Here is a 69,035-nt window from a genome sequence, read left to right as displayed (position 1 = left end):
CAGGTGCCAAGGTCAGTGTAGAAGGAGGGGGAGAGGTGCTCCAGGCACCGGAGCAGAAGTCCCCTGTGGCCTGTGGTGAGGACCATGGTGAAGCAGGATGTCCCCCTGCAGCCCATGGAGTACCACGGTGGAGCAGGGCTTCATGCTGCAGCCCGTGGAGGAGACCACGGTGGAGCAGGTGGCCCTGCACCGACGGAGGTTGCCGCCTGTGGAAGACCCCTGCCGGAGCAGATTCCGGGCCGGACCTGTAGCCCGTGGAGAGGAGACCACGCAGGAGCAGGTGATCTGGCAGGAGCTGCTGCCCGTAGGGGAGCCAGGTTGGAGCAGTTTTCTCCTGAGGGATGGACCCCGTGGTACGGACCCATATCTGGAGCAGTTCTGGAAGAGCTGCTGTCTGTGGGAAGCCCACGCCGGATCAGTTCGTCAAGGACTGCATCCCGTGGGTGGGACCCCACAGCACAGGGGATGAGAGTGACCGAGAAGGAGCGGCAGAGAAGAAGTGCTGTAGACTGACCATAACCCCCATTCCCCTGTTCCCCTGCGCCGCTCGGGGGGAGGAGGTGGAAGAGGGTGGATGGGGGGGGGGGGGGTGCTTTTGGTTTCTTTCCTTTGTTTCTCACTTCTCTAGCTTGTTAGTAATGAGTAATAAATCTTACTATCTGTCTTCTTATGCTGAGTCTGGTTTGCCCGTTACACTAATTATTGCGTGATTTTCTCGTCCTTATCTCAATCCTTGAGCCCCTTTCACATATTTTCTCCCCATTCCTCTTTAAGGAGGGGAGTGAGAGAGCGGCTGTGGTGGAGCTCGGCTGCCCACTCGAGCAGAACCACGACATGGGGGAACTTCTGGATGGGCGAAAGGGGCTTGAAACGCTTTTTCTGTGGCCCGAGTTTTCAGTCTTATGCCATGCTGGCTAGGTTTATATTTAGGGTTGCTGTAAAGAGCGAACACGGAGGGTCCAGTTGCATGTAAGGCTGCGTAAAGGCTCCCCTGGGGAGTTCACTTGTACCCAAAGCCTTCCTCTGGGGGCACTTTTGGATGGGCGAATTAGGCTTTTAACGCATTTTCTGGAGCCCGAGTTTTCAGTCGACTGCCAGGCGGGCCAGGGCTATATTTAGGGTTGCTGTGAAAGAGTGAACCCGGAGGGTCCAGTTGCATGTGGGGCTGCATAAAGGCTCCCCTGGGGAGTTCACTTGTACCCAAAGCCTTCCTTTGGGGGCACTTCTGGATGGGTGAATGGGGCTTGAAACGCTTTTTCTGTGGCCCTAGTTTTCAGTCTTCTGCCATGGTGGCTAGGGGTATATTTAGGGTTGCTGTAAAGAGCGAACACAGAGGGTCCAGTTGCATGTGGGGCTGCGTAAAGGCTCCCCTGGGGAGTTCAGATGTACCCAAAGCCTTCCTTTGGGGGCACTTTTGGATGGGCGAATGGGGCTCGTAACACTTTTTCTCTGGCCCGAGCTTTCAGTCAACTGGCAGGCGTGCTAGGGCTATATTTAGGCTTGCGGTGAAAGAGTGAACCCGGAGGGTCCAGTTGCATGTGGGGCTGCATAAAGGCTCCCCTGGGGAGTTCACTTGTACCCAAAGCCTTCCTCTGGGGGCACTTTTGGATGGGCGAATTAGGCTTTTAACAGTTTTTCTGGGGCCCGAGTTTTCAGTCGACTGCCAGGCGGGCCAGGGTTATATTTAGGGTTGCTGTGAAAGAGCGAATACGGAGGGTCCAGTTGCATGTGGGGCTGCGTTAAGGCTCCCCTGGGGAGTCCAGTTGTACCCAAAGCCTTCCTTTGGGGGCACTTTGGGATGGTCCAAGGGGAATCGCAATGCGTTTTCTTAGGCCCGATTTTTCAGTCTTCTCCCATTGCGCCGAGGGCTATATTTAGGGTTGCTGTGAAAGAGCGAATACGGAGGGTCCAGTTGCATGTGGGGCTGCATAAAGGCTCCCCTGGGGAGTTCTGTTGTACCCAAAGCCTTCCATTGGGGGCACTTCTGGATGGGTGAATGGGGCATGAAACGCATTTTCTGGAGCCCGAGTTTTCAGTCTTCTGCCATGGTGGCTAGGGGTATATTTAGGGTTGCTCGTAAACAGTGAACAAGGAGGGTCCAGTTGCATGTGGGGCTGCGTAAAGGCTCCCCTGGGGAGTTCACTTGTACCCAAAGCCTTCCTTTGGGGGCACTTCTGGATGGGCGAAAGCAGCTTGAAACGCATTTTCTGTGGCCCGAGTTTTCAGTCTTCTGCCCTGCTGGCTAGGGTTATATTTAGGGTTGCTGTAAAGAGCGAACACGGAGGGTCCAGTTGCATGTGGGGCTGCGTAAAGGCTCCCCTGGGGAGTTCACTTGTACCCAAAGCCTTCCTTTGGGGGCACTTTTAGATGGGCGAATGGGGCTCATAACACATTTTCTGTGGCCCGAGCTTTCAGTCGACTGCCAGGCGTGCTAGGGCTATATTTAGGCTTGCGGTGAAAGAGTGAACCCGGAGGGTCCAGTTGCATGTGGGGCTGCATAAAGGCTCCCCTGGGGAGTTCAGTTGTACCCTAAGCCTTCCTTTGGAGGCACTTCTGGATGGGTGAATGGGGCTTGAAACGCATTTTCTGGAGCCCGAGTTTTCAGTCTTCTGCCATGGTGGCTAGGGGTATATTTAGGTTTGCTCGTAAACAGTGAACAAGGAGGGTCCAGTTGCATGTGGGGCTGCGTAAAGGCTCCCCTGGGGAGTTCAGTTGTAACCAAAGCCTTCCTCTGGGGGCACTTTTGGATGGGCGAATTAGGCTTTTAATGCATTTTCTGGGGCCCGAGTTTTCAGTCGAATGCCAGGCGGGCCAGGGCTATATTTAGGGTTGCTGTGAAAGAGCAAATACGGAGGGTCCAGTTGCATGTGGGGCTGCGTTAAGGCTCCCCTGGGGAGTTCACTTGTACCCAAAGCCTTCCTCTGGAGGCACTTTTGGATGGGCGAATTAGGCTTTTAACGCATTTTCTGGGGCCCGAGTTTTCAGTCGACTGCCAGGCGGGCCAGGGCTATATTTAGGCTTGGGGTGAATGAGTGAACCCGGAGGGTCCAGTTGCATGTGGGACTGCATAAAGGCTCCCCTGGGGAGTTCACTTGTACCCAAAGCCTTCCTTTGGGGGCACTTCTGGATGGGTGAATGGGGCTTGTAACGTTTTTTCTGTGGCCCGAGTTTTCAGTCTTCTGCCATGGTGGCTAGGGGTATATTTAGGGTTGCTGTAAAGAGCGAACACGGAGGGTCCAGTTGCATGTGGGGCTGCGTAAAGGCTCCCCTGGGGAGTTCAGATGTACCCAAAGCCTTCCTTTGGGGGCACTTTTGGATGGGCGAATGGGGCTCGTAACACATTTTCTGTGGCCCGAGCTTTCAGTCGACTGCCATGCGTGATAGGGTTATATTTAGGCTTGCGGTGAAAGAGTGAACCCGGAGGGTCCAGTTGCATGTGGGGCTGCGTAAAGGCTCCCCTGGGGAGTTCACTTGTACCCAAAGCCTTCCTCTGGGGGCACTTTTGGATGAGCGAATGGGGCTTTTAACAGTTTTTCTGGGACCCGAGTTTTCAGTCGACTGCCAGGCGGGCCAGGGTTATATTTAGGGTTGCTGTGAAAGAGCGAATACGGAGGGTCCAGTTGCATGTGGGGCTGCGTTAAGGCTCCCCTGGGGAGTCCACTTGTACCCAAAGAGTTCCTTTGGGGGCACTGTTGGATGGTCCAAGGGGAATCGCAATGCGTTTTCTTAGGCCCGCTTTTTCAGTCTTCTCCCATTGCGCCGAGGGCTATATTTAGGCTTGCGGTGAAAGAGTGACCCCGGAGGGTCCAGTTGCATGTGGGGCTGCATAAAGGCTCCCCTGGGGAGTTCACTTGTACCCAAAGCCTTCCTTTGGGGGCACTTCTGGATGGGTGAATGGGGCTTGAAACGCATTTTCTGGAGCCCGAGTTTTCAGTCTTCTGCCATGGTTGCTAGGGGTATATTTAGGGTTGCTCGTAAACAGTGAACAAGGAGGGTCCAGTTGCATGTGGGGCTGCATAAAGGCTCCCCTGGGGAGTTCACTTGTACCCAAAGCCTTCCTTTGGGGGCACTTCAGGATGGGCGAAAGGGGCTTGAAACGCTTTTTCTGTGGCCCGAGTTTTCAGTCGACTGCCAGGCGGGCCAGGGCTATATTTAGGGTTGCTGTGAAAGAGCGAATACGGAGGGTCCAGTTGCATGTGGGGCTGCGTTAAGGCTCCCCTGGGGAGTCCAGGTGTACCCAAAGCCTTCCTTTGGGGGCACTTTTGGATGGTCCAAGGGGAATCGCAATGCGTTTTCTTAGGCCCGTTTTTCAGTCTTCTCCCATTGCGCCGAGGGCTATATTTAGGCTTGCGGTGAAAGAGTGAACGCGGAGGGTCCAGTTGCATGTGGGGCTGCATAAAGGCTCCCCTGGGGAGTTCACTTGTACCCAAAGCCTTCCTTTGGGGGCAATTCTGGATGGGTGAATGGGGCTTGAAACGCATTTTCTGGAGCCCGAATTTTCAGTCGACTTCCAGGCGGGCCAGGGCTATATTTAGGGTTGCTCGTAAACAGTGAACAAGGAGGGTCCAGTTGCATGTGGGGCTGCATAAAGGCTCCCCTGGGGAGTTCACTTGTACCCAAAGCCTTCCTTTGGGGGCACTTCTGGATGGGCGAAAGGGGCTTGAAACGCTTTTTCTGTGGCCCGAGTTTTCAGTCTTCTGCCATGCTGGCTAGGGTTATATTTAGGGTTGCTGTAAAGAGCGAACACGGAGGGTCCAGTTGCATGTGGGGCTGCATAAAGTCTCCCCTGGGGAGTTCACTTGTACCCAAAGCCTTCCTTTGGGGGCACTTTTGGATGGGCGAATGGGGCTCATACCACATTTTCTGTGGCCCGAGTATTCAGTCGACTGCCAGGCGTGCTAGGGCTATATTTAGGCTTGCGGTGAAAGAGTGAACCCGGAGGGTCCAGTTGCATGTGGGGCTGCATAAAGGCTCTCCTGGGGAGTTCAGTTGTACCCAAAGCCTTCCTTTGGGGGCACTTCTGGATGGGTGAATGGGGCTTGAAACGCTTTTTCTGTGGCCCGAGTTTTCAGTCTTCTGCCATGGTGGCTAGGGGTATATTTAGGGTTGCTCGTAAACAGTGAACAAGGAGGGTCCGGTTGCATGTGGGGCTGCGTAAAGGCTCCCCTGGGGAGTTCACTTGTACCCAAAGCCTTCCTCTGGGGGCACTTTTGGATGGGCGAATTAGGCTTTTAACGCATTTTCTGGGCCCGAGTTTTCAGTCTTCTGCCATGCGGGCCAGGGTTATATTTAGGGTTGCTGTGAAAGAGCGAATACGGAGGGTCCAGTTGCATGTGGGGCTGCATAAAGTCTCCCCTGGGGAGTTCACTTGTACCCAAAGCCTTCCTTTAGGGGCACTTCTGGATGGGCGAAAGGGGCTTGAAACAATTTTTCTGTGGACCGAGTTTTCAGTCTTCTGCCATGCTGGCTAGGGTTATATTTAGGGTTGCTGTAAAGAGCGAACACGGAGGGTCCAGTTGCATGTGGGGCTGCGTAAAGGCTCCCCTGGGGAGTTCACTTGTACCCAAAGCCTTCCTTTGGGGGCACTTCTGGATGGGTAAATGGGGCTTGAAACGCTTTTTCTGTGGCCCGAGTTTTCAGTCTTCTGCCATGGTGGCTAGGGGTATATTTAGGGTGTCTCGTAAACAGTGAACAAGGAGGTTCCAGTTGCATGTGGGGCTGCGTAAAGGCTCCCCTGGGGAGTTCACTTGTACCCAAAGCCTTCCTTTGGGGACACTTCTGGATGGGTAAATGGGGCTTGAAACGCATTTTCTGTGGCCCGAGTTTTCAGTCTTCTGCCATGGTGGCTAGGGGTATATTTAGGGTTGCTCGTAAACAGTGAACAAGGAGGGTCCAGTTGCATGTGGGGCTGCGTAAAGGCTCCCCTGGGGAGTTCACTTGTACCCAAAGCCTTCCGTTGGGGGCACTTTTGGATGGGCGAATGGGGCTCGTAACACATTTTCTGTGGCCCGAGTTTTCAGTCGACTGCCAGGCGGGCCAGGGTTATATTTAGGATTGCTGTGAAAGAGCGAATACGGAGGGTCCAGTTGCATGTGGGGCTGCATAAAGTCTCCCCTGGGGAGTTCACTTGTACCCAAAGCCTTCCTTTGGGGGCACTTCTGGATGGGCGAATGGGGCTCGTAACACATTTTCTGTGGCCCGAGCTTTCAGTCGACTGCCAGGCTTGCTAGGGCTATATTTAGGCTTGCGGTGAAAGAGTGAACCCGGAGGGTCCAGTTGCATGTGGGGCTGCATAAAGGCTCCCCTGGGGAGTTCAGTTGTACCCTAAGCCTTCCTTTGGGGGCACTTCTGGATGGGTGAATGTGGCTTGAAACGCATTTTCTGGAGCCCGAGTTTTCAGTCTTCTGCCATGGTGGCTAGGGGTATATTTAGGGTTGCTCGTAAACAGTGAACATGGAGGGTCCAGTTGCATGTGGGGCTGCGTAAAGGCTCCCCTGGGGAGTTCAGTTGTACCCAAAGCCTTCCTCTGGGGGCACTTTTGGATGGGCGAATTAGGCTTTTAATGCATTTTCTGGGGCCCGAGTTTTCAGTCGAATGCCAGGCGGGCCAGGGCTATATTTAGGGTTGCTGTGAAAGAGCAAATACGGAGGGTCCAGTTGCATGTGGGGCTGCGTTAAGGCTCCCCTGGGGAGTTCAGTTGTACCCAAAGCCTTCCTCTGGAGGCACTTTTGGATGGGCGAATTAGGCTTTTAACGCATTTTCTGGGGCCCGAGTTTTCAGTCGACTGCCCGGCCGGCCCGGGATATATTTAGGCTTGCGGTGAAAGAGTGAACCTGGAGGGTCCAGTTGCATGTGGGGCTGCATAAAGGCTCCCCTGGGGAGTTCACTTGTACCCAAAGCCTTCCTTTGGGGGCACTTCTGGATGGGTGAATGGGGCTTGTAACGTTTTTTCTGTGGCCCGAGTTTTCAGTCTTCTGCCATGGTGGCTAGGGGTATATTTAGGGTTGCTGTAAAGAGCGAACACGGAGGGTCCAGTTGCATGTGGGGCTGCGTAAAGGCTCCCCTGGGGAGTTCAGATGTTCCCAAAGCCTTCCTTTGGGGGCACTTTTGGATGGGCGAATGGGGCTCGTAACACATTTTCTGTGGCCCGAGCTTTCAGTCGACTGGCAGGCGTGCTATGGCTATATTTCGGCTTGCGGTGAAAGAGTGAACCCGGAGGGTCCAGTTGCATGTGGGGCTGCATAAAGGCTCCCCTGGGGAGTTCACTTGTACCCAAAGCCTTCCTCTGGGGGCACTTTTGGATGGGCGAATGGGGCTTTTAACAGTTTTTCTGGGGCCTGAGTTTTCAGTCGACTGCCAGGCGGGCCAGGGTTATATTTAGGGTTGCTGTGAAAGAGCGAATACGGAGGGTCCAGTTGCATGTGGGGCTGCGTTAAGGCTCCCCTGGGGAGTCCAGTTGTACCCAAAGCCTTCCTTTGGGGGCACTGTTGGATGGTCCAAGGGGAATCGCAATGCGTTTTCTTAGGCTCGCTTTTTCAGTCTTCTCCCATTGCGCCGAGGGCTATATTTAGGGTTGCTGTGAAAGAGTGAACCCGGAGGGTCCAGTTGCATGTGGGGCTGCATAAAGGCTCCCCTGGGGAGTTCAGCTGTACCCAAAGCCTTCCTTTGGGGGCACTTCTGGATGGGTAAATGGGGCTTGAAACGCATTTTCTAGAGCCCGAGTTTTCAGTTTTCTGCCATGGTGGCTAGGGGTATATTTAGGGTTGCTCGTAAACAGTGAACAAGGAGGGTCCAGTTGCATGTGGGGCTGCATAAAGGCTCCCCTGGGGAGTACAGATGTACCCAAAGCCTTCCTTTGGGGGCACTTTTGGATGGGCGAATGGGGCTTGTACCACGTTTTCTGGGGCCCGATTTTTCAGTCTTCTACCATGCGGGCCAGGGTTATATTTAGGGTTGCTGTGAAAGAGCGAATACGGAGGGTCCAGTTGCATGTGGGGCTGCATAAAGTCTCCCCTGGGGAGTTCACTTGTACCCAAAGCCTTCCTTTAGGGGCACTTCTGGATGGGCGAAAGGGGCTTGAAACAATTTTTCTGTGGACCGAGTTTTCAGTCTTCTGCCATGCTGGCTAGGGTTATATTTAGGGTTGCTGTAAAGAGCGAACACGGAGGGTCCAGTTGCATGTGGGGCTGCGTAAAGGCTCCCCTGGGGAGTTCACTTGTACCCAAAGCATTCCTTTGGGGGCACTTCTGGATGGGTAAATGGGGCTTGAAACGCTTTTTCTGTGGCCCGAGTTTTCAGTCTTCTGCCATGGTGGCTAGGGGTATATTTAGGGTTGCTCGTAAACAGTGAACAAGGAGGGTCCGGTTGCATGTGGGGCTGCGTAAAGGCTCCCCTGGGGAGTTCACTTGTACCCAAAGCCTTCCTCTGGGGGCACTTTTGGATGGGCGAATTAGGCTTTTAACGCATTTTCTGGGCCCGAGTTTTCAGTCTTCTACCATGCGGGCCAGGGTTATATTTAGGCTTGCGGTGAAAGAGTGAACGCGGAGTGTCCAGTTGCATGTGGGGCTGCATAAAGGCTCCCCTGGGGAGTTCACTTGTACCCAAAGCCTTCCTTTGGGGGCAATTCTGGATGGGTGAATGGGGCTTGAAACGCATTTTCTGGAGCCCGAATTTTCAGTCGACTTCCAGGCGGGCCAGGGCTATATTTAGGGTTGCTCGTAAACAGTGAACAAGGAGGGTCCAGTTGCATGTGGGGCTGCATAAAGTCTCCCCTGGGGAGTTCACTTGTACCCAAAGCCTTCCTTTGGGGGCACTTTTGGATGGGCGAATGGGGCTCATACCACATTTTCTGTGGCCCGAGTATTCAGTCGACTGCCAGGCGTGCTAGGGCTATATTTAGGCTTGCGGTGAAAGAGTGAACCCGGAGGGTCCAGTTGCATGTGGGGCTGCATAAAGGCTCTCCTGGGGAGTTCAGTTGTACCCAAAGCCTTCCTTTGGGGGCACTTCTGGATGGGTGAATGGGGCTTGAAACGCTTTTTCTGTGGCCCGAGTTTTCAGTCTTCTGCCATGGTGGCTAGGGGTATATTTAGGGTTGCTCGTAAACAGTGAACAAGGAGGGTCCGGTTGCATGTGGGGCTGCGTAAAGGCTCCCCTGGGGAGTTCACTTGTACCCAAAGCCTTCCTCTGGGGGCACTTTTGGATGGGCGAATTAGGCTTTTAACGCATTTTCTGGGCCCGAGTTTTCAGTCTTCTGCCATGCGGGCCAGGGTTATATTTAGGGTTGCTGTGAAAGAGCGAATACGGAGGGTCCAGTTGCATGTGGGGCTGCATAAAGTCTCCCCTGGGGAGTTCACTTGTACCCAAAGCCTTCCTTTAGGGGCACTTCTGGATGGGCGAAAGGGGCTTGAAACAATTTTTCTGTGGACCGAGTTTTCAGTCTTCTGCCATGCTGGCTAGGGTTATATTTAGGGTTGCTGTAAAGAGCGAACACGGAGGGTCCAGTTGCATGTGGGGCTGCGTAAAGGCTCCCCTGGGGAGTTCACTTGTACCCAAAGCCTTCCTTTGGGGGCACTTCTGGATGGGTAAATGGGGCTTGAAACGCTTTTTCTGTGGCCCGAGTTTTCAGTCTTCTGCCATGGTGGCTAGGGGTATATTTAGGGTGTCTCGTAAACAGTGAACAAGGAGGTTCCAGTTGCATGTGGGGCTGCGTAAAGGCTCCCCTGGGGAGTTCACTTGTACCCAAAGCCTTCCTTTGGGGACACTTCTGGATGGGTAAATGGGGCTTGAAACGCATTTTCTGTGGCCCGAGTTTTCAGTCTTCTGCCATGGTGGCTAGGGGTATATTTAGGGTTGCTCGTAAACAGTGAACAAGGAGGGTCCAGTTGCATGTGGGGCTGCGTAAAGGCTCCCCTGGGGAGTTCACTTGTACCCAAAGCCTTCCGTTGGGGGCACTTTTGGATGGGCGAATGGGGCTCGTAACACATTTTCTGTGGCCCGAGTTTTCAGTCGACTGCCAGGCGGGCCAGGGTTATATTTAGGATTGCTGTGAAAGAGCGAATACGGAGGGTCCAGTTGCATGTGGGGCTGCATAAAGTCTCCCCTGGGGAGTTCACTTGTACCCAAAGCCTTCCTTTGGGGGCACTTCTGGATGGGCGAATGGGGCTCGTAACACATTTTCTGTGGCCCGAGCTTTCAGTCGACTGCCAGGCTTGCTAGGGCTATATTTAGGCTTGCGGTGAAAGAGTGAACCCGGAGGGTCCAGTTGCATGTGGGGCTGCATAAAGGCTCCCCTGGGGAGTTCAGTTGTACCCTAAGCCTTCCTTTGGGGGCACTTCTGGATGGGTGAATGTGGCTTGAAACGCATTTTCTGGAGCCCGAGTTTTCAGTCTTCTGCCATGGTGGCTAGGGGTATATTTAGGGTTGCTCGTAAACAGTGAACATGGAGGGTCCAGTTGCATGTGGGGCTGCGTAAAGGCTCCCCTGGGGAGTTCAGTTGTACCCAAAGCCTTCCTCTGGGGGCACTTTTGGATGGGCGAATTAGGCTTTTAATGCATTTTCTGGGGCCCGAGTTTTCAGTCGAATGCCAGGCGGGCCAGGGCTATATTTAGGGTTGCTGTGAAAGAGCAAATACGGAGGGTCCAGTTGCATGTGGGGCTGCGTTAAGGCTCCCCTGGGGAGTTCAGTTGTACCCAAAGCCTTCCTCTGGAGGCACTTTTGGATGGGCGAATTAGGCTTTTAACGCATTTTCTGGGGCCCGAGTTTTCAGTCGACTGCCCGGCCGGCCCGGGATATATTTAGGCTTGCGGTGAAAGAGTGAACCCGGAGGGTCCAGTTGCATGTGGGGCTGCATAAAGGCTCCCCTGGGGAGTTCACTTGTACCCAAAGCCTTCCTTTGGGGGCACTTCTGGATGGGTGAATGGGGCTTGTAACGTTTTTTCTGTGGCCCGAGTTTTCAGTCTTCTGCCATGGTGGCTAGGGGTATATTTAGGGTTGCTGTAAAGAGCGAACACGGAGGGTCCAGTTGCATGTGGGGCTGCGTAAAGGCTCCCCTGGGGAGTTCAGATGTTCCCAAAGCCTTCCTTTGGGGGCACTTTTGGATGGGCGAATGGGGCTCGTAACACATTTTCTGTGGCCCGAGCTTTCAGTCGACTGGCAGGCGTGCTATGGCTATATTTCGGCTTGCGGTGAAAGAGTGAACCCGGAGGGTCCAGTTGCATGTGGGGCTGCATAAAGGCTCCCCTGGGGAGTTCACTTGTACCCAAAGCCTTCCTCTGGGGGCACTTTTGGATGGGCGAATGGGGCTTTTAACAGTTTTTCTGGGGCCTGAGTTTTCAGTCGACTGCCAGGCGGGCCAGGGTTATATTTAGGGTTGCTGTGAAAGAGCGAATACGGAGGGTCCAGTTGCATGTGGGGCTGCGTTAAGGCTCCCCTGGGGAGTCCAGTTGTACCCAAAGCCTTCCTTTGGGGGCACTGTTGGATGGTCCAAGGGGAATCGCAATGCGTTTTCTTAGGCTCGCTTTTTCAGTCTTCTCCCATTGCGCCGAGGGCTATATTTAGGGTTGCTGTGAAAGAGTGAACCCGGAGGGTCCAGTTGCATGTGGGGCTGCATAAAGGCTCCCCTGGGGAGTTCAGCTGTACCCAAAGCCTTCCTTTGGGGGCACTTCTGGATGGGTAAATGGGGCTTGAAACGCATTTTCTAGAGCCCGAGTTTTCAGTTTTCTGCCATGGTGGCTAGGGGTATATTTAGGGTTGCTCGTAAACAGTGAACAAGGAGGGTCCAGTTGCATGTGGGGCTGCATAAAGGCTCCCCTGGGGAGTACAGATGTACCCAAAGCCTTCCTTTGGGGGCACTTTTGGATGGGCGAATGGGGCTTGTACCACGTTTTCTGGGGCCCGATTTTTCAGTCTTCTACCATGCGGGCCAGGGTTATATTTAGGGTTGCTGTGAAAGAGCGAATACGGAGGGTCCAGTTGCATGTGGGGCTGCATAAAGTCTCCCCTGGGGAGTTCACTTGTACCCAAAGCCTTCCTTTAGGGGCACTTCTGGATGGGCGAAAGGGGCTTGAAACAATTTTTCTGTGGACCGAGTTTTCAGTCTTCTGCCATGCTGGCTAGGGTTATATTTAGGGTTGCTGTAAAGAGCGAACACGGAGGGTCCAGTTGCATGTGGGGCTGCGTAAAGGCTCCCCTGGGGAGTTCACTTGTACCCAAAGCATTCCTTTGGGGGCACTTCTGGATGGGTAAATGGGGCTTGAAACGCTTTTTCTGTGGCCCGAGTTTTCAGTCTTCTGCCATGGTGGCTAGGGGTATATTTAGGGTTGCTCGTAAACAGTGAACAAGGAGGGTCCGGTTGCATGTGGGGCTGCGTAAAGGCTCCCCTGGGGAGTTCACTTGTACCCAAAGCCTTCCTCTGGGGGCACTTTTGGATGGGCGAATTAGGCTTTTAACGCATTTTCTGGGCCCGAGTTTTCAGTCTTCTGCCATGCGGGCCAGGGTTATATTTAGGGTTGCTGTGAAAGAGCGAATACGGAGGGTCCAGTTGCATGTGGGGCTGCATAAAGTCTCCCCTGGGGAGTTCACTTGTACCCAAAGCCTTCCTTTAGGGGCACTTCTGGATGGGCGAAAGGGGCTTGAAACAATTTTTCTGTGGACCGAGTTTTCAGTCTTCTGCCATGCTGGCTAGGGTTATATTTAGGGTTGCTGTAAAGAGCGAACACGGAGGGTCCAGTTGCATGTGGGGCTGCGTAAAGGCTCCCCTGGGGAGTTCACTTGTACCCAAAGCATTCCTTTGGGGGCACTTCTGGATGGGTAAATGGGGCTTGAAACGCTTTTTCTGTGGCCCGAGTTTTCAGTCTTCTGCCATGGTGGCTAGGGGTATATTTAGGGTTGCTCGTAAACAGTGAACAAGGAGGGTCCGGTTGCATGTGGGGCTGCGTAAAGGCTCCCCTGGGGAGTTCACTTGTACCCAAAGCCTTCCTCTGGGGGCACTTTTGGATGGGCGAATTAGGCTTTTAACGCATTTTCTGGGCCCGAGTTTTCAGTCTTCTGCCATGCGGGCCAGGGTTATATTTAGGGTTGCTGTGAAAGAGCGAATACGGAGGGTCCAGTTGCATGTGGGGCTGCATAAAGTCTCCCCTGGGGAGTTCACTTGTACCCAAAGCCTTCCTTTAGGGGCACTTCTGGATGGGCGAAAGGGGCTTGAAACAATATTTCTGTGGACCGAGTTTTCAGTCTTCTGCCATGCTGGCTAGGGTTATATTTAGGGTTGCTGTAAAGAGCGAACACGGAGGGTCCAGTTGCATGTGGGGCTGCGTAAAGGCTCCCCTGGGGAGTTCACTTGTACCCAAAGCCTTCCTTTGGGGGCACTTCTGGATGGGTAAATGGGGCTTGAAACGCTTTTTCTGTGGCCCGAGTTTTCAGTCTTCTGCCATGGTGGCTAGGGGTATATTTAGGGTGTCTCGTAAACAGTGAACAAGGAGGTTCCAGTTGCATGTGGGGCTGCGTAAAGGCTCCCCTGGGGAGTTCACTTGTACCCAAAGCCTTCCTTTGGGGACACTTCTGGATGGGTAAATGGGGCTTGAAACGCATTTTCTGTGGCCCGAGTTTTCAGTCTTCTGCCATGGTGGCTAGGGGTATATTTAGGGTTGCTCGTAAACAGTGAACAAGGAGGGTCCAGTTGCATGTGGGGCTGCGTAAAGGCTCCCCTGGGGAGTTCACTTGTACCCAAAGCCTTCCTCTGGGGGCACTTTTGGATGGGCGAATGGGGCTCGTAACACATTTTCTGTGGCCCGAGTTTTCAGTCGACTGCCAGGCGGGCCAGGGTTATATTTAGGATTGCTGTGAAAGAGCGAATACGGAGGGTCCAGTTGCATGTGGGGCTGCATAAAGTCTCCCCTGGGGAGTTCACTTGTACCCAAAGCCTTCCTTTGGGGGCACTTCTGGATGGGCGAATGGGGCTCGTAACACATTTTCTGTGGCCCGAGCTTTCAGTCGACTGCCAGGCTTGCTAGGGCTATATTTAGGCTTGCGGTGAAAGAGTGAACCCGGAGGGTCCAGTTGCATGTGGGGCTGCATAAAGGCTCCCCTGGGGAGTTCAGTTGTACCCTAAGCCTTCCTTTGGGGGCACTTCTGGATGGGTGAATGTGGCTTGAAACGCATTTTCTGGAGCCCGAGTTTTCAGTCTTCTGCCATGGTGGCTAGGGGTATATTTAGGGTTGCTCGTAAACAGTGAACATGGAGGGTCCAGTTGCATGTGGGGCTGCGTAAAGGCTCCCCTGGGGAGTTCAGTTGTACCCAAAGCCTTCCTCTGGGGGCACTTTTGGATGGGCGAATTAGGCTTTTAATGCATTTTCTGGGGCCCGAGTTTTCAGTCGACTGCCAGGCGGGCCAGGGCTATATTTAGGCTTGCGGTGAAAGAGTGAACCCGGAGGGTCCAGTTGCATGTGGGGCTGCATAAAGGCTCCCCTGGGGAGTTCACTTGTACCCAAAGCCTTCCTTTGGGGGCACTTCTGGATGGGTGAATGGGGCTTGTAACGTTTTTTCTGTGGCCCGAGTTTTCAGTCTTCTGCCATGGTGGCTAGGGGTATATTTAGGGTTGCTGTAAAGAGCGAACACGGAGGGTCCAGTTGCATGTGGGGCTGCGTAAAGGCTCCCCTGGGGAGTTCAGATGTTCCCAAAGCCTTCCTTTGGGGGCACTTTTGGATGGGCGAATGGGGCTCGTAACACATTTTCTGTGGCCCGAGCTTTCAGTCGACTGGCAGGCGTGCTATGGCTATATTTCGGCTTGCGGTGAAAGAGTGAACCCGGAGGGTCCAGTTGCATGTGGGGCTGCATAAAGGCTCCCCTGGGGAGTTCACTTGTACCCAAAGCCTTCCTCTGGGGGCACTTTTGGATGGGCGAATGGGGCTTTTAACAGTTTTTCTGGGGCCTGAGTTTTCAGTCGACTGCCAGGCGGGCCAGGGTTATATTTAGGGTTGCTGTGAAAGAGCGAATACGGAGGGTCCAGTTGCATGTGGGGCTGCGTTAAGGCTCCCCTGGGGAGTCCAGTTGTACCCAAAGCCTTCCTTTGGGGGCACTGTTGGATGGTCCAAGGGGAATCGCAATGCGTTTTCTTAGGCTCGTTTTTCAGTCTTCTCCCATTGCGCCGAGGGCTATATTTAGGGTTGCTGTGAAAGAGTGAACCCGGAGGGTCCAGTTGCATGTGGGGCTGCATAAAGGCTCCCCTGGGGAGTTCAGCTGTACCCAAAGCCTTCCTTTGGGGGCACTTCTGGATGGGTAAATGGGGCTTGAAACGCATTTTCTAGAGCCCGAGTTTTCAGTTTTCTGCCATGGTGGCTAGGGGTATATTTAGGGTTGCTCGTAAACAGTGAACAAGGAGGGTCCAGTTGCATGTGGGGCTGCATAAAGGCTCCCCTGGGGAGTACAGATGTACCCAAAGCCTTCCTTTGGGGGCACTTTTGGATGGGCGAATGGGGCTTGTACCACGTTTTCTGGGGCCCGATTTTTCAGTCTTCTACCATGCGGGCCAGGGTTATATTTAGGGTTGCTGTGAAAGAGCGAATACGGAGGGTCCAGTTGCATGTGGGGCTGCATAAAGTCTCCCCTGGGGAGTTCACTTGTACCCAAAGCCTTCCTTTAGGGGCACTTCTGGATGGGCGAAAGGGGCTTGAAACAATTTTTCTGTGGACCGAGTTTTCAGTCTTCTGCCATGCTGGCTAGGGTTATATTTAGGGTTGCTGTAAAGAGCGAACACGGAGGGTCCAGTTGCATGTGGGGCTGCGTAAAGGCTCCCCTGGGGAGTTCACTTGTACCCAAAGCCTTCCTTTGGGGGCACTTCTGGATGGGTAAATGGGGCTTGAAACGCTTTTTCTGTGGCCCGAGTTTTCAGTCTTCTGCCATGGTGGCTAGGGGTATATTTAGGGTTGCTCGTAAACAGTGAACAAGGAGGTTCCAGTTGCATGTGGGGCTGCGTAAAGGCTCCCCTGGGGAGTTCACTTGTACCCAAAGCCTTCCTTTGGGGACACTTCTGGATGGGTAAATGGGGCTTGAAACGCTTTTTCTGTGGCCCGAGTTTTCAGTCTTCTGCCATGGTGGCTAGGGGTATATTTAGGGTGTCTCGTAAACAGTGAACAAGGAGGTTCCAGTTGCATGTGGGGCTGCGTAAAGGCTCCCCTGGGGAGTTCACTTGTACCCAAAGCCTTCCTCTGGGGGCACTTTTGGATGGGCGAATGGGGCTCGTAACACATTTTCTGTGGCCCGAGTTTTCAGTCGACTGCCAGGCGGGCCAGGGTTATATTTAGGATTGCTGTGAAAGAGCGAATACGGAGGGTCCAGTTGCATGTGGGGCTGCACAAAGTCTCCCCTGGGGAGTTCACTTGTACCCAAAGCCTTCCTTTGGGGGCACTTCTGGATGGGCGAATGGGGCTCGTAACACATTTTCTGTGGCCCGAGCTTTCAGTCGACTGCCAGGCTTGCTAGGGCTATATTTAGGCTTGCGGTGAAAGAGTGAACCCGGAGGGTCCAGTTGCATGTGGGGCTGCATAAAGGCTCCCCTGGGGAGTTCAGTTGTACCCAAAGCCTTCCCCTGGGGGCACTTTTGGATGGGCGAATTAGGCTTTTAACGCATTTTCTGGGGCCCGAGTTTTCAGTCGACTGCCAGGCGGGCCAGGGCTATATTTAGGGTTGCTGTGAAAGAGCGCATACGGAGGGTCCAGTTGCATGTGGGGCTGTGTTAAGGCTCCCCTGGGGAGTCCAGTTGTACCCAAAGCCTTCCTTTGGGGGCACTTCTGGATGGGTGAATGGGGCTTGAAACGCTTTTTCTGTGGCCCTAGTTTTCAGTCTTCTGCCATGGTGGCTAGGGGTATATTTAGGGTTGCTCGTAAACAGTGAACAAGGAGGGTCCAGTTGCATGTGGGGCTGCGTAAAGGCTCCCCTGGGGAGTTCAGCTGTACCCAAAGCCTTCCTCTGGGGGCACTTTTGGATGGGCGAATGGGGCTCGTAACACATTTTCTGAGGCCCGAGCTTTCAGTCGACTGCCAGGCGTGCTAGGGCTATGTTTCGGCTTGCGGTGAAAGAGTGAACCCGGAGGGTCCAGTTGCATGTGGGGCTGCATAAAGGCTCCCCTGGGGAGTTCACTTGTACCCAAAGCCTTCCTTTGGGGGCACTTCTGGATGGGTAAATGGGGCTTGAAACGTTTTTTCTGTGGCCCGAGTTTTCAGTCTTCTGCCATGGTGGCTAGGGGCATATTTAGGGTTGCTCGTAAACAGTGAACAAGGATGGTCCAGTTGCATGTGGGGCTGCGTAAAGGCTCCCCTGGGGAGTTCACTTGTACCCAAAGCCTTCCTCTGGGGGCACTTTTGGATGGGCGAATTAGGCTTTTAACAGTTTTTCTGGGGCCCGACTTTTCAGTCGACTGCCAGGCGGGCCAGGGCTATATTTAGGGTTGCTGTGAAAGAGCGAATACGGAGGGTCCAGTTGCATGTGGGGCTGCGTAAAGGCTCCCCTGGGGAGTTCAGATGTACCCAAAGCCTTCCTTTGGGGGCACTTCTGGATGGGCGAATGGGGCTCGTAACACATTTTTGTGGCCCGAGATTTCAGTCGACTGCCAGGCGTGCTAGGGCTATATTTAGGCTTGCGGTGAAAGAGCGAATACGAAGGGTCCAGTTGCATGTGGGGCTGCGTAAAGGCTCCCCTGGGGAGTTCACTTGTACCCAAAGCCTTCCTCTGGGGGCACTTTTGGATGGGCGAATTAGGCTTTTAATGCATTTTCTGGGGCCCGAGTTTTCAGTCGACTGCCAGGCAAGCCAGGGTTTATTTAGGGTTGCTGTGAAAGAGCGAATACGGAGGGTCCAGTTGCATGTGGGGCTGTGTTAAGGCTCCCCTGGGGAGTCCAGTTGTACCCAAAGCCTTCCTTTGGGGGCACTTTTGGATGGTCCAAGGGGAATCGCAATGCGTTTTCTTAGGCCCGTTTTTCAGTCTTCTCCCATTGCGCCGAGGGCTATATTTAGGCTTGCGGTGAAAGAGTGAACCCGGAGGGTCCAGTTGCATGTGGGGCTGCATAAAGGCTCCCCTGGGGAGTTCACTTGTACCCAAAGCCTTCCTTTGGTGGCACTTCTGGATGGGTGAATGGGGCTTGAAACGCATTTTCTGGAGCCCGAGTTTTCAGTTTTCTGCCATGGTGGCTAGGGGTATATTTAGGGTTGCTCTTAAACAGTGAACAAGGAGGGTCCAGTTGCATGTTGGGCTGCATAAAGGCTCCCCTGGGGAGTTCACTTGTACCCAAAGCCTTCCCCTGGGGGCACTTTTGGATGGGCGAATTAGGCTTTTAACGCATTTTCTGGAGCCCGAGTTTTCAGTCGACTGCCAGGCGGGCCAGGGCTATATTTAGGGTTGCTGTGAAAGAGTGAACACGGAGGGTCCAGTTGCATGTGGGGCTGCATAAAGGCTCTCCTGGGGAGTTCAGTTGTACCCAAAGCCTTCCTTTGGGGGCACTTCTGGATGGGCGAATGGGGCTCGTAAAACATTTTCTGTGGCCCGAGCTTTCAGTCGACTGCCAGGCGTGCTAGGGCTATATTTAGGCTTGCGGTGAAAGAGTGAACCCGGAGGGTCCAGTTGCATGTGGGGCTGCATAAAGGCTCCCCTGGGGAGTTCAGTTGTACCCAAAGCCTTCCCCTGGGGGCACTTTTGGATGGGCGAATTAGGCTTTTAACGCATTTTCTGGGGCCCGAGTTTTCAGTCGACTGCCAGGCGGGCCAGGGCTATATTTAGGGTTGCTGTGAAAGAGCGAATACGGAGGGTCCAGTTGCATGTGGGGCTGTGTTAAGGCTCCCCTGGGGAGTCCAGTTGTACCCAAAGCCTTCCTTTGGGGGCACTTCTGGATGGGTAAATGGGGCTTGAAACGCTTTTTCTGTGGCCCTAGTTTTCAGTCTTCTGCCATGGTGGCTAGGGGTATATTTAGGGTTGCTCGTAAACAGTGAACAAGGAGGGTCCAGTTGCATGTGGGGCTGCGTAAAGGCTCCCCTGGGGAGTTCAGATGTACCCAAAGCCTTCCTCTGGGGGCACTTTTGGATGGGCGAATGGGGCTCGTAACACATTTTCTGAGGCCCGAGCTTTCAGTCGACTGCCAGGCGTGCTATGGCTATATTTCGGCTTGCGGTGAAAGAGTGAACCCGGAGGGTCCAGTTGCATGTGGGGCTGCATAAAGGCTCCCCTGGGGAGTTCACTTGTACCCAAAGCCTTCCTTTGGGGGCACTTCTAGATGGGCGAAAGGGGCTTGAAACGCTTTTTCTGTGGCCCGAGTTTTCAGTATTCTGCCATGCTGGCTAGGGTTATATTTAGGGTTGCTGTAAAGAGCGAACCCGGAGGGTCCAGTTGCATGTGGGGCTGCGTAAAGGCTCCCCTGGGGAGTTCAGATGTACCCAAAGCCTTCCTTTGGGGGCACTTTTGGGTGGGCGAATGGGGCTCGTAACACATTTTTGTGGCCCGAGATTTCAGTCGACTGCCAGGCGTGCTAGGGCTATATTTAGGCTTGCGGTGAAAGAGCGAATACGAAGGGTCCAGTTGCATGTGGGGCTGCGTAAAGGCTCCCCTGGGGAGTTCAGATGTACCCAAAGCCTTCCTCTGGGGGCACTTTTGGATGGGCGAATTAGGCTTTTAATGCATTTTCTGGGGCCCGAGTTTTCAGTCGACTGCCAGGCAAGCCAGGGTTTATTTAGGGTTGCTGTGAAAGAGCGAATACGGAGGGTCCAGTTGCATGTGGGGCTGTGTTAAGGCTCCCCTGGGGAGTCCAGTTGTACCCAAAGCCTTCCTTTGGGGGCACTTCTGGATGGGTGAATGGGGCTTGAAACGCTTTTTCTGTGGCCCTAGTTTTCAGTCTTCTGCCATGGTGGTTAGGAGTATATTTAGGGTTGCTCGTAAACAGTGAACAAGGAGGGTCCAGTTGCATGTGGGGCTGCATAAAGGCTCCCCTGGGGAGTTCAGTTGTACCCAAAGCCTTCCTTTGGGGGCACTTCTGGATGGGTGAATGGGGCTTGAAACGCTTTTTCTGTGGCCCTAGTTTTCAGTCTTCTGCCATGGTGGCTAGGGGTATATTTAGGGTTCCTGTAAAGAGCGAACACGGAGGGTCCAGTTGCATGTGGGGCTGCGTAAAGGCTCCCCTGGGGAGTTCAGATGTACCCAAAGCCTTCCTTTGGGGGCACTTTTGGATGGGCGAATGGGGCTCGTAACACATTTTTGTGGCCCGAGATTTCAGTCGACTGCCAGGCGTGCTAAGGCTATATTTAGGCTTGCGGTGAAAGAGCGAATACGAAGGGTCCAGTTGCATGTGGGTCTGCGTAAAGGCTCCCCTGGGGAGTTCACTTGTACCCAAAGCCTTCCTCTGGGGGCACTTTTGGATGGGCGAATTAGGCTTTTAACAGTTTTTCTGGGGCCCGAGTTTTCAGTCGACTGCCAGGCGGGCCAGGGCTATATTTAGGGTTGCTGTGAAAGAGCGAATACGGAGGGTCCAGTTGCATGTGGGGCTGTGTTAAGGCTCCCCTGGGGAGTCCAGTTGTACCCAAAGCCTTCCTTTGGGGGCACTTCTGGATGGGTGAATGGGGCTTGAAATGCTTTTTCTGTGGCCCGAGATTTCAGGTTTCTGCCATGCTGGCTAGTGTTATATTTAGGGTTGCTTGTAAACAGCGAACACGGGGGGTCCAGTTGCGTATGGGCCTGCATAAAGGCTCCCCTGGGGAGTTCAGTTGTACCCAAAGCCTTCCTTTGGGGTCACTTTTGGATGGTCGAATGGGGCTTGTAGCACGTTTTCTGGGGTCCGATTTTTCAGTCGTCTGCCATGCGGGCCAGGGTTATATTTAGGGTTGCTGTGAAAGAGTGAACCCGGAGGGTCCAGTTGCATGTGGGGCTGCATAAAGGCTCCCCTGGGGAGTTCACTTGTACCCAAAGCCTTCCTTTGGGGGCACTTCTGGATGGGTGAATGGGGCTTGAAACGCTTTTTCTGTGGCCCGAGTTTTCAGTCTTCTGCCATGGTGGCTAGGGGTATATTTAGGGTTGCTCGTAAACAGTGAACAAGGAGGGTCCAGTTGCATGTGGGGCTGCATAAAGGCTCCCCTGGGGAGTTCACTTGTACCCAAAGCCTTCCTTTGGGGGCACTTCTGGATGGGCGAAAGGGGCTTGAAACGCTTTTTCTGTGGCCCGAGTTTTCAGTCTTCTGCCATGCTGGCTAGGGTTATATTTAGGGTTGCTGTAAAGAGCGAACACGGAGGGTCCAGTTGCATGTGGGGCTGCGTAAAGGCTCCCCTGGGGAGTTCAGATGTACCCAAAGCCTTCCTTTGGGGGCACTTTTGGGTGGGCGAATGGGGCTCGTAACACATTTTTGTGGCCCGAGATTTCAGTAGACTGCCAGGCGTGCTAGGGCTATATTTAGGCTTGCGGTGAAAGAGCGAATACGAAGGGTCCAGTTGCATGTGGGGCTGCGTAAAGGCTCCCCTGGGGAGTTCAGATGTACCCAAAGCCTTCCTCTGGGGACACTTTTGGATGGGCGAATTAGGCTTTTAATGCATTTTCTGGGGCCCGAGTTTTCAGTCGACTGCCAGGCAAGCCAGGGTTTATTTAGGGTTGCTGTGAAAGAGCGAATACGGAGGGTCCAGTTGCATGTGGGGCTGTGTTAAGGCTCCCCTGGGGAGTCCAGTTGTACCCAAAGCCTTCCTTTGGGGGCACTTCTGGATGGGTGAATGGGGCTTGAAACGCTTTTTCTGTGGCCCTAGTTTTCAGTCTTCTGCCATGGTGGCTAGGGGTATATTTAGGGTTGCTCGTAAACAGTGAACAAGGAGGGTCCAGTTGCATGTGGGGCTGCGTAAAGGCTCCCCTGGGGAGTTCAGATGTACCCAAAGCCTTCCTCTGGGGGCACTTTTGGATGGGCGAATGGGGCTCGTAACACATTTTTGTGGCCCGAGATTTCAGTCGACTGCCAGGCGTGCTAGGGCTATATTTAGGCTTGCGGTGAAAGAGCGAATACGAAGGGTCCAGTTGCATGTGGGGCTGCGTAAAGGCTCCCCTGGGGAGTTCACTTGTACCCAAAGCCTTCCTCTGGGGGCACTTTTGGATGGGCGAATTAGGCTTTTAATGCATTTTCTGGGGCCCGAGTTTGAAGTCGACTGCCAGGCAAGCCAGGGTTTATTTAGGGTTGCTGTGAAAGAGCGAATACGGAGGGTCCAGTTGCATATGGGGCTGCGTTAAGGCTCCCCTGGGGAGTCCAGTTGTACCCAAAGCCTTCCTTTGGGGGCACTTTTGGATGGTCCAAGGGGAATCGCAATGCGTTTTCTTAGGCCCGTTTTTCAGTCTTCTCCCATTGCGCCAAGGCCTATATTTAGGCTTGCGGTGAAAGAGTGAACCCGGAGGGTCCAGTTGCATGTGGGGCTGCATAAAGGCTCCCCTGGGGAGTTCACTTGTACCCAAAGCCTTCCTTTGGGGGCACTTCTGGATGGGTAAATGGGGCTTGAAACGCATTTTCTGGAGCCCCAGTTTTCAGTCTTCTGCCATGGTGGCTAGGGGTATATTTAGGGTTGCTCGTAAACAGTGATCAAGGAGGGTCCAGTTGCATGTGGGGCTGCGTAAAGGCTCCCCTGGGGAGTTCAGATGTACCCAAAGCCTTCCTCTGGGGGCACTTTTGGATGGGCGAATGGGGCTCGTAACACATTTTCTGAGGCCCGAGCTTTCAGTCGACTGCCAGGCGTGCTAGGGCTATATTTCGGCTTGCGGTGAAAGAGTGAACCCGGAGGGTCCAGTTGCATGTGGGGCTGCATAAAGGCTCCCCTGGGGAGTTCACTTGTACCCAAAGCCTTCCTTTGGGGGCACTTCTGGATGGGTAAATGGGGCTTGAAACGTTTTTTCTGTGGCCCGAGTTTTCAGTCTTCTGCCATGGTGGCTAGGCGCATATTTAGGGTTGCTCGTAAACAGTGAACAAGGAGGGTCCAGTTGCATGTGGGGCTGCGTAAAGGCTCCCCTGGGGAGTTCAGTTGTACCCAAAGCCTTCCTCTGGGGGCACTTTTGGATGGGCGAATTAGGCTTTTAACAGTTTTTCTGGGGCCCGACTTTTCAGTCGACTGCCAGGCGGGCCAGGGCTATATTTAGGGTTGCTGTGAAAGAGCGAATACGGAGGGTCCAGTTGCATGTGGGGCTGTGTTAAGGCTCCCCTGGGGAGTCCAGTTGTACCCAAAGCCTTCCTTTGGGGGCACTTCTGGATGGGTGAATGGGGCTTGAAACGCTTTTTCTGTGGCCCGAGTTTTCAGGTTTCTGCCATGCTGGCTAGTGTTATATTTAGGGTTGCTTATAAACAGCGAACACGGGGGGTCCAGTTGCGTATGGGCCTGCATAAAGGCTCCCCTGGGGAGTTCAGTTGTACCCAAAGCCTTCCTTTGGGGGCACTTTTGGATGGTCGAATGGGGCTTGTAGCACGTTTTCTGGGGTCCGATTTTTCAGTCGTCTGCCATGCGGGCCAGGGTTATATTTAGGGTTGCTGTGAACGAGTGAACCCGGAGGGTCCAGTTGCATGTGGGGCTGCATAAAGGCTCCCCTGGGGAGTTCACTTGTACCCAAAGCCTTCCTTTGGGGGCACTTCTGGATGGGTGAATGGGGCTTGAAACGCTTTTTCTGTGGCCCGAGTTTTCAGTCTTCTGCCATGCTGGCTAGGGGTATATTTAGGGTTCCTGTAAAGAGCGAACACGGAGGGTCCAGTTGCATGTGGGGCTGCGTAAAGGCTCCCCTGGGGAGTTCAGATGTACCCAAAGCCTTCCTTTGGGGGCACTTTTGGATGGGCGAATGGGGCTCGTAACACATTTTTGTGGCCCGAGATTTCAGTCGACTGCCAGGAGGCTAGGGCTATATTTAGGCTTGCGGTGAAAGAGCGAATACGAAGGGTCCAGTTGCATGTGGGGCTGCGTAAAGGCTCCCCTGGGGAGTTCACTTGTACCCAAAGCCTTCCTCTGGGGGCACTTTTGGATGGGCGAATTAGGCTTTTAATGCATTTTCTGGGGCCCGAGTTTTCAGTCGACTGCCAGGCAAGCCAGGGTTTATTTAGGGTTGCTGTGAAAGAGCGAATACGGAGGGTCCAGTTGCATGTGGGGCTGTGTTAAGGCTCCCCTGGGGAGTCCAGTTGTACCCAAAGCCTTCCTTTGGGGGCACTTCTGGATGGGTAAATGGGGCTTGAAACGCATTTCTGTGGCCCTAGTTTTCAGTCTTCTGCCATGGTGGCTAGGGGTATATTTAGGGTTGCTCGTAAACAGTGAACAAGGAGGGTCCAGTTGCATGTGGGGCTGCGTAAAGGCTCCCCTGGGGAGTTCAGATGTACCCAAAGCCTTCCTCTGGGGGCACTTTTGGATGGGCGAATGGGGCTCGTAACACATTTTCTGAGGCCCGAGCTTTCAGTCGACTGCCAGGCGTGCTAGGGCTATATTTAGGCTTGCGGTGAAAGAGTGAACCCGGAGGGTCCAGTTGCATGTGGGGCTGCATAAAGGCTCCCCTGGGGAGTTCACTTGTACCCAAAGCCTTCCTTTGGGGGCACTTCTGGATGGGTAAATGGGGCTTGAAACGTTTTTTCTGTGGCCCGAGTTTTCAGTCTTCTGCCATGGTGGCTAGGGGCATATTTAGGGTTGCTCGTAAACAGTGAACAAGGAGGGTCCAGTTGCATGTGGGGCTGCGTAAAGGCTCCCCGGGGGAGTTCACTTGTACCCAAAGCCTTCCTCTGGGGGCACTTTTGGATGGGCGAATTAGGCTTTTAACAGTTTTTCTGGGGCCCGACTTTTCAGTCGACTGCCAGGCGGGCCAGGGCTATATTTAGGGTTGCTGTGAAAGAGCGAATACGGAGGGTCCAGTTGCATGTGGGGCTGTGTTAAGGCTCCCCTGGGGAGTCCAGTTGTACCCAAAGCCTTCCTTTGGGGGCACTTCTGGATGGGTGAATGGGGCTTGAAACGCTTTTTCTGTGGCCCGAGTTTTCAGGTTTCTGCCATGCTCTCTAGTGTTATATTTAGGGTTGCTTGTAAACAGCGAACACGGGGGGTCCAGTTTCGTATGGGCCTGCATAAAGGCTCCCCTGGGGAGTTCAGTTGTACCCAAAGCCTTCCTTTGGGGTCACTTTTGGATGGTCGAATGGGGCTTGTAGCACGTTTTCTGGGGTCCGATTTTTCAGTCGTCTGCCATGCGGGCCAGGGTTATATTTAGGGTTGCTGTGAAAGAGTGAACCCGGAGGGTCCAGTTGCATGTGGGGCTGCATAAAGGCTCCCCTGGGGAGTTCAGTTGTACCCAAAGCCTTCCTTTGGGGGCACTTCTGGATGGGTGAATGGGGCTTGAAACGCTTTTTCTGTGGCCCGAGTTTTCAGTCTTCTGCCATGGTGGCTAGGGGTATATTTAGGGTTGCTCGTAAACAGTGAACAAGGAGGGTCCAGTTGCATGTGGGGCTGCATAAAGGCTCCCCTGGGGAGTTCACTTGTACCCAAAGCCTTCCTTTGGGGGCACTTCTGGATGGGCGAAAGGGGCTTGAAACGCTTTTTCTGTGGCCCGAGTTTTCAGTCTTCTGCCATGCTGGCTAGGGTTATATTTAGGGTTGCTGTAAAGAGCGAATACGGAGGGTCCAGTTGCATGTGGGGCTGCGTAAAGGCTCCCCTGGGGAGTTCAGATGTACCCAAAGCCTTCCTTTGGGGGCACTTTTGGGTGGGCGAATGGGGCTCGTAACACATTTTTGTGGCCCGAGATTTCAGTCGACTGCCAGGCGTGCTAGGGCTATATTTAGGCTTGCGGTGAAAGAGCGAATACGAAGGGTCCAGTTGCATGTGGGGCTGCGTAAAGGCTCCCCTGGGGAGTTCAGATGTACCCAAAGCCTTCCTCTGGGGGCACTTTTGGATGGGCGAATTAGGCTTTAAATGCATTTTCTGGGGCCCGAGTTTTCAGTCGACTGCCAGGCAAGCCAGGGTTTATTTAGGGTTGCTGTGAAAGAGCGAATACGGAGGGTCCAGTTGCATGTGGGGCTGTGTTTAGGCTCCCCTGGGGAGTCCAGTTGTACCCAAAGCCTTCCTTTGGGGGCACTTTTGGATGGTCGAATGGGGCTTGTAGCACGTTTTCTGGGGTCCGATTTTTCAGTCGTCTGCCATGCGGGCCAGGGTTATATTTAGGGTTGCTGAGAAAGAGTGAACCCGGAGGGTCCAGTTGCATGTGGGGCTGCATAAAGGCTCCCCTGGGGAGTTCACTTGTACCCAAAGCCTTCATTTGGGGGCACTTCTGGATGGGTGAATGGGGCTTGAAACGCTTTTTCTGTGGCCCGAGTTTTCAGTCTTCTGCCATCGTGGCTAGGGGTATATTTAGGGTTCCTGTAAAGAGCGAACACGGAGGGTCCAGTTGCATGTGGGGCTGCGTAAAGGCTCCCCTGGGGAGTTCAGATGTACCCAAAGCCTTCCTTTGGGGGCACTTTTGGATGGGCGAATGGGGCTCGTAACACATTTTTGTGGCCCGAGATTTCAGTCGACTGCCAGGCGTGCTAGGGCTATATTTAGGCTTGCGGTGAAAGAGCGAATACGAAGGGTCCAGTTGCATGTGGGGCTGCGTAAAGGCTCCCCTGGGGAGTTCACTTGTACCCAAAGCCTTCCTCTGGGGGCACTTTTGGATGGGCGAATTAGGCTTTTAATGCATTTTCTGGGGCCCGAGTTTTCAGTCGACTGCCAGGCAAGCTAGGGTTTATTTAGGGTTGCTGTGAAAGAGCGAATACGGAGGGTCCAGTTGCATGTGGGGCTGTGTTAAGGCTCCCCTGGGGAGTCCAGTTGTACCCAAAGCCTTCCTTTGGGGGCACTTCTGGATGGGTGAATGGGGCTTGAAACGCTTTTTCTGTGGCCCTAGTTTTCAGTCTTCTGCCATGGTGGCTAGGGGTATATTTAGGGTTGCTCGTAAACAGTGAACAAGGAGGGTCCAGTTGCATGTGGGGCTGCGTAAAGGCTCCCCTGGGGAGTTCAGATGTACCCAAAGCCTTCCTCTGGGGGCACTTTTGGATGGGCGAATGGGGCTCGTAACACATTTTCTGAGGCCCGAGCTTTCAGTCGACTGCCAGGCGTGCTAGGGCTATATTTCGGCTTGCGGTGAAAGAGTGAACCCGGAGGGTCCAGTTGCATGTGGGGCTGCATAAAGGCTCCCCTGGGGAGTTCACTTGTACCCAAAGCCTTCCTTTGGGGGCACTTCTGGATGGGTAAATGGGGCTTGAAACGTTTTTTCTGTGGCCCGAGTTTTCAGTCTTCTGCCATGGTGGCTAGGGGCATATTTAGGGTTGCTCGTAAACAGTGAACAAGGAGGGTCCAGTTGCATGTGGGGCTGCGTAAAGGCTCCCCTGGGGAGTTCACTTGTACCCAAAGCCTTCCTCTGGGGGCACTTTTGGATGGGCGAATTAGGCCTTTAACAGTTTTTCTGGGGCCCGAGTTTTCAGTCGACTGCCAGGCGGGCCAGGGCTATATTTAGGGTTGCTGTGAAAGAGCGAATACGGAGGGTCCAGTTGCATGTGGGGCTGTGTTAAGGCTCCCCTGGGGAGTCCAGTTGTACCCAAAGCCTTCCTTTGGGGGCACTTCTGGATGGGTGAATGGGGCTTGAAACGCTTTTTCTGTGGCCCGAGTTTTCAGGTTTCTGCCATGCTGGCTAGTGTTATATTTAGGGTTGCTTGTAAACAGCGAACACGGGGGGTCCAGTTGCGTATGGGCCTGCATAAAGGCTCCCCTGGGGAGTTCAGTTGTACCCAAAGCCTTCCTTTGGGGGCACTTTTGGATGGTCGAATGGGGCTTGTAGCACGTTTTCTGGGGTCCGATTTTTCAGTCGTCTGCCATGCGGGCCAGGGTTATATTTAGGGTTGCTGTGAAAGAGTGAACCCGGAGGGTCCAGTTGCATGTGGGGCTGCATAAAGGCTCCCCTGGGGAGTTCAGTTGTACCCAAAGCCTTCCTTTGGGGGCACTTCTGGATGGGTGAATGGGGCTTGAAACGCTTTTTCTGTGGCCCGAGTTTTCAGTCTTCTGCCATGGTGGCTAGGGGTATATTTAGGGTTGCTCGTAAACAGTGAACAAGGAGGGTCCAGTTGCATGTGGGGCTGCATAAAGGCTCCCCTGGGGAGTTCACTTGTACCCAAAGCCTTCCGTTGGGGGCACTTCTGGATGGGCGAAAGGGGCTTGAAACGCTTTTTCTGTGGCCCGAGTTTTCAGTCTTCTGCCATGCTGGCTAGGGTTATATTTAGGGTTGCTGTAAAGAGCGAACACGGAGGGTCCAGTTGCATGTGGGGCTGCGTAAAGGCTCCCCTGGGGAGTTCAGATGTACCCAAAGCCTTCCTTTGGGGGCACTTTTGGGTGGGCGAATGGGGCTCGTAACACATTTTTGTGGCCCGAGATTTCAGTCGACTGCCAGGCGTGCTAGGGCTATATTTAGGCTTGCGGTGAAAGAGCGAATACGAAGGGTCCAGTTGCATGTGGGGCTGCGTAAAGGCTCCCCTGGGGAGTTCAGATGTACCCAAAGCCTTCCTCTGGGGGCACTTTTGGATGGGCGAATTAGGCTTTTAACAGTTTTTCTGGGGCCCGAGTTTTCAGTCGACTGCCAGGCGGGCCAGGGCTATATTTAGGGTTGCTGTGAAAGAGCGAATACGGAGGGTCCAGTTGCATGTGGGGCTGTGTTAAGGCTCCCCTGGGGAGTCCAGTTGTACCCAAAGCCTTCCTTTGGGGGCACTTCTGGATGGGTGAATGGGGCTTGAAACGCTTTTTCTGTGGCCCGAGATTTCAGGTTTCTGCCATGCTGGCTAGTGTTATATTTAGGGTTGCTTGTAAACAGCGAACACGGGGGGTCCAGTTGCGTATGGGCCTGCATAAAGGCTCCCCTGGGGAGTTCAGTTGTACCCAAAGCCTTCCTTTGGGGGCACTTTTGGATGGTCGAATGGGGCTTGTAGCACGTTTTCTGGGGTCCGATTTTTCAGTCGTCTGCCATGCGGGCCAGGGTTATATTTAGGGTTGCTGTGACAGAGTGAACCCGGAGGGTCCAGTTGCATGTGGGGCTGCATAAAGGCTCCCCTGGGGAGTTCAGTTGTACCCAAAGCCTTCCTTTGGGGGCACTTCTGGATGGGTGAATGGGGCTTGAAACGCTTTTTCTGTGGCCCGAGTTTTCAGTCTTCTGCCATGGTGGCTAGGGGTATATTTAGGGTTGCTCGTAAACAGTGAACAAGGAGGGTCGAGTTGCATGTGGGGCTGCATAAAGGCTCCCCTGGGGAGTTCACTTGTACCCAAAGCCTTCCTTTGGGGGCACTTCTGGATGGGCGAAAGGGGCTTGAAACGCTTTTTCTGTGGCCCGAGTTTTCAGTCTTCTGCCATGCTGGCTAGGGTTATATTTAGGGTTGCTGTAAAGAGCGAACACGGAGGGTCCAGTTGCATGTGGGGCTGCGTAAAGGCTCCCCTGGGGAGTTCACTTGTACCCAAAGCCTTCCTCTGGGGGCACTTTTGGATGGGCGAATTAGGCTTTTAATGCATTTTCTGGGGTCCAAGTTTTCAGTCGACTGCCAGGCAAGCCAGGGTTTATTTAGGGTTGCTGTGAAAGAGCGAATACGGAGGGTCCAGTTGCATGTGGGGCTGTGTTAAGGCTCCCCTGGGGAGTCCAGTTGTACCCAAAGCCTTCCTTTGGGGGCACTTCTGGATGCGCGAAAGTGGCTTGAAACGCTGTTTCTGTGGCCCGAGTTTTCAGTCTTCTGCCATGCTGGCTAGGGTTATATTTAGGGTTGCTGTAAAGAGCGAACACGGAGGGTCCAGTTGCATGTGGGGCTGCGTAAAGGCTCCCCTGGGGAGTTCAGATGTACCCAAAGCCTTCCTTTGGGGGCACTTTTGGGTGGGCGAATGGGGCTCGTAACACATTTTTGTGGCCCGAGATTTCAGTCGACTGCCAGGCGTGCTAGGGCTATATTTAGGCTTGCGGTGAAAGAGCGAATACGAAGGGTCCAGTTGCATGTGGGGCTGCGTAAAGGCTCCCCTGGGGAGTTCAGATGTACCCAAAGCCTTCCTCTGGGGGCACTTTTGGATGGGCGAATTAGGCTTTTAACAGTTTTTCTGGGGCCCGAGTTTTCAGTCGACTGCCAGGCGGGCCAGGGCTATATTTAGGGTTGCTGTGAAAGAGCGAATACGGAGGGTCCAGTTGCATGTGGGGCTGTGTTAAGGCTCCCCTGGGGAGTCCAGTTGTACCCAAAGCCTTCCTTTGGGGGCACTTCTGGATGGGTGAATGGGGCTTGAAACGCTTTTTCTGTGGCCCGAGATTTCAGGTTTCTGCCATGCTGGCTAGTGTTATATTTAGGGTTGCTTGTAAACAGCGAACACGGGGGGTCCAGTTGCGTATGGGCCTGCATAAAGGCTCCCCTGGGGAGTTCAGTTGTACCCAAAGCCTTCCTTTGGGGGCACTTTTGGATGGTCGAATGGGGCTTGTAGCACGTTTTCTGGGGTCCGATTTTTCAGTCGTCTGCCATGCGGGCCAGGGTTATATTTAGGGTTGCTGTGACAGAGTGAACCCGGAGGGTCCAGTTGCATGTGGGGCTGCATAAAGGCTCCCCTGGGGAGTTCAGTTGTACCCAAAGCCTTCCTTTGGGGGCACTTCTGGATGGGTGAATGGGGCTTGAAACGCTTTTTCTGTGGCCCGAGTTTTCAGTCTTCTGCCATGGTGGCTAGGGGTATATTTAGGGTTGCTCGTCAACAGTGAACAAGGAGGGTCGAGTTGCATGTGGGGCTGCATAAAGGCTCCCCTGGGGAGTTCACTTGTACCCAAAGCCTTCCTTTGGGGGCACTTCTGGATGGGCGAAAGGGGCTTGAAACGCTTTTTCTGTGGCCCGAGTTTTCAGTCTTCTGCCATGCTGGCTAGGGTTATATTTAGGGTTGCTGTAAAGAGCGAACACGGAGGGTCCAGTTGCATGTGGGGCTGCGTAAAGGCTCCCCTGGGGAGTTCACTTGTACCCAAAGCCTTCCTCTGGGGGCACTTTTGGATGGGCGAATTAGGCTTTTAATGCATTTTCTGGGGTCCAAGTTTTCAGTCGACTGCCAGGCAAGCCAGGGTTTATTTAGGGTTGCTGTGAAAGAGCGAATACGGAGGGTCCAGTTGCATGTGGGGCTGTGTTAAGGCTCCCCTGGGGAGTCCAGTTGTACCCAAAGCCTTCCTTTGGGGGCACTTCTGGATGGGTGAATGGGGCTTGAAACGCTTTTTCTGTGGCCCTAGTTTTCAGTCTTCTGCCATGGTGGCTAGGGGTATATTTAGGGTTGCTCGTAAACAGTGAACAAGGAGGGTCCAGTTGCATGTGGGGCTGCGTAAAGGCTCCCCTGGGGAGTTCAGATGTACCCAAAGCCTTCCTCTGGGGGCACTTTTGGATGGGCGAATGGGGCTCGTAACACATTTTTGTGGCCCGAGATTTCAGTCGACTGTCAGGCGTGCTAGGGCTATATTTAGGCTTGCGGTGAAAGAGCGAATACGAAGGGTCCAGTTGCATGTGGGGCTGCGTAAAGGCTCCCCTGGGGAGTTCAGTTGTACCCAAAGCCTTCCTCTGGGGGCACTTTTAGATGGGCGTATTAGGCTTTTAACAGTTTTTCTGTGGCCCGAGTTTTCAGTCGACTGCCAGGCGGGCCAGGGCTATATTTAGGGTTGCTGTGAAAGAGCGAATACGGAGGGTCCAGTTGCATGTGGGGCTGTGTTAAGGCTCCCCTGGGGAGTCCAGTTGTACCCAAAGCCTTCCTTTGGGGGCACTTCTGGATGGGTGAATGGGGCTTGAAACGCTTTTTCTGTGGCCCGAGTTTTCAGGTTTCTGCCATGCTGGCTAGTGTTATATTTAGGGTTGCTTGTAAACAGCGAACACGGGGGGTCCAGTTGCGTATGGGCCTGCATAAAGGCTCCCCTGGGGAGTTCAGTTGTACCCAAAGCCTTCCTTTGGGGGCACTTTTGGATGGTCGAATGGGGCTTGTAGCACGTTTTCTGGGGTCCGATTTTTCAGTCGTCTGCCATGCGGGCCAGGGTTATATTTAGGGTTGCTGTGAAAGAGTGAACCCGGAGGGTCCAGTTGCATGTGGGGCTGCATAAAGGCTCCCCTGGGGAGTTCAGTTGTACCCAAAGCCTTCCTTTGGGGGCACTTCTGGATGGGTGAATGGGGCTTGAAACGCTTTTTCTGTGGCCCGAGTTTTCAGTCTTCTGCCATGGTGGCTAGGGGTATATTTAGGGTTGCTCGTAAACAGTGAACAAGGAGGGTCCAGTTGCATGTGGGGCTGCATAAAGGCTCCCCTGGGGAGTTCACTTGTACCCAAAGCCTTCCTTTGGGGGCACTTCTGGATGGGCGAAAGGGGCTTGAAACGCTTTTTCTGTGGCCCGAGTTTTCAGTCTTCTGCCATGCTGGCTAGGGTTATATTTAGGGTTGCTGTAAAGAGCGAACCCGGAGGGTCCAGTTGCATGTGGGGCTGCGTAAAGGCTCCCCTGGGGAGTTCAGATGTACCCAAAGCCTTCCTTTGGGGGCACTTTTGGGTGGGCGAATGGGGCTCGTAACACATTTTTGTGGCCCAAGATTTCAGTCGACTGCCAGGCGTGCTAGGGCTATATTTAGGCTTGCGGTGAAAGAGCGAATACGAAGGGTCCAGTTGCATGTGGGGCTGCGTAAAGGCTCCCCTGGGGAGTTCAGATGTACCCAAAGCCTTCCTCTGGGGGCACTTTTGGATGGGCGAATTAGGCTTTTAATGCATTTTCTGGGGCCCGAGTTTTCAGTCGACTGCCAGGCAAGCCAGGGTTTATTTAGGGTTGCTGTGAAAGAGCGAATACGGAGGGTCCAGTTGCATGTGGGGCTGTGTTAAGGCTCCCCTGGGGAGTCCAGTTGTACCCAAAGCCTTCCTTTGGGGGCACTTCTGGATGGGTGAATGGGGCTTGAAACGCTTTTTCTGTGGCCCGAGTTTTCAGTCTTCTGCCATGGTGGCTAGGGGTATATTTAGGGTTTCTCGTAAACAGTGAACAAGGAGGGTCCAGTTGCATGTGGGGCTGCGTAAAGGCTCCCCTGGGGAGTTCAGATGTACCCAAAGCCTTCCTCTGGGGGCACTTTTGGATGGGCGAATGGGGCTCGTAACACATTTTTGTGGCCCGAGATTTCAGTCGACTGCCAGGCGTGCTAGGGCTATATTTCGGCTTGCGGTGAAAGAGCGAATACGAAGGGTCCAGTTGCATGTGGGGCTGCGTAAAGGCTCCCCTGGGGAGTTCACTTGTACCCAAAGCCTTCCTCTGGGGGCACTTTTGGATGGGCGAATTAGGCTTTTAACAGTTTTTCTGGGGCCCGAGTTTTCAGTCGACTGCCAGGCGGGCCAGCGCTATATTTAGGGTTGCTGTGAAAGAGCGAATACGGAGGGTCCAGTTGCATGTGGGGCTGTGTTAAGGCTCCCCTGGGGAGTCCAGTTGTACCCAAAGCCTTCCTTTGGGGGCACTTCTGGATGGGTGAATGGGGCTTGAAACGCATTTTCTGTGGCCCGAGATTTCAGGTTTCTGCCATGCTGGCTAGTGTTATATTTAGGGTTGCTTGTAAACAGCGAACACGGGGGGTCCAGTTGCGTATGGGCCTGCATAAAGGCTCCCCTGGGGAGTTCAGTTGTACCCAAAGCCTTCCTTTGGGGGCACTTTTGGATGGTCGAATGGGGCTTGTAGCACGTTTTCTGGGGTCCGATTTTTCAGTCGTCTGCCATGCGGGCCAGGGTTATATTTAGGGTTGCTGTGAAAGAGTGAACCCGGAGGGTCCAGTTGCATGTGGGGCTGCATAAAGGCTCCCCTGGGGAGTTCAGTTGTACCCAAAGCCTTCCTTTGGGGGCACTTCTGGATGGGTGAATGGGGCTTGAAACGCTTTTTCTGTGGCCCGAGTTTTCAGTCTTCTGCCATGGTGGCTAGGGGTATATTTAGGGTTGCTCGTAAACAGTGAACAAGGAGGGTCCAGTTGCATGTGGGGCTGCATAAAGGCTCCCCTGGGGAGTTCACTTGTACCCAAAGCCTTCCTTTGGGGGCACTTCTGGATGGGCGAAAGGGGCTTGAAACGCTTTTTCTGTGGCCTGAGTTTTCAGTCTTCTGCCATGCTGGCTAGGGTTATATTTAGGGTTGCTGTAAAGAGCGAACACGGAGGGTCCAGTTGCATGTGGGGCTGCGTAAAGGCTCCCCTGGGGAGTTCAGATGTACCCAAAGCCTTCCTTTGGGGGCACTTTTGGGTGGGCGAATGGGGCTCCTAACACATTTTTGTGGCCCGAGATTTCAGTCGACTGCCAGGCGTGCTAGGGCTATATTTAGGCTTGCGGTGAAAGAGCGAATACGAAGGGTCCAGTTGCATGTGGGGCTGCGTAAAGGCTCCCCTGGGGAGTTCAGATGTACCCAAAGCCTTCCTCTGGGGGCACTTTTGGATGGGCGAATTAGGCTTTTAATGCATTTTCTGGGGCCCGAGTTTTCAGTCGACTGCCAGGCAAGCCAGGGTTTATTTAGGGTTGCTGTGAAAGAGCGAATACGGAGGGTCCAGTTGCATGTGGGGCTGTGTTAAGGCTCCCCTGGGGAGTCCAGTTGTACCCAAAGCCTTCCTTTGGGGGCACTTCTGGATGGGTGAATGGGGCTTGAAACGCTTTTTCTGTGGCCCTAGTTTTCAGTCTTCTGCCATGGTGGCTAGGGGTATATTTAGGGTTGCTCGTAAACAGTGAACAAGGAGGGTCCAGTTGCATGTGGGGCTGCGTAAAGGCTCCCCTGGGGAGTTCACTTGTACCCAAAGCCTTCCTCTGGGGGCACTTTTGGATGGGCGAATTAGGCTTTTAATGCATTTTCTGGGGCCCGAGTTTTCAGTCGACTGCCAGGCAAGCCAGGGTTTATTTAGGGTTGCTGTGAAAGAGCGAATACGGAGGGTCCAGTTGCATGTGGGGCTGCGTTAAGGCTCCCCTGGGGAGTCCAGTTGTACCCAAAGCCTTCCTTTGGGGGCACTTTTGGATGGTCCAAGGGGAATCGCAATGCGTTTTCTTAGGCCCGTTTTTCAGTCTTCTCCCATTGCGCCAAGGGCTATATTTAGGCTTGCAGTGAAAGAGTGAACCCGGAGGGTCCAGTTGCATGTGGGGCTGCATAAAGGCTCCCCTGGGGAGTTCACTTGTACCCAAAGCCTTCCTCTGGGGGCACTTTTGGATGGGCGAATTAGGCTTTTAATGCATTTTCTGGAGCCCCAGTTTTCAGTCTTCTGCCATGGTGGCTAGGGGTATATTTAGGGTTGCTCGTAAACAGTGAACAAGGAGGGTCCAGTTGCATGTGGGGCTGCGTAAAGGCTCCCCTGGGGAGTTCAGATGTACCCAAAGCCTTCCTTTGGGGGCACTTTTGGATGGGCGAATGGGGCTCGTAACACATTTTCTGAGGCCCGAGCTTTCAGTCGACTGCCAGGCGTGCTAGGGCTATATTTCGGCTTGCGGTGAAAGAGTGAACCCGGAGGGTCCAGTTGCATGTGGGGCTGCATAAAGGCTCCCCTGGGGAGTTCACTTGTACCCAAAGCCTTCCTTTGGGGGCACTTCTGGATGGGTAAATGGGGCTTGAAACTTTTTTTCTGTGGCCCGAGTTTTCAGTCTTCTGCCATGGTGGCTAGGGGCATATTTAGGGTTGCTCGTAAACAGTGAACAAGGAGGGTCCAGTTGCATGTGGGGCTGCATAAAGGCTCCCCTGGGGAGTTCAGTTGTACCCAAAGCCTTCCTCTGGGGGCACTTTTGGATGGGCGAATTAGGCTTTTAACAGTTTTTCTGGGGCCCGACTTTTCAGTCGACTGCCAGGCGGGCCAGCGCTATATTTAGGGTTGCTGTGAAAGAGCGAATACGGAGGGTCCAGTTGCATGTGGGGCTGTGTTAAGGCTCCCCTGGGGAGTCCAGTTGTACCCAAAGCCTTCCTTTGGGGGCACTTCTGGATGGGTGAATGGGGCTTGAAACGCTTTTTCTGTGGCCCGAGTTTTCAGGTTTCTGCCATGCTGGCTAGTGTTATATTTAGGGTTGCTTGTAAACAGCGAACACGGGGGGTCCAGTTGCGTATGGGCCTGCATAAAGGCTCCCCTGGGGAGTTCAGTTGTACCCAAAGCCTTCCTTTGGGGGCACTTTTGGATGGTCGAATGGGGCTTGTAGCACGTTTTCTGGGGTCCGATTTTTCAGTCGTCTGCCATGCGGGCCAGGGTTATATTTAGGGTTGCTGTGAAAGAGTGAACCCGGAGGGTCCAGTTGCATGTGGGGCTGCATAAAGGCTCCCCTGGGGAGTTCACTTGTACCCAAAGCCTTCCTTTGGGGGCACTTCTGGATGGGCGAAAGGGGCTTGAAACGCTTTTTCTGTGGCCCGAGTTTTCAGTCTTCTGCCATGCTGGCTAGGGTTATATTTAGGGTTGCTGTAAAGAGCGAACACGGAGGGTCCAGTTGCATGTGGGGCTGCGTAAAGGCTCCCCTGGGGAGTTCAGATGTACCCAAAGCCTTCCTTTGGGGGCACTTTTGGGTGGGCGAATGGGGCTCGTAACACATTTTTGTGGCCCGAGATTTCAGTCGACTGCCAGGCGTGCTAGGGCTATATTTAGGCTTGCGGTGAAAGAGCGAATACGAAGGGTCCAGTTGCATGTGGGGCTGCGTAAAGGCTCCCCTGGGGAGTTCAGATGTACCCAAAGCCTTCCTCTGGGGGCACTTTTGGATGGGCGAATTAGGCTTTAAATGCATTTTCTGGGGCCCGAGTTTTCAGTCGACTGCCAGGCAAGCCAGGGTTTATTTAGGGTTGCTGTGAAAGAGCGAATACGGAGGGTCCAGTTGCATGTGGGGCTGTGTTTAGGCTCCCCTGGGGAGTCCAGTTGTACCCAAAGCCTTCCTTTGGGGGCACTTTTGGATGGTCGAATGGGGCTTGTAGCACGTTTTCTGGGGTCCGATTTTTCAGTCGTCTGCCATGCGGGCCAGGGTTATATTTAGGGTTGCTGAGAAAGAGTGAACCCGGAGGGTCCAGTTGCATGTGGGGCTGCATAAAGGCTCCCCTGGGGAGTTCAGTTGTACCCAAAGCCTTCCGTTGGGGGCACTTCTGGATGGGCGAAAGGGGCTTGAAACGCTTTTTCTGTGGCCCGAGTTTTGAGTCTTCTGCCATGGTGGCTAGGGGTATATTTAGCGTTGCTGTAAAGAGCGAACACGGAGGGTCCAGTTGCATGTGGGGCTGCGTAAAGGCTCCCCTGGGGAGTTCAGATGTACCCAAAGCCTTCCTTTGGGGGCACTTTTGGGTGGGCGAATGGGGCTCGTAACACATTTTTGTGGCCCGAGATTTCAGTCGACTGCCAGGCGTGCTAGGGCTATATTTAGGCTTGCGGTGAAAGAGCGAATACGAAGGGTCCAGTTGCATGTGGGGCTGCGTAAAGGCTCCCCTGGGGAGTTCACTTGTACCCAAAGCCTTCCTCTGGGGGCACTTTTGGATGGGCGAATTAGGCTTTTAATGCATTTTCTGGGGCCCGAGTTTTCAGTCGACTGCCAGGCAAGCCAGGGTTTATTTAGGGTTGCTGTGAAAGAGCGAATACGGAGGGTCCAGTTGCATGTGGGGCTGCGTTAAGGCTCCCCTGGGGAGTCCAGTTGTACCCAAAGCCTTCCTTTGGGGGCACTTTTGGATGGTCCAAGGGGAATCGCAATGCTTTTTCTTAGGCCCGTTTTTCAGTCTTCTCCCATTGCGCCGAGGGCTATATTTAGGCTTGCGGTGAAAGAGTGAACCCGGAGGGTCCAGTTGCATGTGGGGCTGCATAAAGGCTCCCCTGGGGAGTTCAGCTGTACCCAAAGCCTTCCTTTGGGGGCACTTCTGGATGGGTAAATGGGGCTTGAAACGCATTTTCTGGAGCCCCAGTTTTCAGTCTTCTGCCATGGTGGCTAGGGGTATATTTAGGGTTGCTCGTAAACAGTGATCAAGGAGGGTCCAGTTGCATGTGGGGCTGCGTAAAGGCTCCCATGGGGAGTTCACTTGTACCCAAAGCCTTCCTCTGGGGGCACTTTTGGATGGGCGAATTAGGCTTTTAACGCATTTTCTGAGGTCCGAGCTTTCAGTCGACTGCCAGGCGTGCTAGGGCTATATTTCGGCTTGCGGTGAAAGAGTGAACCCGGAGGGTCCAGTTGCATGTGGGGCTGCATAAAGGCTCCCCTGGGGAGTTCACTTGTACCCAAAGCCTTCCTTTGGGGGCACTTCTGGATGGGTGAATGGGGCTTGAAACGTTTTTTCTGTGGCCCGAGTTTTCAGTCTTCTGCCATGGTGGCTAGGGGCATATTTAGGGTTGCTCGTAAACAGTGAACAAGGAGGGTCCAGTTGCATGTGGGGCTGCGTAAAGGCTCCCCTGGGGAGTTCAGATGTACCCAAAGCCTTCCTTTGGGGGCACTTTTGGATGGGCGAATGGGGCTCCTAACACATTTTTGTGGCCCGAGATTTCAGTCGACTGCCAGGCGTGCTAGGGCTATATTTAGGCTTGCGGTGAAAGAGCGAATACGAAGGGTCCAGTTGCATGTGGGGCTGCGTAAAGGCTCCCCTGGGGAGTTCAGATGTACCCAAAGCCTTCCTCTGGGGGCACTTTTGGATGGGCGAATTAGGCTTTTAATGCATTTTCTGGGGCCCGAGTTTTCAGTCGACTGCCAGGCAAGCCAGGGTTTATTTAGGGTTGCTGTGAAAGAGCGAATACGGAGGGTCCAGTTGCATGTGGGGCTGTGTTTAGGCTCCCCTGGGGAGTCCAGTTGTACCCAAAGCCTTCCTTTGGGGGCAATTTTGGATGGTCGAATGGGGCTTGTAGCACGTTTTCTGGGGTCCGATTTTTCAGTCGTCTGCCATGCGGGCCAGGGTTATATTTAGGGTTGCTGAGAAAGAGTGAACCCGGAGGGTCCAGTTGCATGTGGGGCTGCATAAAGGCTCCCCTGGGGAGTTCAGTTGTACCCAAAGCCTTCCTTTGGGGGCACTTCTGGATGGGTGAATGGGGCTTGAAATGCTTTTTCTGTGGCCCGAGTTTTCAGTCTTCTGCCATCGTGGCTAGGGGTATATTTAGGGTTCCTGTAAAGAGCGAACACGGAGGGTCCAGTTGCATGTGGGGCTGCGTAAAGGCTCCCCTGGGGAGTTCAGATGTACCCAAAGCCTTCCTTTGGGGGCACTTTTGGATGGGCGAATGGGGCTCGTAACACATTTTTGTGGCCCGAGATTTCAGTCGACTGCCAGGCGTGCTAGGGCTATATTTAGGCTTGCGGTGAAAGAGCGAATACGAAGGGTCCAGTTGCATGTGGGGCTGCGTAAAGGCTCCCCTGGGGAGTTCACTTGTACCCAAAGCCTTCCTCTGGGGGCACTTTTGGATGGGCGAATTAGGCTTTTAATGCATTTTCTGGGGCCCGAGTTTTCAGTCGACTGCCAGGCAAGCCAGGGTTTATTTAGGGTTGCTGTGAAAGAGCGAATACGGAGGGTCCAGTTGCATGTGGGGCTGTGTTAAGGCTCCCCTGGGGAGTCCAGTTGTACCCAAAGCCTTCCTTTGGGGGCACTTCTGGATGGGTGAATGGGGCTTGAAACGCTTTTTCTGTGGCCCTAGTTTTCAGTCTTCTGCCATGGTGGCTAGGGGTATATTTAGGGTTGCTCGTAAACAGTGAACAAGGAGGGTCCAGTTGCATGTGGGGCTGCGTAAAGGCTCCCCTGGGGAGTTCACTTGTACCCAAAGCCTTCCTCTGGGGGCACTTTTGGATGGGCGAATTAGGCTTTTAACAGTTTTTCTGGGGCCCGAGTTTTCAGTCGACTGCCAGGCGGGCCAGGGCTATATTTAGGGTTGCTGTGAAAGAGCGAATACGGAGGGTCCAGTTGCATGTGGGGCTGTGTTAAGGCTCCCCTGGGGAGTCCAGTTGTACCCAAAGCCTTCCTTTGGGGGCACTTCTGGATGGGTGAATGGGGCTTGAAACGCTTTTTCTGTGGCCCGAGTTTTCAGGTTTCTGCCATGCTGGCTAGTGTTATATTTAGGGTTGCTTGTAAACAGCGAACACGGGGGGTCCAGTTGCGTATGGGCCTGCATAAAGGCTCCCCTGGGGAGTTCACTTGTACCCAAAGCCTTCCTTTGGGGGCACTTTTGGATGGTCGAATGGGGCTTGTAGCACGATTTCTGGGGTCCGATTTTTCAGTCGTCTGCCATGCGGGCCAGGGTTATATTTAGGGTTGCTGTGAAAGAGTGAACCCGGAGGGTCCAGTTGCATGTGGGGCTGCATAAAGGCTCCCCTGGGGAGTTCAGTTGTACCCAAAGCCTTCCTTTGGGGGCACTTCTGGATGGGTGAATGGGGCTTGAAACGCTTTTTCTGTGGCCCGAGTTTTGAGTCTTCTGCCATGGTGGCTAGGGGTATATTTAGGGTTGCTCGTAAACAGTGAACAAGGAGGGTCCAGTTGCATGTGGGGCTGCATAAAGGCTCCCCTGGGGAGTTCACTTGTACCCAAAGCCTTCCGTTGGGGGCACTTCTGGATGGGCGAAAGGGGCTTGAAACGCTTTTTCTGTGGCCCGAGATTTCAGTCGACTGCCAGGCGTGCTAGGGCTATATTTAGGCTTGCGGTGAAAGAGCGAATACGAAGGGTCCAGTTGCATGTGGGGCTGCGTAAAGGCTCCCCTGGGGAGTTCACTTGTACCCAAAGCCTTCCTCTGGGGGCACTTTTGGATGGGCGAATTAGGCTTTTAATGCATTTTCTGGGGCCCGAGTTTTCAGTCGACTGCCAGGCAAGCCAGGGTTTATTTAGGGTTGCTGTGAAAGAGCAAATACGGAGGGTCCAGTTGCATGTGGGGCTGCGTTAAGGCTCCCCTGGGGAGTCCAGTTGTACCCAAAGCCTTCCTTTGGGGGCACTTTTGGATGGTCCAAGGGGAATCGCAATGCGTTTTCTTAGGCCCGTTTTTCAGTCTTCTCCCATTGCGCCGAGGGCTATATTTAGGCTTGCGGTGAAAGAGTGAACCCGGAGGGTCCAGTTGCATGTGGGGCTGCATAAAGACTCCCCTGGGGAGTTCACTTGTACCCAAAGCCTTCCTTTGGGGGCACTTCTGGATGGGTAAATGGGGCTTGAAACGCATTTTCTGGAGCCCCAGTTTTCAGTCTTCTGCCATGGTGGCTAGGGGTATATTTAGGGTTGCTCGTAAACAGTGATCAAGGAGGGTCCAGTTGCATGTGGGGCTGCGTAAAGGCTCCCCTGGGGAGTTCACTTGTACCCAAAGCCTTCCTCTGGGGGCACTTTTGGATGGGCGAATTAGGCTTTTAACGCATTTTCTGAGGCCCGAGCTTTCAGTCGACTGCCAGGCGTGCTAGGGCTATATTTCGGCTTGCGGTGAAAGAGTGAACCCGGAGGGTCCAGTTGCATGTGGGGCTGCATAAAGGCTCCCCTGGGGAGTTCACTTGTACCCAAAGCCTTCCTTTGGGGGCACTTCTGGATGGGTAAATGGGGCTTGAAACGTTTTTTCTGTGGCCCGAGTTTTCAGTCTTCTGCCATGGTGGCTAGGGGCATATTTAGGGTTGCTCGTAAACAGTGAACAAGGAGGGTCCAGTTGCATGTGGGGCTGCGTAAAGGCTCCCCTGGGGAGTTCACTTGTACCCAAAGCCTTCCTCTGGGGGCACTTTTGGATGGGCGAATTAGGCCTTTAACAGTTTTTCTGGGGCCCGAGTTTTCAGTCGACTGCCAGGCGGGCCAGGGCTATATTTAGGGTTGCTGTGAAAGAGCGAATACGGAGGGTCCAGTTGCATGTGGGGCTGTGTTAAGGCTCCCCTGGGGAGTCCAGTTGTACCCAAAGCCTTCCTTTGGGGGCACTTCTGGATGGGTGAATGGGGCTTGAAACGCTTTTTCTGTGGCCCGAGTTTTCAGGTTTCTGCCATGCTGGCTAGTGTTATATTTAGGGTTGCTTGTAAACAGCGAACACGGGGGGTCCAGTTGCGTATGGGCCTGCATAAAGGCTCCCCTGGGGAGTTCAGTTGTACCCAAAGCCTTCCTTTGGGGGCACTTTTGGATGGTCGAATGGGGCTTGTAGCACGTTTTCTGGGGTCCGATTTTTCAGTCGTCTGCCATGCGGGCCAGGGTTATATTTAGGGTTGCTGTGAAAGAGTGAACCCGGAGGGTCCAGTTGCATGTGGGGCTGCATAAAGGCTCCCCTGGGGAGTTCAGTTGTACCCAAAGCCTTCCTTTGGGGGCACTTCTGGATGGGTGAATGGGGCTTGAAACGCTTTTTCTGTGGCCCGAGTTTTCAGTCTTCTGCCATGGTGGCTAGGGGTATATTTAGGGTTGCTCGTAAACAGTGAACAAGGAGGGTCCAGTTGCATGTGGGGCTGCATAAAGGCTCCCCTGGGGAGTTCACTTGTACCCAAAGCCTTCCGTTGGGGGCACTTCTGGATGGGCGAAAGGGGCTTGAAACGCTTTTTCTGTGGCCCGAGTTTTCAGTCTTCTGCCATGCTGGCTAGGGTTATATTTAGCGTTGCTGTAAAGAGCGAACACGGAGGGTCCAGTTGCATGTGGGGCTGCGTAAAGGCTCCCCTGGGGAGTTCACTTGTACCCAAAGCCTTCCTCTGGGGGCACTTTTGGATGGGCGAATTAGGCTTTTAATGCATTTTCTGGGGCCCGAGTTTTCAGTCGACTGCCAGGCAAGCCAGGGTTTATTTAGGGTTGCTGTGAAAGAGCGAATACGGAGGGTCCAGTTGCATGTGGGGCTGTGTTAAGGCTCCCCTGGGGAGTCCAGTTGTACCCAAAACCTTCCTTTGGGCGCACTTTTGGATGGTCGAATGGGGCTTGTAGCACGTTTTCTGGGGTCCGATTTTTCAGTCGTCTGCCATGCGGGCCAGGGTTATATTTAGGGTTGCTGTGAAAGAGTGAACCCGGAGGGTCCAGTTGCATGTGGGGCTGCATAAAGGCTCCCCTGGGGAGTTCAGTTGTACCCAAAGCCTTCCTTTGGGGGCACTTCTGGATGGGTGAATGGGGCTTGAAACGCTTTTTCTGTGGCCCGAGTTTTCAGTCTTCTGCCATCGTGGCTAGGGGTATATTTAGGGTTCCTGTAAAGAGCGAACACGGAGGGTCCAGTTGCATGTGGGGCTGCGTAAAGGCTCCCCTGGGGAGTTCAGATGTACCCAAAGCCTTCCTTTGGGGGCACTTTTGGGTGGGCGAATGGGGCTCGTAACACATTTTTGTGGCCCGAGATTTCAGTCGACTGCCAGGCGTGCTAGGGCTATATTTAGGCTTGCGGTGAAAGAGCGAATACGAAGGGTCCAGTTGCATGTGGGGCTGCGTAAAGGCTCCCCTGGGGAGTTCACTTGTACCCAAAGCCTTCCTCTGGGGGCACTTTTGGATGGGCGAATTAGGCTTTTAATGCATTTTCTGGGGCCCGAGTTTTCAGTCGACTGTCAGGCAAGCCAGGGTTTATTTAGGGTTGCTGTGAAAGAGCGAATACGGAGGGTCCAGTTGCATGTGGGGCTGTGTTAAGGCTCCCCTGGGGAGTCCAGTTGTACCCAAAACCTTCCTTTGGGGGCACTTTTGGATGGTCGAATGGGGCTTGTAGCACGTTTTCTGGGGTCCGATTTTTCAGTCGTCTGCCATGCGGGCCAGGGTTATATTTAGGGTTGCTGTGAAAGAGTGAACCCGGAGGGTCCAGTTGCATGTGGGGCTGCATAAAGGCTCCCCTGGGGAGTTCAGTTGTACCCAAAGCCTTCCTTTGGGGGCACTTCTGGATGGGTGAATGGGGCTTGAAACGCTTTTTCTGTGGCCCGAGTTTTCAGTCTTCTGCCATCGTGGCTAGGGGTATATTTAGGGTTCCTGTAAAGAGCGAACACGGAGGGTCCAGTTGCATGTGGGGCTGCGTAAAGGCTCCCCTGGGGAGTTCAGATGTACCCAAAGCCTTCCTTTGGGGGCACTTTTGGATGGGCGAATGGGGCTCGTAACACATTTTTGTGGCCCGAGATTTCAGTCGACTGCCAGGCGTGCTAGGGCTATATTTAGGCTTGCGGTGAAAGAGCGAATACGAAGGGTCCAGTTGCATGTGGGGCTGCGTAAAGGCTCCCCTGGGGAGTTCACTTGTACCCAAAGCCTTCCTCTGGGGGCACTTTTGGATGGGCGAATTAGGCTTTTAACAGTTTTTCTGGGGCCCGAGTTTTCAGTCGACTGCCAGGCGGGCCAGGGCTGTATTTAGGGTTGCTGTGAAAGAGCGAATACGGAGGGTCCAGTTGCATGTGGGGCTGTGTTAATCTCCCCTGGGGAGTCCAGTTGTACCCAAAGCCTTCCTTTGGGGGCACTTCTGGATGGGTGAATGGGGCTTGAAACCCTTTTTCTGTGGCCCGAGTTTTCAGGTTTCTGCCATGCTGGCTAGTGTTATATTTAGGGTTGCTTGTAAACAGCGAACACGGGGGGTCCAGTTGCGTATGGGCCTGCATAAAGGCTCCCCTGGGGAGTTCAGTTGTACCCAAAGCCTTCCTTTGGGGGCACTTTTGGATGGTCGAATGGGGCTTGTAGCACGTTTTCTGGGGTCCGATTTTTCAGTCGTCTGCCATGCGGGCCAGGGTTATATTTAGGGTTGCTGTGAAAGAGTGAACCCGGAGGGTCCAGTTGCATGTGGGGCTGCATAAAGGCTCCCCTGGGGAGTTCAGTTGTACCCAAAGCCTTCCTTTGGGGGCACTTCTGGATGGGTGAATGGGGCTTGAAACGCTTTTTCTGTGGCCCGAGTTTTCAGTCTTCTGCCATGGTGGCTAGGGGTATATTTAGGGTTGCTCGTAAACAGTGAACAAGGAGGGTCCAGTTGCATGTGGGGCTGCATAAAGGCTCCCCTGGGGAGTTCACTTGTACCCAAAGCCTTCCTTTGGGGGCACTTCTGGATGGGCGAAAGGGGCTTGAAACGCTTTTTCTGTGGCCCGAGTTTTCAGTCTTCTGCCATGCTGGCTAGGGTTATATTTAGGGTTGCTGTAAAGAGCGAACACGGAGGGTCCAGTTGCATGTGGGGCTGCGTAAAGGCTCCCCTGGGGAGTTCAGATGTACCCAAAGCCTTCCTTTGGGGGCACTTTTGGGTGGGCGAATGGGGCTCGTAACACATTTTTGTGGCCCGAGATTTCAGTCGACTGCCAGGCGTGCTAGGGCTATATTTAGGCTTGCGGTGAAAGAGCGAATACGAAGGGTCCAGTTGCATGTGGGGCTGCGTAAAGGCTCCCCTGGGGAGTTCAGATGTACCCAAAGCCTTCCTCTGGGGGCACTTTTGGATGGGCGAATTAGGCTTTTAATGCATTTTCTGGGGCCCGAGTTTTCAGTCGACTGCCAGGCAAGCCAGGGTTTATTTAGGGTTGCTGTGAAAGAGCGAATACGGAGGGTCCAGTTGCATGTGGGGCTGTGTTAAGGCTCCCCTGGGGAGTCCAGTTGTACCCAAAGCCTTCCTTTGGGGGCACTTCTGGATGGGTGAATGGGGCTTGAAACGCTTTTTCTGTGGCCCTAGTTTTCAGTCTTCTGCCATGGTGGCTAGGGGTATATTTAGGGTTGCTCGTAAACAGTGAACAAGGAGGGTCCAGTTGCATGTGGGGCTGCGTAAAGGCTCCCCTGGGGAGTTCAGATGTACCCAAAGCCTTCCTTTGGGGGCACTTTTGGGTGGGCGAATGGGGCTCGTAACACATTTTTGTGGCCCGAGATTTCAGTCGACTGCCAGGCGTGCTAGGGCTATATTTAGGCTTGCGGTGAAAGAGCGAATACGAAGGGTCCAGTTGCATGTGGGGCTGCGTAAAGGCTCCCCTGGGGAGTTCACTTGTACCCAAAGCCTTCCTCTGGGGGCACTTTTGGATGGGCGAATTAGGCTTTTAATGCATTTTCTGGGGCCCGAGTTTTCAGTCGACTGCCAGGCAAGCCAGGGTTTATTTAGGGTTGCTGTGAAAGAGCGAATACGGAGGGTCCAGTTGCATGTGGGGCTGCGTTAAGGCTCCCCTGGGGAGTCCAGTTGTACCCAAAGCCTTCCTTTGGGGGCACTTTTGGATGGTCCAAGGGGAATCGCAATGCGTTTTCTTAGGCCCGTTTTTCAGTCTTCTCCCATTGCGCCGAGGGCTATATTTAGGCTTGCGGTGAAAGAGTGAACCCGGAGGGTCCAGTTGCATGTGGGGCTGCATAAAGGCTCCCCTGGGAAGTTCACTTGTACCCAAAGCCTTCCTTTGGGGGCACTTCTGGATGGGTAAATGGGGCTTGAAACGCATTTTCTGGAGCCCCAGTTTTCAGTCTTCTGCCATGGTGGCTAGGGGTATATTTAGGGTTGCTCGTAAACAGTGATCAAGGAAGGTCCAGTTGCATGTGGGGCTGCGTAAAGGCTCCCCTGGGGAGTTCACTTGTACCCAAAGCCTTCCTCTGGGGGCACTTTTGGATGGGCGAATTAGGCTTTTAACGCATTTTCTGTGGCCCGAGATTTCAGTCGACTGCCAGGCGGGCCAGGGCTATATTTAGGGTTGCTGTGAAAGAGCGAATACGGAGGGTCCAGTTGCATGTGGGGCTGTGTTAAGGCTCCCCTGGGGAGTCCAGTTGTACCCAAAGCCTTCCTTTGGGGGCACTTCTGGATGGGTAAAAGGGGCTTGAAACGCTTTTTCTGTGGCCCTAGTTTTCAGTCTTCTGCCATGCTGGCTAGGGGTATATTTAGGGTTGCTCGTAAACAGTGAACAAGGAGGGTCCAGTTGCATGTGGGGCTGCATAAAGGCTCCCCTGGGGAGTTCACTTGTACCCATAGCCTTCCTTTGGGGGCACTTTTGGATGGGCGAATGGGGCTCGTAACACATTTTCTGAGGCCCGAGCTTTCAGTCGACTGCCAGGCGTGCTAGGGCTATATTTCGGCTTGCGGTGAAAGAGTGAACCCGGAGGGTCCAGTTGCATGTGGGGCTGCATAAAGGCTCCCCTGGGGAGTTCAGTTGTACCCAAAGCCTTCCTTTGGGGGCACTTCTGGATGGGTGAATGGGGCTTGAAACGCTTTTTCTGTGGCCCGAGTTTTCAGTCTTCTGCCATGGTGGCTAGGGGTATATTTAGGGTTGCTCGTAAACAGTGAACAAGGAGGGTCCAGTTGCATGTGGGGCTGCATAAAGGCTCCCCTGGGGAGTTCACTTGTACCCAAAGCCTTCCTTTGGGGGCACTTCTGGATGGGCGAAAGGGGCTTGAAACGCTTTTTCTGTGGCCCGAGTTTTCAGTCTTCTGCCATGCTGGCTAGGGTTATATTTAGCGTTGCTGTAAAGAGCGAACACGGAGGGTCCAGTTGCATGTGGGGCTGCGTAAAGGCTCCCCTGGGGAGTTCAGATGTACCCAAAGCCTTCCTTTGGGGGCACTTTTGGGTGGGCGAATGGGGCTCGTAACACATTTTTGTGGCCCGAGATTTCAGTCGACTGCCAGGCGTGCTAGGGCTATATTTAGGCTTGCGGTGAAAGAGCGAATACGAAGGGTCCAGTTGCATGTGGGGCTGCGTAAAGGCTCCCCTGGGGAGTTCACTTGTACCCAAAGCCTTCCTCTGGGGGCACTTTTGGATGGGCGAATTAGGCTTTTAATGCATTTTCTGGGGCCCGAGTTTTCAGTCGACTGCCAGGCAAGCCAGGGTTTATTTAGGGTTGCTGTGAAAGAGCGAATACGGAGGGTCCAGTTGCATGTGGGGCTGTGTTAAGGCTCCCCTGGGGAGTCCAGTTGTACCCAAAACCTTCCTTTGGGGGCACTTTTGGATGGTCGAATGGGGCTTGTAGCATGTTTTCTGGGGTCCGATTTTTCAGTCGTCTGCCATGCGGGCCAGGGTTATATTTAGGGTTGCTGTGAAAGAGTGAACCCGGAGGGTCCAGTTGCATGTGGGGCTGCATAAAGGCTCCCCTGGGGAGTTCACTTGTACCCAAAGCCTTCCTTTGGGGGCACTTCTGGATGGGTGAATGGGGCTTGAAACGCTTTTTCTGTGGCCCGAGTTTTCAGTCTTCTGCCATCGTGGCTAGGGGTATATTTAGGGTTCCTGTAAAGAGCGAACACGGAGGGTCCAGTTGCATGTGGGGCTGCGTAAAGGCTCCCCTGGGGAGTTCAGATGTACCCAAAGCCTTCCTTTGGGGGCACTTTTGGATGGGCGAATGGGGCTCGTAACACATTTTTGTGGCCCGAGATTTCAGTCGACTGCCAGGCGTGCTAGGGCTATATTTAGGCTTGCGGTGAAAGAGCGAATACGAAGGGTCCAGTTGCATGTGGGGCTGCGTAAAGGCTCCCCTGGGGAGTTCACTTGTACCCAAAGCCTTCGTTTGGGGGCACTTTTGGATGGTCGAATGGGGCTTGTAGCACGTTTTCTGGGGCCCGATTTTTCAGTCGTCTGCCAGGCCGGCCAGGGCTATATTTAGGGTTGCTGTGAAAGAGCGAATACGGAGGGTCCAGTTGCATGTGGGGCTGTGTTAATCTCCCCTGGGGAGTCCAGTTGTACCCAAAGCCTTCCTTTGGGGGCACTTCTGGATGGGTGAATGGGGCTTGAAACCCTTTTTCTGTGGCCCGAGTTTTCAGGTTTCTGCCATGCTGGCTAGTGTTATATTTAGGGTTGCTTGTAAACAGCGAACACGGGGGGTCCAGTTGCGTATGGGCCTGCATAAAGGCTCCCCTGGGGAGTTCAGTTGTACCCAAAGCCTTCCTTTGGGGGCACTTTTGGATGGTCGAATGGGGCTTGTAGCACGTTTTCTGGGGTCCGATTTTTCAGTCGTCTGCCATGCGGGCCAGGGTTATATTTAGGGTTGCTGTGAAAGAGTGAACCCGGAGGGTCCAGTTGCATGTGGGGCTGCATAAAGGCTCCCCTGGGGAGTTCAGTTGTACCCAAAGCCTTCCTTTGGGGGCACTTCTGGATGGGTGAATGGGGCTTGAAACGCTTTTTCTGTGGCCCGAGTTTTCAGTCTTCTGCCATGGTGGCTAGGGGTATATTTAGGGTTGCTCGTAAACAGTGAACAAGGAGGGTCCAGTTGCATGTGGGGCTGCATAAAGGCTCCCCTGGGGAGTTCACTTGTACCCAAAGCCTTCCTTTGGGGGCACTTCTGGATGGGCGAATGGGGCTTGAAACGCTTTTTCTGTGGCCCGAGTTTTCAGTCTTCTGCCATGCTGGCTAGGGTTATATTTAGGGTTGCTGTAAAGAGCGAACACGGAGGGTCCAGTTGCATGTGGGGCTGCGTAAAGGCTCCCCTGGGGAGTTCAGATGTACCCAAAGCCTTCCTTTGGGGGCACTTTTGGGTGGGCGAATGGGGCTCGTAACACATTTTTGTGGCCCGAGATTTCAGTCGACTGCCAGGCGTGCTAGGGCTATATTTAGGCTTGCGGTGAAAGAGCGAATACGAAGGGTCCAGTTGCATGTGGGGCTGCGTAAAGGCTCCCCTGGGGAGTTCAGATGTACCCAAAGCCTTCCTCTGGGGGCACTTTTGGATGGGCGAATTAGGCTTTTAATGCATTTTCTGGGGCCCGAGTTTTCAGTCGACTGCCAGGCAAGCCAGGGTTTATTTAGGGTTGCTGTGAAAGAGCGAATACGGAGGGTCCAGTTGCATGTGGGGCTGTGTTAAGGCTCCCCTGGGGAGTCCAGTTGTACCCAAAGCCTTCCTTTGGGGGCACTTCTGGATGGGTGAATGGGGCTTGAAACGCTTTTTCTGTGGCCCTAGTTTTCAGTCTTCTGCCATGGTGGCTAGGGGTATATTTAGGGTTGCTCGTAAACAGTGAACAAGGAGGGTCCAGTTGCATGTGGGGCTGCGTAAAGGCTCCCCTGGGGAGTTCAGATGTACCCAAAGCCTTCCTTTGGGGGCACTTTTGGGTGGGCGAATGGGGCTCGTAACACATTTTTGTGGCCCGAGATTTCAGTCGACTGCCAGGCGTGCTAGGGCTATATTTAGGCTTGCGGTGAAAGAGCGAATACGAAGGGTCCAGTTGCATGTGGGGCTGCGTAAAGGCTCCCCTGGGGAGTTCACTTGTACCCAAAGCCTTCCTCTGGGGGCACTTTTGGATGGGCGAATTAGGCTTTTAATGCATTTTCTGGGGCCCGAGTTTTCAGTCGACTGCCAGGCAAGCCAGGGTTTATTTAGGGTTGCTGTGAAAGAGCGAATACGGAGGGTCCAGTTGCATGTGGGGCTGCGTTAAGGCTCCCCTGGGGAGTCCAGTTGTACCCAAAGCCTTCCTTTGGGGGCACTTTTGGATGGTCCAAGGGGAATCGCAATGCGTTTTCTTAGGCCCGTTTTTCAGTCTTCTCCCATTGCGCCGAGGGCTATATTTAGGCTTGCGGTGAAAGAGTGAACCCGGAGGGTCCAGTTGCATGTGGGGCTGCATAAAGGCTCCCCTGGGAAGTTCACTTGTACCCAAAGCCTTCCTTTGGGGGCACTTCTGGATGGGTAAATGGGGCTTGAAACGCATTTTCTGGAGCCCCAGTTTTCAGTCTTCTGCCATGGTGGCTAGGGGTATATTTAGGGTTGCTCGTAAACAGTGATCAAGGAAGGTCCAGTTGCATGTGGGGCTGCGTAAAGGCTCCCCTGGGGAGTTCACTTGTACCCAAAGCCTTCCTCTGGGGGCACTTTTGGATGGGCGAATTAGGCTTTTAACGCATTTTCTGTGGCCCGAGATTTCAGTCGACTGCCAGGCGGGCCAGGGCTATATTTAGGGTTGCTGTGAAAGAGCGAATACGGAGGGTCCAGTTGCATGTGGGGCTGTGTTAAGGCTCCCCTGGGGAGTCCAGTTGTACCCAAAGCCTTCCTTTGGGGGCACTTCTGGATGGGTAAAAGGGGCTTGAAACGCTTTTTCTGTGGCCCTAGTTTTCAGTCTTCTGCCATGCTGGCTAGGGGTATATTTAGGGTTGCTCGTAAACAGTGAACAAGGAGGGTCCAGTTGCATGTGGGGCTGCATAAAGGCTCCCCTGGGGAGTTCACTTGTACCCATAGCCTTCCTTTGGGGGCACTTTTGGATGGGCGAATGGGGCTCGTAACACATTTTCTGAGGCCCGAGCTTTCAGTCGACTGCCAGGCGTGCTAGGGCTATATTTCGGCTTGCGGTGAAAGAGTGAACCCGGAGGGTCCAGTTGCATGTGGGGCTGCATAAAGGCTCCCCTGGGGAGTTCAGTTGTACCCAAAGCCTTCCTTTGGGGGCACTTCTGGATGGGTGAATGGGGCTTGAAACGCTTTTTCTGTGGCCCGAGTTTTCAGTCTTCTGCCATGGTGGCTAGGGGTATATTTAGGGTTGCTCGTAAACAGTGAACAAGGAGGGTCCAGTTGCATGTGGGGCTGCATAAAGGCTCCCCTGGGGAGTTCACTTGTACCCAAAGCCTTCCTTTGGGGGCACTTCTGGATGGGCGAAAGGGGCTTGAAACGCTTTTTCTGTGGCCCGAGTTTTCAGTCTTCTGCCATGCTGGCTAGGGTTATATTTAGCGTTGCTGTAAAGAGCGAACACGGAGGGTCCAGTTGCATGTGGGGCTGCGTAAAGGCTCCCCTGGGGAGTTCAGATGTACCCAAAGCCTTCCTTTGGGGGCACTTTTGGGTGGGCGAATGGGGCTCGTAACACATTTTTGTGGCCCGAGATTTCAGTCGACTGCCAGGCGTGCTAGGGCTATATTTAGGCTTGCGGTGAAAGAGCGAATACGAAGGGTCCAGTTGCATGTGGGGCTGCGTAAAGGCTCCCCTGGGGAGTTCACTTGTACCCAAAGCCTTCCTCTGGGGGCACTTTTGGATGGGCGAATTAGGCTTTTAATGCATTTTCTGGGGCCCGAGTTTTCAGTCGACTGCCAGGCAAGCCAGGGTTTATTTAGGGTTGCTGTGAAAGAGCGAATACGGAGGGTCCAGTTGCATGTGGGGCTGTGTTAAGGCTCCCCTGGGGAGTCCAGTTGTACCCAAAACCTTCCTTTGGGGGCACTTTTGGATGGTCGAATGGGGCTTGTAGCATGTTTTCTGGGGTCCGATTTTTCAGTCGTCTGCCATGCGGGCCAGGGTTATATTTAGGGTTGCTGTGAAAGAGTGAACCCGGAGGGTCCAGTTGCATGTGGGGCTGCATAAAGGCTCCCCTGGGGAGTTCACTTGTACCCAAAGCCTTCCTTTGGGGGCACTTCTGGATGGGTGAATGGGGCTTGAAACGCTTTTTCTGTGGCCCGAGTTTTCAGTCTTCTGCCATCGTGGCTAGGGGTATATTTAGGGTTCCTGTAAAGAGCGAACACGGAGGGTCCAGTTGCATGTGGGGCTGCGTAAAGGCTCCCCTGGGGAGTTCAGATGTACCCAAAGCCTTCCTTTGGGGGCACTTTTGGATGGGCGAATGGGGCTCGTAACACATTTTTGTGGCCCGAGATTTCAGTCGACTGCCAGGCGTGCTAGGGCTATATTTAGGCTTGCGGTGAAAGAGCGAATACGAAGGGTCCAGTTGCATGTGGGGCTGCGTAAAGGCTCCCCTGGGGAGTTCACTTGTACCCAAAGCCTTCGTTTGGGGGCACTTTTGGATGGTCGAATGGGGCTTGTAGCACGTTTTCTGGGGCCCGATTTTTCAGTCGTCTGCCAGGCCGGCCAGGGCTATATTTAGGGTTGCTGTGAAAGAGCGAATACGGAGGGTCCAGTTGCATGTGGGGCTGTGTTAAGGCTCCCCTGGGGAGTCCAGTTGTACCCAAAGCCTTCCTTTGGGGGCACTTCTGGATGGGTGAATGGGGCTTGAAACCCTTTTTCTGTGGCCCGAGTTTTCAGGTTTCTGCCATGCTGGCTAGTATTATATTTAGGGTTGCTTGTAAACAGCGAACACGGGGGGTCCAGTTGCGTATGGGCCTGCATAAAGGCTCCCCTGGGGAGTTCAGTTGTACCCAAAGCCTTCCTTTGGGGGCACTTTTGGATGGTCGAATGGGGCTTGTAGCACGTTTTCTGGGGTCCGATTTTTCAGTCGTCTGCCATGCGGGCCAGGGTTATATTTAGGGTTGCTGTGAAAGAGTGAACCCGGAGGGTCCAGTTGCATGTGGGGCTGCATAAAGGCTCCCCTGGGGAGTTCAGTTGTACCCAAAGCCTTCCTTTGGGGGCACTTCTGGATGGGTGAATGGGGCTTGAAACGCTTTTTCTGTGGCCCGAGTTTTCAGTCTTCTGCCATGGTGGCTAGGGGTATATTTAGGGTTGCTCGTAAACAGTGAACAAGGAGGGTCCAGTTGCATGTGGGGCTGCATAAAGGCTCCCCTGGGGAGTTCACTTGTACCCAAAGCCTTCCTTTGGGGGCAATTCTGGATGGGCGAAAGGGGCTTGAAACGCTTTTTCTGTGGCCCGAGTTTTCAGTCTTCTGCCATGCTGGCTAGGGTTATATTTAGGGTTGCTGTAAAGAGCGAACACGGAGGGTCCAGTTGCATGTGGGGCTGCGTAAAGGCTCCCCTGGGGAGTTCAGATGTACCCAAAGCCTTCCTTTGGGGGCACTTTTGGGTGGGCGAATGGGGCTCGTAACACATTTTTGTGGCCCGAGATTTCAGTCGACTGCCAGGCGTGCTAGGGCTATATTTAGGCTTGCGGTGAAAGAGCGAATACGAAGGGTCCAGTTGCATGTGGGGCTGCGTAAAGGCTCCCCTGGGGAGTTCAGATGTACCCAAAGCCTTCCTCTGGGGGCACTTTTGGATGGGCGAATTAGGCTTTTAATGCATTTTCTGGGGCCCGAGTTTTCAGTCGACTGCCAGGCAAGCCAGGGTTTATTTAGGGTTGCTGTGAAAGAGCGAATACGGAGGGTCCAGTTGCATGTGGGGCTGTGTTAAGGCTCCCCTGGGGAGTCCAGTTGTACCCAAAGCCTTCCTTTGGGGGCACTTCTGGATGGGTGAATGGGGCTTGAAACGCTTTTTCTGTGGCCCTAGTTTTCAGTCTTCTGCCATGGTGGCTAGGGGTATATTTAGGGTTGCTCGTAAACAGTGAACAAGGAGGGTCCAGTTGCATGTGGGGCTGCGTAAAGGCTCCCCTGGGGAGTTCAGATGTACCCAAAGCCTTCCTTTGGGGGCACTTTTGGGTGGGCGAATGGGGCTCGTAACACATTTTCTGAGGCCCGAGATTTCAGTCGACTGCCAGGCGTGCTAGGGCTATATTTAGGCTTGCGGTGAAAGAGCGAATACGAAGGGTCCAGTTGCATGTGGGGCTGCGTAAAGGCTCCCCTGGGGAGTTCACTTGTACCCAAAGCCTTCCTCTGGGGGCACTTTTGGATGGGCGAATTAGGCTTTTAATGCATTTTCTGGGGCCCGAGTTTTCAGTCGACTGCCAGGCAAGCCAGGGTTTATTTAGGGTTGCTGTGAAAGAGCGAATACGGAGGGTCCAGTTGCATGTGGGGCTGCGTTAAGGCTCCCCTGGGGAGTCCAGTTGTACCCAAAGCCTTCCTTTGGGGGCACTTTTGGATGGTCCAAGGGGAATCGCAATGCGTTTTCTTAGGCCCGTTTTTCAGTTTTCTCCCATTGCGCCGAGGGCTATATTTAGGCTTGCGGTGAAAGAGTGAACCCGGAGGGTCCAGTTGCATGTGGGGCTGCATAAAGGCTCCCCTGGGGAGTTCACTTGTACCCAAAGCCTTCCTTTGGGGGCACTTCTGGATGGGTAAATGGGGCTTGAAACGCATTTTCTGGAGCCCCAGTTTTCAGTCTTCTGCCATGGTGGCTAGGGGTATATTTAGGGTTGCTCGTAAACAGTGATCAAGGAAGGTCCAGTTGCATGTGGGGCTGCGTAAAGGCTCCCCTGGGGAGTTCACTTGTACCCAAAGCCTTCCTCTGGGGGCACTTTTGGATGGGCGAATTAGGCTTTTAACGCATTTTCTGTGGCCCGAGATTTCAGTCGACTGCCAGGCGGGCCAGGGCTATATTTAGGGTTGCTGTGAAAGAGCGAATACGGAGGGTCCAGTTGCATGTGGGGCTGTGTTAAGGCTCCCCTGGGGAGTCCAGTTGTACCCAAAGCCTTCCTTTGGGGGCACTTCTGGATGGGTAAAAGGGGCTTGAAACGCTTTTTCTGTGGCCCTAGTTTTCAGTCTTCTGCCATGGTGGCTAGGGGTATATTTAGGGTTGCTCGTAAACAGTGAACAAGGAGGGTCCAGTTGCATGTGGGGCTGCGTAAAGGCTCCCCTGGGGAGTTCAGATGTACCCAAAGCCTTCCTCTGGGGGCACTTTTGGATGGGCGAATGGGGCTCGTAACACATTTTCTGAGGCCCGAGCTTTCAGTCGACTGCCAGGCGTGCTAGGGCTATATTTCGGCTTGCGGTGAAAGAGTGAACCCGGAGGGTCCAGTTGCATGTGGGGCTGCATAAAGGCTCCCCTGGGGAGTTCAGATGTACCCAAAGCCTTCCTCTGGGGGCACTTTTGGATGGGCGAATTAGGCTTTAATGCATTTTCTGGGGCCCGAGTTTTCAGTCGACTGCCAGGCGTGCTAGGGCTATATTTCGGCTTGCGGTGAAAGAGTGAACCCGGAGGGTCCAGTTGCATGTGGGGCTGCATAAAGGCTCCCCTGGGGAGTTCACTTGTACCCTAAGCCTTCCTTTGGGGGCACTTCTGGATGGGTAAATGGGGCTTGAAACGTTTTTTCTGTGGCCCGAGTTTTCAGTCTTCTGCCATGGTGGCTAGGGGCATATTTAGGGTTGCTCGTAAACAGTGAACAAGGAGGGTCCAGTTGCATGTGGGGCTGCGTAAAGGCTCCCCTGGGGAGTTCACTTGTACCCAAAGCCTTCCTCTGGGGGCACTTTTGGATGGGCGAATTAGGCTTTTAACAGTTTTTCTGGGGCCCGAGTTTTCAGTCGACTGCCAGGCGGGCCAGGGCTATATTTAGGGTTGCTGTGAAAGAGCGAATACGGAGGGTCCAGTTGCATGTGGGGCTGTGTTAAGGCTCCCCTGGGGAGTCCAGTTGTACCCAAAGCCTTCCTTTGGGGGCACTTCTGGATGGGTGAATGGGGCTTGAAACGCTTTTTCTGTGGCCCGAGATTTCAGGTTTCTGCCATGCTGGCTAGTGTTATATTTAGGGTTGCTTGTAAACAGCGAACACGGGGGGTCCAGTTGCGTATGGGCCTGCATAAAGGCTCCCCTGGGGAGTTCAGTTGTACCCAAAGCCTTCCTTTGGGGGCACTTTTGGATGGTCGAATGGGGCTTGTAGCACGTTTTCTGGGGTCCGATTTTTCAGTCGTCTGCCATGCGGGCCAGGGTTATATTTAGGGTTGCTGTGAAAGAGTGAACCCGGAGGGTCCAGTTGCATGTGGGGCTGCATAAAGGCTCCCCTGGGGAGTTCAGTTGTACCCAAAGCCTTCCTTTGGGGGCACTTCTGGATGGGTGAATGGGGCTTGAAACGCTTTTTCTGTGGCCCGAGTTTTCAGTCTTCTGCCATGGTGGCTAGGGGTATATTTAGGGTTGCTCGTAAACAGTGAACAAGGAGGGTCCAGTTGCATGTGGGGCTGCATAAAGGCTCCCCTGGGGAGTTCACTTGTACCCAAAGCCTTCCTTTGGGGGCACTTCTGGATGGGCGAAAGGGGCTTGAAACGCTTTTTCTGTGGCCCGAGTTTTCAGTCTTCTGCCATGCTGGCTAGGGTTATATTTAGGGTTGCTGTAAAGAGCGAACACGGAGGGTCCAGTTGCATGTGGGGCTGCGTAAAGGCTCCCCTGGGGAGTTCAGATGTACCCAAAGCCTTCCTTTGGGGGCACTTTTGGGTGGGCGAATGGGGCTCGTAACACATTTTTGTGGCCCGAGATTTCAGTCGACTGCCAGGCGTGCTAGGGCTATATTTAGGCTTGCGGTGAAAGAGCGAATACGAAGGGTCCAGTTGCATGTGGGGCTGCGTAAAGGCTCCCCTGGGGAGTTCAGATGTACCCAAAGCCTTCCTCTGGGGGCACTTTTGGATGGGCGAATTAGGCTTTTAATGCATTTTCTGGGGCCCGAGTTTTCAGTCGACTGCCAGGCAAGCCAGGGTTTATTTAGGGTTGATGTGAAAGAGCGAATACGGAGGGTCCAGTTGCATGTGGGGCTGTGTTAAGGCTCCCCTGGGGAGTCCAGTTGTACCCAAAGCCTTCCTTTGGGGGCACTTCTGGATGGGTGAATGGGGCATGAAACGCTTTTTCTGTGGCCCTAGTTTTCAGTCTTCTGCCATGGTGGCTAGGGGTATATTTAGGGTTGCTCGTAAACAGTGAACAAGGAGGGTCCAGTTGCATGTGGGGCTGCGTAAAGGCTCCCCTGGGGAGTTCATTTGTACCCAAAGCCTTCCTCTGGGGGCACTTTTGGATGGGCGAATGGGGCTCGTAACACATTTTCTGAGGCCCGAGCTTTCAGTCGACTGCCAGGCGTGCTAGGGATATATTTCGGCTTGCGGTGAAAGAGTGAACCCGGAGGGTCCAGTTGCATGTGGGGCTGCATAAAGGCTCCCCTGGGGAGTTCACTTGTACCCAAAGCCTTCCTTTGGGGGCACTTCTGGATGGGTAAATGGGGCTTGAAACGTTTTTTCTGTGGCCCGAGTTTTCAGTCTTCTGCCATGGTGGCTAGGGGCATATTTAGGGTTGCTCGTAAACAGTGAACAAGGAGGGTCCAGTTGCATGTGGGGCTGCATAAAGGCTCCCCTGGGGAGTTCACTTGTACCCAAAGCCTTCCTCTGGGGGCACTTTTGGATGGGCGAATTAGGCTTTTAACAGTTTTTCTGGGGCCCGAGTTTTCAGTCGACTGCCAGGCGGGCCAGGGCTATATTTAGGGTTGCTGTGAAAGAGCGAATACGGAGGGTCCAGTTGCATGTGGGGCTGTGTTAAGGCTCCCCTGGGGAGTCCAGTTGTACCCAAAGCCTTCCTTTGGGGGCACTTCTGGATGGGTGAATGGGGCTTGAAACGCTTTTTCTGTGGCCCGAGTTTTCAGTCTTCTGCCATGGTGGCTAGGGGTATATTTAGGGTTGCTCGTAAACAGTGAACAAGGAGGGTCCAGTTGCATGTGGGGCTGCATAAAGGCTCCCCTGGGGAGTTCACTTGTACCCAAAGCCTTCCTTTGGGGGCACTTCTGGATGGGCGAAAGGGGCTTGAAACGCTTTTTCTGTGGCCCGAGTTTTCAGTCTTCTGCCATGCTGGCTAGGGTTATATTTAGGGTTGCTGTAAAGAGCGAACCCGGAGGGTCCAGTTGCATGTGGGGCTGCGTAAAGGCTCCCCTGGGGAGTTCAGATGTACCCAAAGCCTTCCTTTGGGGGCACTTTTGGATGGGCGAATGGGGCTCGTAACACATTTTTGTGGCCCGAGATTTCAGTCGACTGCCAGGCGTGCTAGGGCTATATTTAGGCTTGCGGTGAAAGAGCGAATACGAAGGGTCCAGTTGCATGTGGGGCTGCGTAAAGGCTCCCCTGGGGAGTTCACTTGTACCCAAAGCCTTCCTCTGGGGGCACTTTTGGATGGGCGAATTAGGCTTTTAATGCATTTTCTGGGGCCCGAGTTTTCAGTCGACTGCCAGGCAAGCCAGGGTTTATTTAGGGTTGCTGTGAAAGAGCGAATACGGAGGGTCCAGTTGCATGTGGGACTGCGTTAAGGCTCCCCTGGGGAGTCCAGTTGTACCCAAAGCCTTCCTTTGGGGGCACTTTTGGATGGTCCAAGGGGAATCGCAATGCGTTTTCTTAGGCCCGTTTTTCAGTCTTCTCCCATTGCGCCGAGGGCTATATTTAGGCTTGCGGTGAAAGAGTGAACCCGGAGGGTCCAGTTGCATGTGGGGCTGCATAAAGGCTCCCCTGGGGAGTTCACTTGTACCCAAAGCCTTCCTTTGGGGGCACTTCTGGATGGGTAAATGGGGCTTGAAACGCATTTTCTGGAGCCCCAGTTTTCAGTCTTCTGCCATGGTGGCTAGGGGTATATTTAGGGTTGCTTGTAAACATCGAACACTGGGGGTCCAGTTGCGTATGGGCCTGCATAAAGGCTCCCCTGGGGAGTTCAGTTGTACCCAAAGCCTTCCTTTGGGGGCACTTTTGGATGGTCGAATGGGGCTTGTAGCACGTTTTCTGGGGCCCGAGTTTTCAGTCGTCTGCCATGCGGGCCAGGTTTATATTTTCGGTTGCTCTGAAAGAGCGAATACGGAGGGTCCAGTTGCATGTGGGGCTGCATAAAGGCTCCCCTGGGGAGTTCACTTCTACCCAAAGCCTTCCTTTGGGGGCACTTCTGGATGGGCAAAAGGGGCTTGAAACGCTTTTTCTGTGGCCCGAGTTTTCAGTCTTCTGCCATGCTGGCTAGTGTTATATACAGGGTTGCTGTAAAGAGCGAACACGTAGGGTCCAGTTGCATGTGGGGCTGCGTAAAGGCTCCCCTGGGGAGTTCAGATGTACCCAAAGCCTTCCTTTGGGGGCACTTTTGGGTGGGCGAATGGGGCTCGTAACACATTTTTGTGGCCCGAGATTTCAGTCGACTGCCAGGCGTGCTAGGGCTATATTTAGGCTTGCGGTGAAAGAGCGAATACGAAGGGTCCAGTTGCATGTGGGGCTGCGTAAAGGCTCCCCTGGGGAGTTCAGATGTACCCAAAGCCTTCCTCTGGGGGCACTTTTGGATGGGCGAATTAGGCTTTTAATGCATTTTCTGGGGCCCGAGTTTTCAGTCGACTGCCAGGCAAGCCAGGGTTTATTTAGGGTTGCTGTGAAAGAGCGAATACGGAGGGTCCAGTTGCATGTGGGGCTGTGTTAAGGCTCCCCTGGGGAGTCCAGTTGTACCCAAAGCCTTCCTTTGGGGGCACTTCTGGATGGGTGAATGGGGCTTGAAACGCTTTTTCTGTGGCCCGAGTTTTCAGTCTTCTGCCATGGTGGCTAGGGGTATATTTAGGGTTGCTCGTAAACAGTGAACAAGGAGGGTCCAGTTGCATGTGGGGCTGCATAAAGGCTCCCCTGGGGAGTTCACTTGTACCCAAAGCCTTCCTTTGGGGGCACTTCTGGATGGGCGAAAGGGGCTTGAAACGCTTTTTCTGTGGCCCGAGTTTTCAGTCTTCTGCCATGCTGGCTAGGGTTATATTTAGGGTTGCTGTAAAGAGCGAACCCGGAGGGTCCAGTTGCATGTGGGGCTGCGTAAAGTCTCCCCTGGGGAGTTCGGATGTACCCAAAGCCTTCCTTTGGGGGCACTTTTGGATGGGCGAATGGGGCTCGTAACACATTTTTGTGGCCCGAGATTTCAGTCGACTGCCAGGCGTGCTAGGGCTATATTTAGGCTTGCGGTGAAAGAGCGAATACGAAGGGTCCAGTTGCATGTGGGGCTGCGTAAAGGCTCCCCTGGGGAGTTCACTTGTACCCAAAGCCTTCCTCTGGGGGCACTTTTGGATGGGCGAATTAGGCTTTTAATGCATTTTCTGGGGCCCGAGTTTTCAGTCGACTGCCAGGCAAGCCAGGGTTTATTTAGGGTTGCTGTGAAAGAGCGAATACGGAGGGTCCAGTTGCATGTGGGGCTGCGTTAAGGCTCCCCTGGGGAGTCCAGTTGTACCCAAAGCCTTCCTTTGGGGGCACTTTTGGATGGTCCAAGGGGAATCGCAAAGCGTTTTCTTAGGCCCGTTTTTCAGTCTTCTCCCATTGCGCCGAGGGCTATATTTAGGCTTGCGGTGAAAGAGTGAACCCGGAGGGTCCAGTTGCATGTGGGGCTGCATAAAGGCTCCCCTGGGGAGTTCACTTGTACCCAAAGCCTTCCTTTGGGGGCACTTCTGGATGGGTGAATGGGGCTTGAAACGCTTTTTCTGTGGCCCTAGTTTTCAGTCTTCTGCCATGGTGGCTAGGGGTATATTTAGGGTTGCTCGTAAACAGTGAACAAGGAGGGTCCAGTTGCATGTGGGGCTGCGTAAAGGCTCCCCTGGGGAGTTCAGATGTACCCAAAGCCTTCCTCTGGGGGCACTTTTGGATGGGCGAATGGGGCTCGTAACACATTTTCTGAGGCCCGAGCTTTCAGTCGACTGCCAGGCGTGCTAGGGCTATATTTCGGCTTGCGGTGAAAGAGTGAACCCGGAGGGTCCAGTTGCATGTGGGGCTGCATAAAGGCTCCCCTGGGGAGTTCACTTGTACCCTAAGCCTTCCTTTGGGGGCACTTCTGGATGGGTAAATGGGGCTTGAAACGTTTTTTCTGTGGCCCGAGTTTTCAGTCTTCTGCCATGGTGGCTAGGGGCATATTTAGGGTTGCTCGTAAACAGTGAACAAGGAGGGTCCAGTTGCATGTGGGGCTGCGTAAAGGCTCCCCTGGGGAGTTCACTTGTACCCAAAGCCTTCCTCTGGGGGCACTTTTGGATGGGCGAATTAGGCTTTTAATGCATTTTCTGGGGCCCGAGTTTTCAGTCGACTGCCAGGCAAGCCAGGGTTTATTTAGGGTTGCTGTGAAAGAGCGAATACGGAGGGTCCAGTTGCATGTGGGGCTGTGTTAAGGCTCCCCTGGGGAGTCCAGTTGTACCCAAAGCCTTCCTTTGGGGGCACTTCTGGATGGGTGAATGGGGCTTGAAACGCTTTTTCTGTGGCCCGAGTTTTCAGTCTTCTGCCATGGTGGCTAGGGGTATATTTAGGGTTGCTCGTAAACAGTGAACAAGGAGGGTCCAGTTGCATGTGGGGCTGCATAAAGGCTCCCCTGGGGAGTTCACTTCTACCCAAAGCCTTCCTTTGGGGGCACTTCTGGATGGGCGAAAGGGGCTTGAAACGCTTTTTCTGTGGCCCGAGTTTTCAGTCTTCTGCCATGCTGGCTAGGGTTATATTTAGGGTTGCTGTAAAGAGCGAACCCGGAGGGTCCAGTTGCATGTGGGGCTGCGTAAAGTCTCCCCTGGGGAGTTCAGATGTACCCAAAGCCTTCCTTTGGGGGCACTTTTGGATGGGCGAATGGGGCTCGTAACACATTTTTGTGGCCCGAGATTTCAGTCGACTGCCAGGCGTGCTAGTGCTATATTTAGGCTTGCGGTGAAAGAGCGAATACGAAGGGTCCAGTTGCATGTGGGGCTGCGTAAAGGCTCCCCGGGGGAGTTCACTTGTACCCAAAGCCTTCCTCTGGGGGCACTTTTGGATGGGCGAATTAGGATTTTAATGCATTTTCTGGGGCCCGAGTTTTCAGTCGACTGCCAGGCAAGCCAGGGTTTATTTAGGGTTGCTGTGAAAGAGCGAATACGGAGGGTCCAGTTGCATGTGGGGCTGCGTTAAGGCTCCCCTGGGGAGTCCAGTTGTACCCAAAGCCTTCCTTTGGGGGCACTTTGGGATGGTCCAAGGGGAATCGCAATGCGTTTTCTTAGGCCCGTTTTTCAGTCTTCTCCCATTGCGCCGAGGGCTATATTTAGGCTTGCGGTGAAAGAGTGAACCCGGAGGGTCCAGTTGCATGTGGGGCTGCATAAAGGCTCCCCTGGGGAGTTCACTTGTACCCAAAGCCTTCCTTTGGGGGCACTTCTGGATGGGTGAATGGGGCTTGAAACGCATTTTCTGGAGCCCCAGTTTTCAGTCTTCTGCCATGGTGGCTAGGGGTATATTTAGGGTTGCTTGTAAACATCGAACACTGGGGGTCCAGTTGCGTATGGGCCTGCATAAAGGCTCCCCTGGGGTGTTCAGTTGTACCCAAAGCCTTCCTTTGGGGGCACTTTTGGATGGGCGAATTAGGCTTTTAATGCATTTTCTGGGGCCCGAGTTTTCAGTCGTCTGCCATGCGGGCCAGGTTTATATTTTCGGTTGCTCTGAAAGAGCGAATACGGAGGGTCCAGTTGCATGTGGGGCTGCATAAAGGCTCCCCTGGGGAGTTCACTTCTACCCAAAGCCTTCCGTTGGGGGCACTTCTGGATGGGCAAAAGGGGCTTGAAACGCTTTTTCTGTGGCCCGAGTTTTCAGTCTTCTGCCATGCTGGCTAGGGTTATATACAGGGTTGCTGTAAAGAGTGAACACGTAGGGTCCAGTTGCATGTGGGGCTGCGTAAAGGCTCCCCTGGGGAGTTCAGTTGTACCCAAAGCCTTCCTTTGGGGGCACTTTTGGGTGGGCGAATGGGGCTCGTAACACATTTTTGTGGCCCGAGATTTCAGTCGACTGCCAGGCGTGCTAGGGCTATATTTAGGCTTGCGGTGAAAGAGCGAATACGAAGGGTCCAGTTGCATGTGGGGCTGCGTAAAGGCTCCCCTGGGGAGTTCAGATGTACCCAAAGCCTTCCTCTGGGGGCACTTTTGGATGGGCGAATTAGGCTTTTAATGCATTTTCTGGGGCCCGAGTTTTCAGTCGACTGCCAGGCAAGCCAGGGTTTATTTAGGGTTGCTGTGAAAGAGCGAATACGGAGGGTCCAGTTGCATGTGGGGCTGTGTTAAGGCTCCCCTGGGGAGTCCAGTTGTACCCAAAGCCTTCCTTTGGGGGCACTTCTGGATGGGTGAATGGGGCTTGAAACGCTTTTTCTGTGGCCCTAGTTTTCAGTCTTCTGCCATGGTGGCTAGGGGTATATTTAGGGTTGCTCGTAAACAGTGAACAAGGAGGGTCCAGTTGCATGTGGGGCTGCGTAAAGGCTCCCCTGGGGAGTTCAGATGTACCCAAAGCCTTCCTCTGGGGGCACTTTTGGATGGGCGAATGGGGCTCATAACACATTTTCTGAGGCCCGTGCTTTCAGTCGACTGCCAGGCGTGCTAGGGCTATATTTCGGCTTGCGGTGAAAGAGTGAACCCGGAGGGTCCAGTTGCATGTGGGGCTGCATAAAGGATCCCCTGGGGAGTTCACTTGTACCCTAAGCCTTCCTTTGGGGGCACTTCTGGATGGGTAAATGGGGCTTGAAACGTTTTTTCTGTGGCCCGAGTTTTCAGTCTTCTGCCATGGTGGCTAGGGGCATATTTAGGGTTGCTCGTAAACAGTGAACAAGGAGGGTCCAGTTGCATGTGGGGCTGCGTAAAGGCTCCCCTGGGGAGTTCACTTGTACCCAAAGCCTTCCTCTGGGGGCACTTTTGGATGGGCGAATTAGGCTTTTAACAGTTTTTCTGGGGCCCGAGTTTTCAGTCGACTGCTAGGCGGGCCAGGGCTATATTTAGGGTTGCTGTGAAAGAGCGAATACGGAGGGTCCAGTTGCATGTGGGGCTGTGTTAAGGCTCCCCTGGGGAGTCCAGTTGTACCCAAAGCCTTCCTTTGGGGGCACTTCTGGATGGGTGAATGGGGCTTGAAACGCTTTTTCTGTAGCCCGAGTTTTCAGTCTTCTGCCATGGTGGCTAGGGGTATATTTAGGGTTGCTCGTAAACAGTGAACAAGGAGGGTCCAGTTGCATGTGGGGCTGCGTAAAGGCTCCCCTGGGGAGTTCACTTGTACCCAAAGCCTTCCTCTGGGGGCACTTCTGGATGGGCGAAAGGGGCTTGAAACGCTTTTTCTGTGGCCCGAGTTTTCAGTCTTCTGCCATGCTGGCTAGGGTTATATTTAGGGTTGCTGTAAAGAGCGAACCCGGAGGGTCCAGTTGCATGTGGGGCTGCGTAAAGTCTCCCCTGGGGAGTTCAGATGTACCCAAAGCCTTCCTTTGGGGGCACTTTTGGATGGGCGAATGGGGCTCGTAACACATTTTTGTGGCCCGAGATTTCAGTCGACTGCCAGGCGTGCTAGGGCTATATTTAGGCTTGCGGTGGAAGAGCGAATACGAAGGGTCCAGTTGCATGTGGGGCTGCGTAAAGGCTCCCCTGGGGAGTTCACTTGTACCCAAAGCCTTCCTCTGGGGGCACTTTTGGATGGGCGAATTAGGCTTTTAATGCATTTTCTGGGGCCCGAGTTTTCAGTCAACTGACAGGCAAGCCAGGGTTTATTTAGGGTTGCTGTGAAAGAGCGAATACGGAGGGTCCAGTTGCATGTGGGGCTGCGTTAAGGCTCCCCTGGGGAGTCCAGTTGTACCCAAAGCCTTCCTTTGGGGGCACTTTTGGATGGTCCAAGGGGAATCGCAATGCGTTTTCTTAGGCCCGTTTTTCAGTCTTCTCCCATTGCGCCGAGGGCTATATTTAGGCTTGCGGTGAAAGAGTGAACCCGGAGGGTCCAGTTGCATGTGGGGCTGCATAAAGGCTCCCCTGGGGAGTTCACTTGTACCCAAAGCCTTCCTTTGGGGGCACTTCTGGATGGGTAAATGGGGCTTGAAACGCATTTTCTGGAGCCCCAGTTTTCAGTCTTCTGCCATGGTGGCTAGGGGTATATTTAGGGTTGCTTGTAAACATCGAACACTTGGGGTCCAGTTGCGTATGGGCCTGCATAAAGGCTCCCCTGGGGAGTTCAGTTGTACCCAAAGCCTTCCTTTGGGGGCACTTTTGGATGGTCGAATGGGGCTTGTAGCACGTTTTCTGTGGCCTGAGTTTTCAGTCGTCTGCCATGCGGGCCAGGTTTATATTTTCGGTTGCTCTGAAAGAGCGAATACGGAGGGTCCACTTGCATGTGGGGCTGCATAAAGGCTCCCCTGGGGAGTTCACTTCTACCCAAAGCCTTCCTTTGGGGGCACTTCTGGATGGGCAAAAGGGGCTTGAAACGCTTTTTCTGTGGCCCGAGTTTTCAGTCTTCTGCCATGGTGGCTAGGGGCATATTTAGGGTTGCTCGTAAACAGTGAACAAGGAGGGTCCAGTTGCATGTGGGGCTGCGTAAAGGCTCCCCTGGGGAGTTCACTTGTACCCAAAGCCTTCCTCTGGGGGCACTTTTGGATGGGCGAATTAGGCTTTTAACAGTTTTTCTGGGGCCCGAGTTTTCAGTCGACTGCTAGGCGGGCCAGGGCTATATTTAGGGTTGCTGTGAAAGAGCGAATACGGAGGGTCCAGTTGCATGTGGGGCTGTGTTAAGGCTCCCCTGGGGAGTCCAGTTGTACCCAAAGCCTTCCTTTGGGGGCACTTCTGGATGGGTGAATGGGGCTTGAAACGCTTTTTCTGTGGCCCGAGTTTTCAGTCTTCTGCCATGGTGGCTAGGGGTATATTTAGGGTTGCTCGTAAACAGTGAACAAGGAGGGTCCAGTTGCATGTGGGGCTGCGTAAAGGCTCCCCTGGGGAGTTCACTTGTACCCAAAGCCTTCCTCTGGGGGCACTTCTGGATGGGCGAAAGGGGCTTGAAACGCTTTTTCTGTGGCCCGAGTTTTCAGTCTTCTGCCATGCTGGCTAGGGTTATATTTAGGGTTGCTGTAAAGAGCGAACCCGGAGGGTCCAGTTGCATGTGGGGCTGCGTAAAGGCTCCCCTGGGGAGTTCAGATGTACCCAAAGCCTTCCTTTGGGGGCACTTTTGGATGGGCGAATGGGGCTCGTAACACATTTTTGTGGCCCGAGATTTCAGTCGACTGCCAGGCGTGCTAGGGCTATATTTAGGCTTGCGGTGGAAGAGCGAATACGAAGGGTCCAGTTGCATGTGGGGCTGCGTAAAGGCTCCCCTGGGGAGTTCACTTGTACCCAAAGCCTTCCTCTGGGGGCACTTTTGGATGGGCGAATTAGGCTTTTAATGCATTTTCTGGGGCCCGAGTTTTCAGTCAACTGACAGGCAAGCCAGGGTTTATTTAGGGTTGCTGTGAAAGAGCGAATACGGAGGGTCCAGTTGCATGTGGGGCTGCGTTAAGGCTCCCCTGGGGAGTCCAGTTGTACCCAAAGCCTTCCTTTGGGGGCACTTTTGGATGGTCCAAGGGGAATCGCAATGCGTTTTCTTAGGCCCGTTTTTCAGTCTTCTCCCATTGCGCCGAGGGCTATATTTAGGCTTGCGGTGAAAGAGTGAACCCGGAGGGTCCAGTTGCATGTGGGGCTGCATAAAGGCTCCCCTGGGGAGTTCACTTGTACCCAAAGCCTTCCTTTGGGGGCACTTCTGGATGGGTAAATGGGGCTTGAAACGCATTTTCTGGAGCCCCAGTTTTCAGTCTTCTGCCATGGTGGCTAGGGGTATATTTAGGGTTGCTTGTAAACATCGAACACTTGGGGTCCAGTTGCGTATGGGCCTGCATAAAGGCTCCCCTGGGGAGTTCACTTGTACCCAAAGCCTTCCTTTGGGGGCACTTCTGGATGGGCAAAAGGGGCTTGAAACGCTTTTTCTGTGGCCCGAGTTTTCAGTCTTCTGCCATGGTGGCTAGGGGTATATTTAGGGTTGCTCGTAAACAGTGAACAAGGAGGGTCCAGTTGCATGTGGGGCTGCGTAAAGGCTCCCCTGGGGAGTTCAGATGTACCCAAAGCCTTCCTCTGGGGGCACTTTTGGATGGGCGAATGGGGCTCATAACACTTTTTCTATGGCCCGAGATTTCAGTCGACTGCCAGGCGTGCTAGGGCTATATTTAGGCTTGCGGTGAAAGAGCGAATACGGAGGGTCCAGTTGCATGTGGGGCTGCATAAAGGCTCCCCTGGGGAGTTCAGTTGTACCCAAAGCCTTCCTTTGGGGGCACTTTTGGATGGGCGAATCGGGCTTGAAACGCATTTTCTGGAGCCCGAGTTTTCAGTTTTCTGCCATGGTGGCTAGGGATATATTTAGGGTTGCTAATAAACAGTGAACAAGGAGGGTCCAGTTGCATGTGGGGCTGCGTAAAGGCTCCCCTGGGGAGTTCAGATGTACCCAAAGCCTTCCTTTAGGGTCACTTTTGGATGGGCGAAAGGGGCTTGAAACGCTTTTTCTGTGGCCCGAGTTTTCAGTCTTCTGCCATGCTGCCTAGGGTTATATTTAGGGTTGCTGTAAAGAGCGAACACGTAGGGTCCAGTTGCATGTGGTGCTGCATAAAGGCTCCCCTGGGGAGTTCAGATGTACCCAAAGCCTTCCTCTGGGGGCACTTCTGGATGGGCGAAAGGGGCTTGAAACGCTTTTTCTGGAGCCCGAGTTTTCAGTCGACTGCCAGGCGGGCCAGGGCTATATATTGGGTTCCTGTGAAAGAGCGAATACAGAGGGTCCAGTTGCATGTGGGGCTGCGTTAAGGCTCCCCTGGGGAGTTCAGTTGTACCTAAAGCCTTCCTTTGGGGGTACTTGAGTTCTGTCTTGGGCGAATCGGGGAAGGAGATCCCACGACACAGTGGTCCGGCCACGAGCTGCATGCGTAGCAGCCGTGTCGTGAAACAAGAGGCTGTCATCCTCTGGCTCGGGGGCTGGTTGTCCCCGACACGAAAGCTTCTGTCCTGTCCGGAGCGGCGGCCGTCCTTCCCGAACATCCACGCTCCGGTCCCGGGCGATGTGTGTGCTAGCCGCACTAGGACCCGGTCGAACCTCTGTCGGCTCCGCTATTTCGATCGCAGGAAAAGTGTGTCCCTCTACGGGCTGCGTGGGTCCGGCTTCCCGAGCCCCTAGGCTCCGGTCCTGCGCGACGTGTGTTCTAGCCGCGCCGGGGTCCGGGTCCCGCCTTGGGCGGCTCGACTAAAATGATCGCAAGATACGGGTGACCCGCCACAAGCGGTGTGGGTGCCAGCCTTGCCGCGAAGAAGGAGGCTATGTTCCGTTCTCTCGGCAACTATTCGTCCCGGAGCGGCCGCCGTCTTTCCCGAACGCCAAGACTCCGGTCCTGGGAGACGTGTATGCTAGCCGCGCAAGGGTAAGAATCCCGTTTCGGGCGGATTGGGGACAACGATCCCATGACACGGTTGTCCGGCCACGAGCGGCATGGGAGCCAGACTTGCCGCGAAGCGTGCGGCTGTCCACCGCCGGCTCGTGGGCTGGCAGTCGCGGGGACAAGGGGTTCTGTCTTCTACGGAGCGGCAGCCGTCCGTCCCGAACAACCACGCTCCTATCCTGGGCGACGTGTGTGCTAGCCGCACTGGGGTCCGGGTGGGACCTCGGTCGGCTCAGCTCTTTCGATCGCAGGACACGAGTGTCCCTCCACGGGCAGCGTGGGTCCAGCTTCCCGAGCCCTTTGACTCCATCCTGGGTGTCGTGTTTGCTCGCCGCACCGGGGTCCGGATCCCATTTCGGGCGCCTCGGGGAAGGAGATCCTACGACACGGTTGTCCGGCCACAAGCGCTGTGGCTGCCAGCCGTGTCGAGAAGTGGAGGCTGTCGTTCAGCGGCTCGGAGTTACGCAGTGCCGGGGACCGGGGATTCAGACAGTCCAGAGCGGCAGGCGTCCGGATGTGGACCCTGGGCTTCGGTCCTGGGCGACGTGTGTGCTAGCCGCACCGGTGTCCAGGTTCTGTCTTGGGCGAATCGGGGAAGGAGATCCCACGACACAGTGGTCCGGCCACGAGCTGCATGCGTAGCAGCCGTGTCGTGAAACAAGAGGCTGTCATCCTCTGGCTCGGGGGCTGG

The sequence above is a fragment of the Anas platyrhynchos genome, chromosome 20, assembly GCF_047663525.1.
Source record: "Anas platyrhynchos isolate ZD024472 breed Pekin duck chromosome 20, IASCAAS_PekinDuck_T2T, whole genome shotgun sequence".
In the NCBI taxonomy this organism is placed as follows: Eukaryota; Metazoa; Chordata; class Aves; order Anseriformes; family Anatidae; genus Anas; species Anas platyrhynchos.
The sequence above is the reverse complement of the archived record's forward strand: the minus strand, read 5'-3'. Positions refer to the sequence as shown.